Genomic DNA, 72,089 nt, shown 5'->3' with positions numbered 1-72,089 from the left:
CATCCCATCACTATTGCCATATTTTGGTGATTAGAAGCAAGTCACAACTCCTCCCCAAATGCAGGGGGAGGGGACTAGATGAGAAGGTGGGGATCATAGAGGTGACTTTAACGTCTGTCCACATCAAACATACTGTGTGCTAGGCATGCATTAATATTGTTTATATTGGCCAGAACAATGGTAAACGCTCAATAAATGGTAGTTATTACCTGAATAAATAAACACATACATACATATATATTTCTTAATGTGTAACAAATATTTTGATTCAGGATCTAAAATTCAAAATTTGTGCTTATTATGCCCCGTTCATAACTCATTTGTACTCTAGTAAAAAGGAGCCAAAGGTACTTATGTCATATTTAAATTCTTCCATTTCTCCTTTCACTTTCATAATCATGCTTACAGGCCTATAGCATTAGAATAAGAATTCTGACTTTGCCTTGCTAGGACATTTCCAACTACCAAACGAGAAAAGGATGAAGCTGATTTTCCACACCTCATTTCCTAGAGCTTCTCCCCAGCATCCAAAGCTCTTGCTATATCTGCCATTGATTTTGAAAAGTCTACAAAGTAAAACAAAATTTCTTGTAACCCAAAGCAGCTGACTTACAAGGGCTAGAATGAAGAATTATGCTTGGTACAGGCCATATAAAAGAATTGAATGTTAACACTTTAAGAAAAAAAAAGGATGAAAAGGTTTATGAAGAAAACAATTTATTGACATACTTAATCAGATGTAGTTTTGGATCCAGAAATATCTGGATTATCATCAGATATTTTAGTTTACCCTTTTGAGTAATTTATTGGGAATATTTTTTTCCATGAAAAATTAAGAAAAAAACATTAGTAAAAAAGTACTCTGGAGCCATCCCTTAGTTTGTGATGACGGCAAGAGATAATCCAGTATAGACCTGCTACTCAAATAACCTCCTTGAAATATTTAACAAGAATATACCTTCACAGCTAAGTTACTTTGAAAGTATAAGGAAGTTATCCAAATAATTTTCTAATCTTAGAAAATCAGGGTTAAAAAAAGAAATTTATCATATAAATTTTCCAGAAATTTTTTTAAAAGACTAATTTTGCTTTATCTCTGATTAAATGGCTTAGGTGGGTAGAAAAATGTAATTCTATCTTGAATATGATAAATAAATCTCAACTAATTTTGCATTTAAGTTTGCATATATGGATATATGATAATCAAATAAGATGCTTCCAATACATAATTATTAGGCTTAACCTAAAACTTTAATTTAGCTACTACATGTAAACTAATTCACAATGTGTAAATTATTTATTATGTGACTAAAAAAATTTTTATAACAAATTCATTTTAATTTCTATAAATCTTATTTTAATAACTAATGATAAAATTTTGTATGTAAATTTTATTGTTAATATTGTCAAAGCTGTACAGATTAGAATGTAAATATGTATACACATGTATCATTTATTATATTAGGAACATATGAATGCCAGTCCCAAATATGTCAATAGCATGGCATCTTGCATTTTCATTTAAAATAAAAATATGAAAAGTTTTATTTGCAATGTAAAATAACTTAGTTGTGGGTTTGTGCTTAGCATGTGTGTGAGAATGTGTATGCAAACCTTAAGTCACATTTCCTCCTAATATACTAAATTAGATATTCCATTCATAAGTATGCACACTTCTAGTTATGAATTAGAGGAACATATTAACTGCAGTTATGAAGTTCCCTATATTTAGAAAACCTTCTCCATCTCTCATCGCCTACTAATTCATTTCTTATATGCAAAGAGAAGGAAATTTTACAAATTTCTTGTCTACCAAATTGTTTAAATATGACTAGTAGAATCTTTTGTATATAAGCTGCTTACGGGTAGAGTTCATATCATATATTTACTTTGTAGGTTAAACACACTAAAAATGCCATCCAAATGATTGTTTAGAAAAAAGCAATAATGGCCCTTGGGATTTTATATAGGACAAAATAAGGAAGTTTATATCCAGGCTGAAAAAGATACAACACTAACCCTCCTCTTCCTATTTGACTCTACTCTTTGATAGAAAACAGGAGATGGGATAACTGACAGTTGCTCAATGGAAAACAAAGCACACATTATACATTAAAAGTTAATTAATTTATCATTCATTAGGAGAACTGATTCAGAGGTTATCACAAGAGAAATGAGCAAAAAAATCATTGAAAGAGGTAGGTACATTTTCTATTATCTAGTACTAAGTAAACTTTGCTTCCAAGATGAAGTTTCTGGGGATTATGACATAAATGTTAAGATTCACAGGGATAGGCATATTTTAAAACTCGCTAGGTTTAAAACCAAAAAAAGTTTTTTTTTTTTTTTTTTTTACGACTTTTCCTTTTGGCTTGGAAACCAGACTCTAGATTTCAGAAGAAAGCTATCTTTCAGGCAATACTTCTCACGTTACACTTAGTATTGAACTATAGTATAACTTCCACAGGCAGTTTCTACAGCTAAAGAAAAACAAATAAGAGGCTTAGACAATTTTCAGGTTATATAATTTATGAAGAGGAGCAATGCAACCGTATTCTAATTTATAGACAATTACAATTTGCAAAGTCAGAAATTAAACACATGTAAGGATTATGGATTGAAAATCACTTTAAATTTCTTTTATACCTGGGATTGATAAACCATGTCCCATGCGCCACATGTGGCTTACTTCTTGATCTAGTAAATAGTGTTCTTTTGGAATGTTGTCATGCTTTTTGTTTCTGTATTGTCTTTGGCTACTTTTGCACTATACTGGCAGAGTTGAGAAGTTGCAACAGAGACCATAAGGTCCACAAAGGCTAAAATATTTATTGTTGGGCACTTTACAGAAAAAAAAAATAATTGCTGACTCCTCCTGTATTATATATTTATCGCTTGAATTTTATGTAGTTGAAACCAAACGAATAATAAAAAATATATAAACACATGTTAGAGGGCAACAATTTTTTTAAGAACTTTGGAATTATATTTGGCTGATATTCTGTAGTTTCCTTTAATTTTCTAGTATTTTCAAATAAATTCAAAATATTGATTCTACTAATCTCAAAATTATGTATGTCCCAGGTATGTATGTGTATATTTTCATTCCTGTCTGTCTGCAATATGCTTTTTAATATTAGTCAAAAAGACAGTTAACTTCTTTAATATATGAATCATCAAATACTTGTGCTAGCTTTTTCCAGTGGCAGGTATTGATTGGCAAACCTCTCTCTCCTGTAACACAGCTATGCTATATTGACACTTAGATCATAATCTAAAGCCAATAATTCGAGTTTGGCATTTCCTTAATGTCAAATTTTCTCAGTTTATCTCCATAGTGGTTTTTGTCCTCAAGATTAATTTTGAGTCCTGAATGGACTCCATGTGTGTCTGTGTGTGTGTGCATGTGTGTTTATTAGTCAGGGTCCCCAGAGAAACAGACCAATAGGATATCTGTCTATCTATCTATCTATGTATGGAGACAAATTGACTTTAAAGAATTGGCTTTCATGATTGTGGATGTTCAAATTCAAAATTTGCAGAGTAGGCAGGCAGCCTGGAGACCCAGGGAAGAGTTGCAGTTCTAGCCTGAAGGCAGTAATGCTGGAAGAATTCCCTCCTCTTACTCAGAGGAGTAAGTCTTTTTCTGTTAAGGCCTTCAACTAATTGGATGAGGCCCACCTACATTATGGAGAGTAAAAAGCTTTGCTCAAGTCTACCAATTTAAATTTTAATTTCATCTAAAAAAAATTTCTTCACAGAAACATCTAAATAATGTTCGATGAAATATTTGGGTATTGTGGCCCAGCCAATTTTGACACACAAATTAACCAGCACAATGTAAAAGAGGATTGTATTTTAAAATGTATGTATATAAATACATATATAAAATACTCAGATATTAATACTAATTTCTATCAATATATACATTTTTATTGTGATTTAAAAATTGGAATCAATTTTATCTTTTTTAAAGTCCACTCTCTAAGAGGGCCTAACTTTCTCAGGCCATTATCATCTGTTACTGGCTGAATTGTGTTTCTCCCTAAATTCCTATACTGAATTCTAACTCCGTGTACTTCAGAACATGACAGTATTTAGAAAAAGCGTCTTTAAAGAGTCTTTAATTAAGTTAAAATGAGGTGATTAGTGTGGGCTCTAATTTGATTGGTGTCCTTTTGAGAGGAGGAAATCTGAACAGAGATATGTACAGAGGGAAGACCGTGTGAAAATACACAGAAAAGATGGTGAGCTACAGGCCATGGAAAGAGGCCTCAGAAGAAACCAACTCTGCTGACACCTTCATCTCATAGTTCTAGCCTCCAGAACTGTGAGAAAATAAATTTCTATTATTTAAGCCACCTGGTCTATGGTACATTATTATGGCAACCCTAGAAAACTAATATCGTGTATATTTGAAAATTCTCTTGTACATCTATAGAAAGCAAAGGAATAAAGATCAAAGTCTACACCAACTTATGAGAATATACTTCTCTGATCATATAACTGGGCAAATCTTTAGACTCACTTCTTTCAACATTTTATAGAGTTTTTAGATAAATATAAAAATATACCTAGGAGAACATGACCAAAGGAAAAAGCATTCATCACTCAAAACAATGTACAAAGTACCACCTGAGTACTGTCATTGCAGAGTTCATCTAACTTTCAGTATGGAAATACATGAAACTAGAGTGGTAATACATCAGAGTAATTTTAATAACCTTTAGAGCTAACTGTCTTATACTCTAGCCATTTGGTTACCATTTCTCACATGACTATCATTGGTGTGTAGGGGAGGCAAAACTTAACCTCTATCATCTTAGGGTTTTTTTCAGCTGGGCCTGCAAATTGAATTTCTGTAAGATAGATCAAAAGGAGAAAAAGATATAAATTTTTAATACAAGTTTTATGTGGCATAGGAGCCTTCATAAGGAAACGAAGACCAAAAGACAGAGTTAAACACTTACTGAGTTGGACAAAGAATAGTAAGTTGTGAAGAAACAACTAAACTATGTGGGGAGGCTAGAAGATAAGAGTTATATTAGCAAGATCTGTTCAGAAGTCTTCTAGTTTCAACTTTCGGTTTTTGATAACAAGAATGGTTCTTTCCTTCTAGGAGAGATAGGGAAGACATTTTTCACATAGGAATTTCATCTCCTAACTTTAAGAAATGAAGGAAGGTGAGAGTGATCTTCTTGCATCTGCTATTTTTTAAGTGCCTTTATCTCAAAATAATTCGTATGGTAGTGGCATATTTTGGGCTGGTGTGTTCTGAGTGGCATATTTTAGGGTGGTCTGTTCTGAAGTATTTCAAGAGCAACACTCAATGAGGAAGGAGTAATAAACAGCAGTCTTTAATCTCAGGGGCTTTTCCTTCTAATTAAACAGATAAAACTAAAGAAGTATATGCACAAAAACCCAAAGTACTAGAAGGAATCTTTTTAAAAAAAGCTTTTTAGAAAAATATACTATAGCAATACTTTTAGGATATTTTCTTCCTATAACTTACAGTTAGAAATATGTTTTGTTTTACAGCCAAGTACACATGCACAGATGCACAAATTGAACAAATAGAAACAAAGCGTTAATAAATAATATTTACCCCTAACTCTTGTAATGTACTTTGACCTATTCTGTTCCATTTTATGTCATTTTAGATGCTGTTAGCAAAACATTAAATTGATAACATGAGTCACTAATGGGTCATAACCTGTGGTTTGAAGAATACAGCACTAAGTGATATTATTCAGGACCTAAGGGTTTTCAGATAAAGGATTGGGCAATAGGGTAGACAAGAAAGACAACTGAATTTGAAATCAAAAGATCTTGATTAATGTTGCAGTTCTGTGTACTGACTTTGTGAGCTACTGTAAGTCAATCACCTTAAGAGTCTTAGTTTCTGGTCTATAATAACAATGGAGCCCTACTTTCTCATCTATAAAGTCAGAATATGAAATTTGCCTGGCCCACCAAATATGGCATTTATGAAAACAAACAGTGATAATGGATGTGGAAGCATTTTAAAAAAATGCAATGTAACAAAAAATTACTATTTGAATGTTTAAATAGCTGGAAATAGACCCGATCACTATGCTAAATTTTTAGAGATTTATATTTTTATAGGAATTTTAATTTTTCAGTTTTTTCTATATAGTAAAGATATTTTGCTGCAACTAGGGGGAAAGGCCCACTAAGAGGGTGCTTCTCTAAGTGAATGCATGTGGAAAGCTAGTGCAGAAGCCAAAGACCATACTGTCCTCAGGAGATGCAGCATCTTTTCTTCAACTGTATTAATCTTTTAGCGCTGCTGTCTTAACAAAATACCACAGACTAAATGACTTAAATAACAGAAATTTATTTTCTCACAGTTCTGGAGGCTAGAAGTCTGACATCAAGGTATCAGCAGAGTTGGTTTCCTTAAGGCCATTACCTTTGGCCTGTAGATCACTATCCTCTCTCTGTATTTTCAAATGGTCTTCCCTCTGTACATGTCTGTGTCCAGATTTCTGCTTCTTATAAGGATACTAGTCATACTGCATTAGGTCCATCCATCCTTATAACCTCATTTTAACTTGATTATTTCTGAAGACCCTACCTCCAAATATGTTCACATTCTAAGATACTAGGGGGCTGAACTTCAACATATGAATTGTATTTAGACACAATTCAGCCCATAACACTATCTGGTATGGCTTGAATGTGTCCCCCAAAAGTTCATGTGTTGGAAGCTTAATTGCCATCGTGATGGTAATAGAGGTGGGGACTTATAAGAGGTGATTAGGTCATGAGGGTTCTGCCCTCATGGATGGATTAATGTTGTTATCTCAGAAGTGGGTTCTTCATAAAAGAGTAAGTTTGGCCCTTATTTTCTCTGTCTCACTTGCCCTTCTGCCATAGGCTGACCCTTGCCAGGTGCCAGTGTCACGCTCTGAGACTTCTCAGCCTCCAGAACCATGAACCAAAACTTCTTTTCTTTGTAAATTATCATCTGTGGCATGCTGTAACAGACTCAGCAGAAAACAGACCCAGACACCTGAGTCTAATTTCTTTTTATTGTTCCTTATATGTTTTCACTTAATACCAAGGAAAACATGCCAAATATTTTTACATTGTTTTGTGTATAACCAAAATTAAGCAATTGGTTCTTTTTTCAATGATTCAACATTGAGTCATTTTTATATTACAAGTATGGCCCTATCTCATTGATAATTTACCAAAACACTTAATAATATCAATAATTATTTTAAAAAGTCATTCTTTAGTGCTTTCTTTTCATAAAAAGGAAAATTTTTTTAAAGAAACAAAAGAGCATAGAAACTTGATTATTTCCCAGCTTGAATATAGAGGCAGTATTTGTTACTTTGGAGATAGAGATTTTTAAGCAGAAATTAACATAGTTGAAAAGTAAAATGAGGATGTTGAGATAAAACATTAATATATTCACATATTCATAAGTAAATAAGAGCATTTAGTGTTACTACATTTTGTTCTGAATTGTTTAAATCCCCACTAAAGTAAGTAGAAACTTTTATTTCTTTTTGTAGCTTTTCAATGCAGCAGCCTAAGACTAATAAAAATTCATTTTAATTATCAAGAATACATTACTGCATTTTCAGCTACAGACACAAATGCATTCCCACAATTTGAGGCTGTAAAAACTTTATATTGTTATTTGGAATTGTCATAGTTATACAAAACTCCTTTATTCACAGTGAACATAACTATATACTTTTAATACAATTGAACAGATAAGATTTCTATAACCTTTTCTGAAAACAGTGAAAAGTTATCTCTCTATATATTAAGATAAAATTATCATTACAGAAATAGTTAATGTTAGGGAAAAGGTATAGTATAGATATTGGGGACTTTTAGAAGACTCTTAGCTGGACAATAGTCCTATATTCTGGGAGAAAAGGAGGATGGCTGAGATTAAACCAGGCTCATTTAAGAACACTGCCATCTTCTAACTATCCAAGAAGGTCTTAATACCGTGATGCTCAAACCACGTTTGTCCAGAAATCCACAGAGGGAGATACAGGAGAAGCCATTACACAAAAATCCAGACCCTACTCTTGTCAGACCAACCAGTTCAGGAGCCTGCATCCCACCTCTCTGCTGAGGATGAAGGAAAATCTGTAACAGTAAGCAATCAATGTAAGGAAAAAGCTTGTTCTCCCTGGAGATAATGCATATTAATGAGGATTTTGCCATGCCCAAATGAGGTATCATTGAAGAAGTATTTATGCAGTCACTCAGTTAACTTTTTTGAGTATACTACATATCTTGCATGTACTATAGTTACAGTGGAAGTGCAACATGAACAGGACAGAGTTAATCCAGTCCCCATGTAGCTCATATTCTACCAGTGAGAGGCATAGAGTAAATAATATAAATGCATCAAAGCAAATTCTAGTGATTCCCATATAAATAATAGATTATCTGGTAGTCCTAATTACATAGAATGATCAGAGGACTTCTCTTTGAGTAGTGTGACCAATAATTTGCCATCTCAGCCATGTCATATTTGAAAATGACAGGTGGCACATCAGCAGTCACACTGGGACAACGGTTGTAAATCCATGCAAACCAGAATATATGGTCACCCTATCTTTTAGCCTAATTTCAGTTGAACAGAAATAAAAAAGAAAAGGAGTCAATAAGGCAGAAAATCAGGGACAAGAATATTCTAAGTGGTGTAACAGCACCTGAAGTGAAAAGAATTTTCTCTGTTTGAAGAAGGGAAGAATGAAAAATGGCTAATGTGGCCAGTACAGAATGACTTAAAGCAAAGGTTGGCAAACTATGGCCCTCCAGCCAAACGCCATCTATGCTTTTATACAGTCTTATTAGAACACAGCTACAGCCCTTTGGTTTACTATTCTGTAATGCTTTTTTGTGCTGGAACAGCAGAGTGCATAGATTTGCAGAAAAGACTACCCAGCCTGGATTTGTTTGTAGAGACATGAGTTGTTGTGGCCATCACCATCTACCACATGCCACTGAAATACCACCACCTTTAGCATCTGGACTCATGTTGGAGGTATCTGAACTGACCACAGCCCCTGGATAATGGTTCAGACAGCTCACCACCCCCTGATGGCTCCAGCCTTTTACTGGCAGTGGAGCCCATTCCCCTATACTCCCAGATTCCTCTTCTAACCCTTCGATGTGGCATCCAAAACTGAGGATACCTGACAGCCAAATCAAGTCATTTTACCTTTGAATCAGTTAATTTTTCCCAAATTGCAGATCTCTTCTGAATTTATTGCATTTTCTCAGTTATATGCCATTGGTCAGCAAAATAACTCTTACACTTTGCTCAACTCCTCAACACTACCTGGATAAAAGTCTACTTCTTATTTTTAATAAATGTCAGGCATTGTTGAAAATGACTATTTGCAACAGAGACTGTATGACTTACAAACCTGAAATATTTGCTATTTGACCATTTATAGAAAATGTTTGCTAATCTCTGATCTAAGGAAAGATTAGCATGAAATGTAATTGGAGAGGTAGGTGTCCTGCTATTAAGACAGAAATATCTCAGAGTGCTCAAAGCAATCATTATTGCAGTGATCCAATTTGAATATCCATAATTATAGATTGATAGAAGCAGAGGTACCTCAAGAGACAAATCTGCCATCATTACAAAAATGGATTATTCAGACTGATAGAACATTTTCCACACAAATCACCATTTGCTTTTTCTGTTAGTAATTTCCTTGGATGAAATAGAATCTTTTAAAATAGACCCATTAGTTATTTCAGCTAAACAATAAGGTACATTTTGATAGCTCACAAAGCCCTAAACTGTGGAATATATAAAAGAAAAACAATAGTGATTACTGTCCATTTATAATTTATCTGTAAGGTGGAAATAAGAAAGAGTGATACTAAAAAGAAAAGAAGAAAAGAATACAAATCTCAGATATAATAATGTGCCAATATAACCCAAATCTTGTGAAGAATGAAACATAATTTATAAAGAATGATTCTGAGCCATCAGCCACCAGAGTCATTAGGGCTATTTAATGGTGTTGCACAGGAAATGACATAATGCAAACCAATCAGAAAGCACTATCATTTAGGGTTTTTTTCTCCTTTAATATTTCTTACTTGACCCCAGAAAGGGGAGGTATGCTATACAAAGAATGAGAATACATGTAGTAAACAAATGTTAGAGAGACAGATAGCTTACCTAAAAGCCATTTCTATTTTGCAGAATATAGTGAAGGAAAGTAAGATTAGATATTCAATTCTGGAATTAAACTTTGAGAATTTTCAGCAAACACTGAGCTACTGTGCAACTACTAGTTAGCAAACTGACTAATAAAATAGACCATGGTTGTTGTACTAATAGAACAACATCAAACCTGCAGCTAAGAAAGAGTATAGCACAAGAAGGAATTCCAAGCCAAACCCGAGCAATTTATCTTTAAGCCCTACTAAGTGAAGACTTTGGTGAAGTTTTAACCCTACTGTGTGCCTTAGGTGAAAAAGAACAGGGATTCCTATGAACACCAAAGGCATTCTATCAAGTAAATGTGCCATAAACATAACGTAATTCTTATTTCAAAGCTCAATTTCAGTAACTTTCAACAAATGCCTTTCTGTTTCGTGTAAGTCCTGAATTACTAGCAGATATTGTTAGAGTAGGAGACTAGGAGACAGGGCTGAGACCAGATATAGGGGTTTGCAGAGTGGGTGCAGGTGTTAAACAACCCTCAGGCAGAAGCTAACTAGAGGGGCTGATAACCACAGGCAAAAACTACCTTCAACTGGCTTATCAGCTATCTCTGCCACCTTACATAGACTTTGGCTAATGATAATACCATTTAAGTTGTGGTTTTAAAATTTCTCCACCTTTGAAATCACCATGACAGTTCTGAAACAATCATATAAAGTATAAAAATGGGAAGGAACTCAATTTTAGGAATTACTACCCAAACTCTTAGTAAAAGCCAAAATTTTAACCTTGAATATTTCTCCCCTCAGTTAGTAAGACTTCAAAATACCAAAAACCACTTCCTTTCAGGGCAGTTGTTCTTTTCCAGCCTGCTCACTTGCAGGTACACGCATGCACTTGAGTTCTCTCGTTCTCTCTCTCTCTCTCTCTCTCTCTCTCTCTCTCTCTCTCTCCTCTCTCATACTTTTGTTTTCAGTCTTTCAAGAAAAAGCTGCTTGCTTGGCTTACGTGGTGCATCCTGAAATTCTTTCTTCTAATGATCACTAAAAACCTGGACAAAAACTCCAAACCCCACGTGGAGGCCGCTGACAGATATCGTGAGAGAATGGACAATTCTGTTTTCCACGTTCAGGTAGCACCATTATGCAGTGTTCTTAAATAAGGCTCATTTCCATCTGGGTTCATATGAATTAAATTAAATTTCCTGGCACACCCTTTTGCTCTCACTACTTGGGGAATCTGTTCTGCGTAGCTATCTAAGACAAGAGCTCCTCCTTATAAATATTTAGATCAAATTTTTATTAAACTAAAATATTCTACTCCAGAATTAAATGACATGAAAATTGTATCAGTTGTTAATGTTTAACATAAAACTGACTTTAAGTATCTGTCTCATCTTCTAAGAAGTGGCCTTTATTCAGTCTGGATCAATCCTACTAATGATTAGATTTTCCTCAAGAAATAAAAACACATTGCCAGTAGGTATTAAATGATTGTTTCCAGTACTGGTCTATTATATATAAAACACCATCCATCATCAATATATTTTATGTTGTTAAAATATTCATTTTTAGTATTATTGTTTTGTTTGTCTTCAGAGGAACCCAAAATTTGGTGGTGTTTTTATTATTTGTATATATTTTGTATGCTGGAATGATATGGGAAATAAACCCAAAACAATTTTTTCACTGGATTATACCTAGATTTAAATTTTACCTCTTTCTTTGGACAGGAAGAATTACCTGTCATCTTCCTAAAGACTATGTGCACTGCTGCTATTTTTTTTTTTTTTTCTTAACAATTTCCTCCACCTACTATATTGCACAGGATCTGAGATGAATTTATAAGAATGGACAATTTTGGATTTTTGTTTTTGTGGAAAGATAGAGACTGTGAAATAGGGTCCGTATCCAGACAAGGAAAATAAACTCCATTGAAACCCTTAAATATATTTTAGTCTCATCAAAATAAAACAGACTTTTACAAAGAGAGAAAATTAAACCTTCATTAGGAGGAATCCTCAAAACTGATGATCAGATTACTTAGTTGAAATTTTGTGTGAGTCACTATGATGAGCTAGAAGGCTTCTTGGCTTTTCTAAATTTTTCACAATGCCAATCTTTGTTTGAGGAAGAATAATCTTTTTTTAAAAAAGATGACATTTGGCTAAATGTTACAGTAGAGTTTGATTTATTTTTAAAGTGATTAGCAATGCAGCATAAACATATGGTATAATTTATTGGTGGACTTCGTATCTATAAATTCTAAAAATGATAAGAATAAATTAAATTATGTCTAAAGGATAAATATTTGGTTTTAAATGTTGAGTTTTTTCAAATGTACTGCACCAAATTTTGTTTTATTTTCTAATATCAGTACACTTATATATTCAATCAATTAATACATACAGAGAGCCCAAAAAGTATTAAGACTCGTGCAGAAAAAAAAGCATTTCTCTGCCCTCAAAAAGCTTAGAAAATTTTTGAAGGAAATAAAAAATTAAGAAAAAAGACTAATACAAAGGATTACATAATGGTTTTCCACTGATTTGGAGTAGGTCCATAAAAAATTGGAACCAAAATATAGGTACTCCCTTAAGACATAGTATCATTTAAATATTTATTATAAAGGACATTTGGACTTTCGTTTTTGGTGATTATACTGATTAGGCCTTTTATCTATATTAATAAAATAATTTTATAAAACTTCCAGGAAAATTCTACTGAAGTGGGAGTTGAATACAATAGATGCAATATGAGCAAGCCCTATTGAGCAGCACTGTTACTTTACCAGATCTGACATTCTTTAATTCCCAAGGAAGCTGTGGGGTAGTTCGTTAATGGATACCCTTTGTAAATACAATTTTCAAAAGACTGTTCACAGTTGGCCCCCCTATTGTTTTCTATTGGTTTGAAAGGGGCATTCACAGCTGCAGAAAGCATCTGCAATTATCAAATTGGCTTTTTCTACAATGTAAGATAATACTAAAACATGCAATTTCTGGCATTTTCACAAGAACAGCAAGCCAATCATTTGCATTTTCACATTAGGTGTGGACGTTTCCTCTCTGGGTCTAATTGACCTTATCCAAGTTACAGAGAAGAAAATTTGGAGAGCTAGAGGAAACCCATTTTCAAAATCAGACCACTGAACCTGAACCAGATTAAAGGCATCTAAATTAAACTGCATGATGGGTAGGTTTGGTCCTCCCTGCACATTGGTTTCCACTTTTCAAATATCCCTCTAAAAGAAGTTTCAGAGGAACTGGAATCCTGCCAAATCCAAATATGCTAATGCAGATGCACCTGATTAAATCCAGACAAGTAAAAAAAGGATTTTGTATTATCTTACAATGAAATTACATCCAAATAACACCACATAACACCATCATGATTAACATTATGACAATGGACACTAAATGACTAGAGTAGCTGAGCATTTATTTCCAAGCACATCTCAATATTTAAATGTCATTACATTGACAGATTTTTAAAATTCACATAAGGAGAAACAGTACAAATGACCAATCTCAGTTTATTCTGTCAAAAGTAATGACATATAGTATTGGGGTTCAAAATGAGTCTTAATCACAGTACACATACCACCACTTAGCAAATAAATATGAAAGCTGATCAAAATCTTTTAGAGGATAGCACAGCAAAGTAGATGTTCATGTTTTAATTACAATTAATAGAGTGTGTCATATGGGTAGTTCTTGTAGTTTATGAAGATTGGGTCCTTGTAGAGAAGTGATGGCTTTTACAGTTTGATAAGAGGACTATTTTTACCAGGCACACGTCATTAACTTGATTTTATCTCTTCTGTAAGATATTTATTAAGCATCAAATAAAATAAGCATTTTAGTAATTTTTAAAGTAGAAAGTGGAAAAGAGAAAGCTGGCATTTATCTTGTAAGATGTTAATAGCTTAAGCTAGGATCTGTTTTTAAACAATAATTAATTTTAGTCTAAAACCCAATAATGACTTTGCAATGCCATTCTCATAGATACAGTAGGTCTTTGTCTTTTTCAGATTTAATATTTACTGTTTTGACGATATGCTATTTATAGTGATTGCCCATGACATAGATTAATCTATTTTTAAGTGTAAATTTGAATCATGTGTACTATAAAGGTGAATGTTTGAGGAAGTCACTTAACAAGGACATGTACTCACTCCCACACAACATTTACATCTAGCACTTTACACACAATAATTATATTACAGTGATAAAAAGAACTTTCTTAGGTTAAATAGGCATCAAGTTAACTTAGGTTTAATATCTATATTAAATACAAGGTCCTCATCCCAAATTTCAATCACAAGAAACCATGCACTTATCCTAATATGTCTATTTTCATGAATTTGAGGATTAAATAACATTTCCAGAAGATATCTAAATATATCTTTAGTCTGCTTTATGTTTAAATAGAATAGAATAGACCCTTGACATTTGTAAATATTACCTATGATCTTTTCAAATAGCTAAATCTACTCATATCACTAGAGCATATAATTTCCAGCATCACAAACCTCCCTCTCCCCTGAAAATTGTGTATATGAAAAACAATGGAGAATGGTAAAGATTGTTTGAGATGCAGATATTGAAGAATTTTGCTATGTTCACACACTAGCTAAGATTGGGCTAGGTTCACTATACAAGTCAGACAATTTTAACACTAAGATGCTAATTGAAAATTACTGAACTTGTTTTGTAATAGATCACACACAGTTGGTACTATCAATCAGTTCTAAGTCAATGAATGCCAAGAAACTTGTTTAATAAATGATCTGTTTAAACCCTGGGGCAGGTTCTGATTCAACTTAGGATGTATAAATCCACAAGAGAACATCGCTTCTTTCCTAAACAAACAAAAGTCAGAGAAAAACTACAAAATCATAACATTTCAAGCCCATCTGAGAACTTAGATGAAGGGTAAATTTCAAAGTATTTAAAGCCCTCTAGGGATAGAAGAGATACATGAACTGTTTGACTTTCACAGAGCACAAGAGGAAGAAGTGACCAGCATAGAAATAAGTAAAAGAAAACAGCCGAAACATTAATGCATTCTCAAAGAACAGGGTGGGCTGGAGTGAAAGTTAAGAATTACTTGGAGCCTCAGGTATAAAGAGACTCTGTAATCACTCTCTAGTTCTTTACTGTCATCCTCCATCATGAGGAAGATTGGGGGTAAGAAAGGATATCTGAGAGAGTTCCACCTTTGTGGGGGCACAGTCATGAATCCTTGCTTACTTCTTAAACTTTTTCTCATATGAATCAAAAGCTATAAGCCACCGGGTGAAGTGCAGGAAACTCTAGGCTTTACTCCCAGGCAAAGGTAAATGGTAGAAGAGAAAACTCACTGACCCTCAGGAAAGGGCAGAAAACCACTCCATCTCTTAGTAAAAGCATTGCTTCAAAGAACAAGCAGCAGCAATCTCCTGGTTAAACAAGGGCAGGAAACCATTTGCCACCAGTCCCAGGCAAAGATAAACAGGTGCTGATAGAGATATACAAGCAAATTTGGCCCCATAAGAGAGGTCTGCTTTTGATGGTGGAGTGGCAGGAAACCCTTTCCAAATCAAGAATCTCATAGAGGCCAGGTCTGGTGGCTCATGCCTGTAATCTTAACACTTTGGGAGGCTGAGGAGGGAGGAATGCTTGAGGCCACAAGTTTGAGACCAGCCTGAGCAAGAGCAAGACCTCATCTCTACAAAAAATAGTAAAATTAACCAGGCATGCTGGTGCACACTTATAGTCCCATCTACACAGGAGGCCGAGGTAGGAGGACTTCTTGAACCCAGGAGTGTGAGGTTGCAGTGAGCTATCATGATGTCACTGCACTCCAGCTTCATTGACAGAGGAGACCTTGTCTCAAAAAAAAAGGAAAAAAAAAAAAAGAATCTCATAGATACAAGTCAGAGTTTGATTTTCATGGGGAAGGACAGAAGTGCTGAGAAAGATCCATTATTATGACCTAGGTAGAGAAGCCCTGCCTAAGACAATCTGGAGCCCCAAAACTTAAGAGACACGCCTTGCTCCTTCCACATGCATCATACAAGCAACAGCAATACACCATTGGAGGAGGGAAGACAACATGGAAAAGATCCCCTCTGTGGTGCAGGTATGCAAAGTATGTGGAGCAGAAATAAATGAATAAATAAACAAACAAATAGAAATTCTCATTACCTACTAGCCCCACACTAAGTAAAAAGTATTAGTAGTCCACTGTTGGGGAATTGAAACCTGTGATACACTAAAGATAACTACAGCCACAATAACACCAAACCCAGCTCTACTACTGTCTTGTTTTACTCAATTCCTTGACAGTAACAGCCTCACAGAAGAAGAGGCATATGCCTTTCTAAGCATAGGTATTATTTACCTTAGTCTCTACTGTTCTTTTACACATAATTCTAGAATTCAATAATCCTACACACACATCAGGGAAATAAGTCTTTGTCAAAAAGTAAGATAGGGAGATAGAGGCAAGATGGTGGATGAGAAAAACCTCCAGCCAGAGTGTCTCTGCAAGAAAGATAGATTTTAGATGAAAGTGAAAAAAACAAACAGGCAGACAAACATAGATGAGATGACAGTCAGAAGGAAGGGTGCCTGAAACTACAGAAGATTCCACAGGAAAAGTTTGTGGAGGAGAATGGGCAGGAGTATGGCCCCTGAGAGGCTTGGAGACAAGCAACAAGGGTAGGTGGAGTGGTGACAATTTAGTCACCACCCAGAGGCATCTACAAGGAATGAGACCTTACCTTTTGGGGCCCTGCAGAGGAATGAGGGGTACTCAAACTGTGAGCTCCTTACCTGCCGGCCCTCCCAGGTGCTGCTTGCCTGGTGACTCCAGCAGAGCGGGGCAAATCTGGAGGCAGAGAGACATTGATCCAGCTTGGACATGATGTGGGTGACTTGAGACCAGCACTCTTCTCCCTAGCAGGGTCCAGGATTCACCTCCGGAACTGGGGGACAGGCCTGCAGGCCAGATCCTGTACACACAGGTCTCAATCACATTGTTCGGGGGCACAGAAGGGATATTTGTGAACTAGCCTACTGAGGTGTGTGTGCCTTCAGGAGCAGATCAGAGTGAGTCCTAGCAGCAGCGTGCTCGAAGGGCAACTCTCCTCCCACAGGAGGGCCTCGCTCCCAGCTGGGCGGGGAACCTTCTGGCTTGCATCGCAGTCAGGAGAGATCCACTTGCTTGAGGTCCTGCCTGCTGGTAGAGGCCCGGGAGAAACTGTGGATTAGGGGAGGGTGGAAAGGAGCGAGGCCTGCTCCAGACTGCAGGTCTCAGACAGCTTCACCTCCACACGCAGATGTTTTGGCTGAGTGGGGCCATTTTAGCTCCTCCCTGGCAGCTTTTCCCAGGAGCAGAGAACAGACCTTTGACCCCTGCTAAGAGCATTTGTGGACCTTGAGGGCAGGTTTTCCCAATCCAGTTCCTCCACCCAGCCTCACTTCCCCACCTGCCCCTACTGAGGTGGAAAATAGGATACACCTGGAAGTCCCAGGGCCCCACCCACACCACCTGAGGCACTAGAGTGCCTCTCCAGAGGAACAAGAGCTGGTTAAAAATAACAATGCCCCTTGCTCCTCCCAGCAAGCTACTGACAGGGAGGTCAATTTGCACTCACTTTTACTGCATTTACTGACTCATCACACTGGGTGTGGTTGAATCTCACCCACATATCCCACCTACTGACTCAGAGACTAAACTGGGCATGTAATTATCTAAAGGAAATCTAAAGTAAGAAGCAACAGCTGATCCAGATGGGAAGGAATGAGCAAAAAATCTCTGAAAGTATGAAAAATCAAAAGGAAAGCACACCCCAAAGGAGAACAGCAGTTCTCCAGCAATGGAAATCAACCAACCTCAGAACACTAAAATAAAAGAAGAATTTCAAACATGGATTATAAGAAAACTCAATGATATGCAAGAGAAAATGGATACCCAACACAAAGAAACCACACAAAAAAAATCCAGGACTTGGAAGAAAAATTCACTAAAGAAATTAAAATATTAAAGAAAAATCAAACAGAACTTCTGGAAATGAAGAATTTACTCAAGGAATTACAAAACACAGTGGAAAGCCTCAAGAACAGGTAGATCAAACAGAAGAATCTCAAGGATTGAAGATAACACCTTTCAATTAAATAAGTCAGTTGCAGAGATAGAGAAATAAAGAACAAAGCCTACAAGAAATGTGGCATTATGTGAAGAGGCCTAACATGAGAATTACAAGCATCCCTGAGGGTGAAGAAGAAAACACACAAGGGTTGTATAAACTATTTGAGGATATAATGGAGGACAATTCCCTGGCCTTGGTAAAAATCTAGATATCCAGGTACAAGAAGCTCAAAGGACTCCTGGGAGATTCATTGCAAACAGGAAGACACCATGAAACATAGTCATCAGACTGACCAAAACAAACATGGAGGAAGCCCTCCTATGAGCTATAAGGTGAACGAAACAGGTAACTTACAAAGGAAAACCCATCAATCTAACTGCAGACTTCGCAACTGAGACCTTACAAGCCAGAAGAGACAGGGCCCCCATTCTCCCTCTTCTCAAACAGAATAATGCTCAGCCTAGAATCTTGTACCCTGCAAAACTAAATTTCTTCTGTGAAGGAGAAATAAAGACCTTCTCAGACAAGCAAAGACTGAGGGAATTCATCAAGATAAGACCTGCCCTCCAGGGAGTACTCAGAACAGTGTTACACATGGATCAGCACAATAAACACTCACTAGTGTAAAATAATCCAAAAGCTCAAGGTCAGAGGCCAGATACCACAATCGCTCAAGAGAGAAAATAAAACAACAAAGTTCAACTCAACATGATGAACAGAAATCTGCGCCACTTATAAATTCTTTCAATAAATGTAATTTTATCCTTCTTTCTTCAACAAGCACCACATGTATTCACCATCAAATTGGTATTAACTGATCAACACTTGTGTGCACATAAAGTAGTAGCATTTATCGGGTGTTAGGCATGTGGGAGATGGGAGGAGGGGATGGGTAGATTCACACTTAATGGGTGCAGTGCACACCATCTGGGGAATGGACACGCTTGAAGCTCTGACTCCGGTGGGGCAAAGGCAATATATGTAACCTAAACATTTGTACCCTTGTAATATGCTGAAATAAAAAAATAATAAAATAGGTAACAAAAACAGACACAGAGATGACTTAGATATGGGAAATATTGAAGACATTAATTATCATTAATATATTAGAAGATATAATGAAAAAGGACAAAGTATATAAATAATCATCATGGAGCTTCAACAGAGAGATGGAAACTATAAAAAGTACCCAAATGAAATGCACAGAATTTAAAAGCATAATATCAGAAATGAAGATTTCTTTTGGGGGGCATGGCAGGATCTTGCTATGTTGCCTAGGCTGGTCTCAGACTCCTGTGCTCAAGTCCTCCTCTGGCCTTAGCCTCCAAAGTGGATGGAATGACAGGGGTAAGACACTGTGCCTGGCTTAGAAATGAAGACTTGTTTATCAGCAGACAGAACATAACAGAAGACAGAATCAGGAAGCTTAAACATAGGTCAGTAGAAATTATCCACATTGAAACAGAAAAGGAGCAAAAATGAGTGGAAAAGAATAACAGACAAAGAAACAACAACAAAAACCTAGAAGCCAATATCAAAGGATATAAACCCTGAACATAAACTGTTAGCTTTCCTTAAGTATCTCTTTTTTCCTTCTGACATGATTGTGGAAATTATAATGAGACTATTTGGCTAAAGATTAAATTACCAGCCTACTTTGCATATAGGAGTGACCATGCAGTCATATTAGGGTCAATGGGATTTCAGAAGATGTTATATGTGCTATTTTTTAGGTCATACTATTAAAACAAAGGGGAAAGCCATTCTTTCCTTTTCTTTACCCTACTCACAGTCTTAGATGATGATATCCCATTGAAGATGGTAAAGCAACAATTTTATAACAACGTGGGTCCTTGGCACCATGGATTTATCATAGCAGCCCTGGACTACTTATGCTCAGCCTATAATCTGAGAGATAAATAAACATACATTTTTCAAAATATTGTTAGTTTTGGTGTTATTACAGTGGCCGCACATGTATTCTACTGAATATAAACCCCCAGTTAGCAAAAGCTTAAAGTGAAATTTGGAGTTACTTTATGATTTCTGAATGTAAAATTGACACACTTAGTGTCACCTCTCATAGATAATCATCAGAAAATACCAAGAGAATAGCAAGACATATTATTACTCACGAGAAAAATTCTTTTAATGCTTGTACAAATTCAGGCTAACTATAATAAATACTGTAAACATATTTAACACCAAAGTTTTGGCTTCCTAAGCACCATTCAGAGAAAGATTAGAAACTAAGTAAGAGAAATATATTAGTCCCTCACTATAGAAATAAAGTTAGGGGAAATATCAATTTTTAGAATTTTGCACATTTCAAAACCAAAAGTTGAGTACTATGGTAAGTGGCACATTGAGGTACATCCTTATTATTAAGATTTTGGCCAGGCGAGGTGGTTCATGCCTATAATCCTAGCACTCTAGGAGGTCTGAGGAGGGAGGATCTCTTGAGCTCAGGAGTTCAAGACCAGCCTGAGCAAGAGTGAGACCCCGTCTCTATTAAAAAAAATAATAAGGATGTATCTATAAAACACTAGAAACAAACAGCTATAGATGTGAATAGCATACACATATGTAGTTAAGCAGTATATAAATTCCATTAAAAAGTTGCTTCTCTGAAGTAACAAACGACCCTAAAATAATTTAAGTTTGTATCAATGAAGTCGAAAAGTATACAAAGCTACTATAAAACACAAAAGCTATCTAATGATGCAAATATTTTCCATTGTAACATTCTTAAATTTATTATCAATCTAGATTTAAACTATTATTATATCAAACTGGCAATAAAACTACTATTTAATCTCTAATTTTAATCCCATTTTCTTCATTTAAGTATTCACTCACCCCTTTAAAATACAATTATTGACTGTGCATGATATGCAAAGCTGTACATTGTGCAAGATACAATATACAATATTTAAAAATTTTCCCACGGTGATTGGTTAATTTAAATATGAATATGTTACATATTAAAGTAGCTATAAAATAAAAATAAAAACTGTTTTGCACTGGAAAATAAGTCAGCAACATTTCTACTCTGACTAGATTCCATGAGCAAACATGTCCACACTGAGCAAAAAAAATTACATTTTCACTGAATCTAAGAATTGGTAAAGATGTTGTAATGGAAAGACTTGGAATATAATAATAATAGCGCTTTTGTAAAAGAAACAAATACGTTATGCCACATAGAAAGAGCACTTATTTGGATATCCGGAACCCTGGGTTTTTGGGCTCTATTCCTTGCTCTTCTGCTACTTCTATCTGATCTTAGAGAAATTACTGAGCCTTAGGCTTCTCATTTGTGAGAGGAAGGTAAATTCTAATGAAATGAGTTTTCTTACACCACTTTCATAGCATAAAGTTATGTTCTATAAAGTTATGTGTACCTATGCATCACACACATGTGCTTAATCATTGGCTCTAGTCCATTTTCCTGAAGGTTCCCCATCCTGCCTATATTTTCAGTAGGTAAACGGTGATATTAAAGAGGTATGAGCAGGCAGTTCTCATTCCTCGAACATCCTGCATGCTTGAATGGCAGTTGAGTTACCATCAGTCAACTGCTCTTTATTTTTTATGCCACTGGGAATGTTGAACACAACACCTGCTTCTCTGGAACACAAATAATGAGACTACAAGAGGCAGCTGGCCAAGGTTAAGAGCAATCTAAAAACACTTCACAGAATAAACCTAGTGGGACCAAAGTCTTCCCTATTTCCACGCCCTAATAAACTGGCCTCATCAGACCCTGGGAGACCTCAAGTTGTTCCCATATAAATGCTCTAGTAACTTTAGAGCTCTGGTTACAGAAGGTCACAACCACAACATGTCCATTGACTGAATGATGAATATCTTAACTTGGTGAATTTTTGGAGTGTTTTTGGCTGTCAATCTAGGAACACCGAAATTAGTATAATTGAGGAGACAAACAACATTAAGTGGGAATAATTGCCTATGTTTTTCTGTTAGATCCAAAGGATTTTGTTTAAAGAATCTTTTTTTTTTTTTTTTTTTTTTAAATAGAGACGGGGTCTCGCTCTTGCTCAGGCTGGTCTTGAACTCCTGAGCTCAAGAGAGCCTCCCTCCTCAGGCCTCCTAGAGTGCTAGCTAGGATTATAGGCATGAACCACCTCGCCTGGCCAAAATCTTAAATCTTTTACACAGAAAGGCACACTCCTTTAGAGGGAGGATGTTTATATATTTTATTACTCCATTTTCAGACACAGAGCAACACAGGTGCAGAGGGATTTGGTAACTTCTCAAAAACAGGCCAGTACCACGTTTGGGAATAAAGAAAACCCAAATTCTATTATCATAGAGATGTAGTATTATTCCAAAATAATGTTGCACAAACAAATGTCAATCTCACTATAAAATCCCAGTGTGAAAGCACTTATTTTTCAGAAGATTAGGACCTGGGAACAGTTGACAAATTCCTTTGTGAAATCTATATTCCCTGGAAATTACAAAAACGCATCAATGACTTGAATATTTCAAAAGAGATATTTATCTCTTTTTTTAACTTATGAATGGATATTCCACTTCATTCTACAAAGGATTTGAAGTATCATACGGAAATAAGTATCACTCAGTAAAAAGGAGTGAGAAGAGAAGAGGGCAAATAAATTAAACTAAAAGGAATAGGGTATTCAAACAGTAAAATAAAATAGAAGAAAGTAAGTATCTGGTAATGTATATTACAATGCCCCCATAAATGTGCTTGAAAAAGCCCAAAAGAAATCATGAACAATTACAAAATTACTTCTCCCACAAGATAAATATATAATATTGGCTTAAGAGAAGCACAACTTTGCCTAACAATGAAGGTTAAAAAATGTTTCCATCAGTTTCATATAAAGCATAGTCTTCGATTGATGAAGTGGAAAAAATTTCTTAAACTACAATATACAATATTCAGTGTCTTGTGACAGTTTCTTACAGGCCATAATAGCAAAACTCACTTTGGAAATTGATAACAAACCTGGGAATAGGCAGTGTAAGGGTTATAATGGGAGATAGTAAGGGTATTTAAATGATGCACTCTAAATATATAGCTCTAAAACTCTGTGATGGTTTTAATTTCATGCAAAAATAAATGTTTCTATTTATCTAAAATAGGAGTTCTCATTTTGAGGTCTGAAAATGGGTTTTAGGGTTGGGGGAGGTTGTATTCTAAAATTGAATGAACATTTGGTGTGTTTTCATATATTTTGGAGAGAGAATTCTTAACATATTATATTCTCAAGGATCCTTGACCCCAAATGGCCAATGCCACTGATGTAGAAAAGAAACTTGGTGAACTATTTATCTTGAAGTTAATATTTCATTTGGATTATTTTGTAGAACTCAGGTTATGATATGTTTGCGGAAGCAAATTAGTGGCTAATGTTATACACATTGGCAGGAGCCTGAAGTACTGGTGATGTGTTACTAAAAAGAGGCATAATTATAGATGTTTAAAACCTTCTGAAGAAAGAAAAAATAACCTTCTGAGTAGAAGACAGACAGTTATGAAAGGCATGAAGATAGTTAAGAATACCAACAAGACTAAGTCTTAATCTGTTGAGATAGACCTAATTATTAAATTATTTGTGCCTGAGAACACAGTTAATACAGCTACCTCATCAGTTGATTTGATCATCAAATAGCTATTATATGTGAGGATCTTATAACTCACTATGTAGTAAATGATATAGATATGCTTATCATTCCAGTTATTATTGCTATTACTATTACTATTTTAAATTCTGCATCTATGTGTAAAAGGTGAATAAAACTATAGGGATGTCAGAGATATTTCCTTTAAAACAGCTCTATTTACCTTTCATCAAAGGAACACAAATTCTACATCATGTAGCATACCTGCTATATATTTGGTCTAGCATATGAGTTGCATCAGATTTTTCTGCACACCAAATCACTCCAACCTCAGAAGTTTAAAACCACAACCATTGATTATTGCCACTAAGTCAACAAGTCAGGTGGGTGGTCGTTCCCATCTGAGACAGGCTTGGCTGAGTTGGGCTACACTTGCTCATGTGTCTGAGTTCATCAGCAAGTCAGCCGATGCTGGATTATCTAAGATGGTCTAACTCACATGTCTGCTGATTGGCCAGTTATTGACTGGGAATGGGTTAACTGGACCATAGCTTTTTCAAATGGTGGGTCAGGAAGTTTCTAAAGGAGAGAATAGAAACATGCAAGCCTTCTTTAGCTCTAAGCTGAAAATTGTTTCAATGACACTCATACCACATATAACAGAGCAAACCTAGTCACAAGTCTGAACTAATTCTAAGAGTAAAGAAAAGAAAAGAAATAAACCACAACTTTTGATGAGATGAGTGGCAAAGTCACATTGTAAAAGGAGTGGTATAGAGTAAGGAATGTAAATGTCTCATCATTTTTATCACGTTTTGCAGTATTAAGTAGTAAGTTTAAAGACTCTCCACAATAATCATAGAAAAATTGAATAAAGCACCCAAAGAAAAAAATCTTAATTAAATTGGTGTGATGATCTATTTCATATAAATTAGATGTAAAATTTACCCTTGTGTGAATAAATTAAATCAATAGAGCTATTCTGCTATTTAAATTTAGCCAAAATGTTTTGTTGTTAAGTATAAAGATTATCTGTCTAATTTTAGGGAGTAGAGAATAGCGTTAGGTACCAGAACCAACCATCTGTTAACCTATGACCACTGCATGTAGAAGAATATATTATATTGTGTTTTGTCATTATAGAGAGTAAATCACATGGCTAATCCTAAAGGACTTTCTGAGAGCCACTGTCACAGAATTTAAGAGAGGAGACCAAAATCAGACTGTCTAAATTCAAATCCTGCTACCTCCTAACAAGCTTTGTGACCTTTAGCAAATTAAATAATCTTTCTGAATCTGTTTCATTATGAGTAAAGTGGGAGGTATGATAGAAGTACTTATCTCAAAGGGATTTTATGTAAAGTAAATTAAACAATCCTAGTAAACCTCTTATGAATAGTATAAGTCACATAGTAAATTATCCAGGAAATGCTGGCTACTTTTTATTGAAAATATTAAGATCCAATGTAAAAGTAAAAAGGTCCAAAAGATGCTGTGAAATATTATTGGAAATTCACTACTTAATATGTTATAATAAAATTTTTATTAACCTCAACTCAAAAGTATTATGAAAATTCATATTCTAAAGCAGCAGTCCCCAACATTTTTGCCACCAGGGACGGTTTCATGGAACAAAATTCTTCCACAGACAGAGGATGCAGGGAGGTGGAGTTCAGACAGTGATTTGAAGATGGGGAACAGCTCTAAATACAAATGAAGCTTCCCACTTTTGCCTGCCCACTGCTCACCTCCTGCTGTGCACACTCCCCTCCTTCCTAAGTTTCATGGAAGAGAATTTTTCTGTGAAAGGAGGGTGTGGCAGTGGAGCTCTGGGGCCCAGTCCCCAACAGGCCCCAGGCTAGTACCAGTCCATGGCCTAGGGATTGGGGACTGCAATTCTAAAGGACTTAAGGAACCAGCTTATGATGTGCTTAGCCTGTAACAAATGTCTATCTATAAAGTCATAGGACAAAAAACAATGAATAAGATGATATACCATGCAAGATGGTAAAAACTGCAATAGTGAAAGACCATCTGTAAAGAACTTGGAAAGAAGTCATCATTCCCATTGTTACTAATACAAGAATAAGCTGAAAAAACTGGAAATCGATGAATTCTCTTTGATCAAACAGTCATTTGAGTATGCAGGGCAAACTGCCACCCTAATAACTGGAGAGACAGGCAAATCCACAGAATCATAACAGAAGTGTGCTTACCTGAAACAGAGGCCACTTGAGAGCCATAAAATGATAGAAAAGCTTAAGTGGCAAATTTGATGAATTGCTGTGGGATGAGTTGGGCTAGTGAAGAAGGAGGAACATCTAGGGGCCACAGTCTTAGGAGAGGTATCACACTTTCATAGACTTTACCTCCAGAAATTCCACCAGGTTTGCAAAGCGAAGAGCCTACAAAGACTACCTTGTGGCTCTGGCAGGGGTAGAGAAGAGTAATCATTGTGTAAGATTACCAGAACCTTCTCTATGGGAAAGACTTTTGCAGAACGTTATTCAACCTGAGGATGGGAATTCCTCCCTGCCAGCCCTTGTTAGCCTTCCTATCTCACCTAAGGCCAGTGAGATTTGGAGAAACTACAGAGTAAAGGTTACAGGCCAGAGATATAGCCCCTCTTAAAAACTGAGATTTGACTGGAAGATTATAGAACACTCCCACTTCCCTACACTTTACCACACCAACGGGGTTCCAATAGAATAATAGTGGATTACATTTGAAACAGGAGCAAAATACAACCATCTCTGAGGAAGAGGACTTATAGAAGCCCAAGGTAAAGACAGGAGGTAAAAACAAAGACATTAGGTGTAGATGAAGCCTGTAGCACTGGTAACTATAACAAAAATTAAATAAAGCCTGATTTCCAGCCAGATTAACATAAATCCTCACACAAGAAGCTTATTTATCTCTGGTGTATCCATATTTCAATAAAAATTACAAGGCACATCAAAGGCAAGAAAAAGTCTGAAAATACAAAGTAAACATCAGAATCAGGCTCAGATATGATGGAGATGTTACAATTAACACATAGGGAATTTTAAATAACTATAATTAATATGGTAAAAGCTATAAGGAAAAACCTGCAAAGACAGATGGCTAATGTAAACAGTGAGATGGAAATTCTAAGAAAGAATCAAAAGAAATGCTAGAAATAAAAAACACCATAATATAAAGAAAGAAAGTTTTTGATGGGGTCATCAGGAGACCAGACAAAACTCAAGAAAGAATTAGTGATCTTAAAGATGAAATAATAGAAGCTTTCCAAAATGAAATACAAAAAAAAAAATATTAAGTCTAAGCTTTCAGTAAGAAGATTCCAAAAGTGTAACACATGGCTAATTGGAATTCCAAAAGGAGAAAGATAAAATGGAACTGAAGAAATATTTGAATATTTGAATAATAATTAACTTTCCAAAATTAATGACAGACACCAAACCACAGATCCAGGAAGCTCAGAGAATAATAATCAGGATAAGTTCCAAAAACTACCCCTAAGCATATCATCTTCAAACTCCAGAAAACCAAAGACAAAGAGAAAACCTTAAAAGAAGCCATAGGAAGAAAACATCTTACCAAGGAGGGGAAAAGGTAAGAATTACAATGAAATTTTCATCATGATTCATGCAATAAGAGAGCGTAGTAGAATATTTAAATTTTCAAAAGAAAAAATACATATCTAGTGTTCTAAATCCAGTGACATTATCCTTCTAAAGTGAGGGTGAAATGAAAACTTCTTCATACAAACAAAAACTGAGGGTATTTATCACCAGTACACCTGCCCTGCAGGAAATGTTAAAATATAGTTTTCAGGCAGAAAGAAAATGATATAGGTCAGAAACCTATAACTATATAAAAAAATCAAGAGTGTCAGCAAAGAAATAAATGAAGGTAAACTAAAATATTTTATTTTTCCTGTTAATTGACCAAAAAAGTAACTATTTATTTAAAGTAATAACAATAATGCATTGAGTGATTATACATGGATAAGTGAAATTGATGAGAGCAATGTCACAAGGAATAAGAGGGAGGAATTATAAGTTACCTACAGTACACAAGAAGCAGAATAGTGCAATTTGAAGGTGTACTTGGATCAGTTAAAAATTTATATTTAAAACTCTAAGGTAAAAACAAAAACATTTATTAAAAACTAATACAGAGAGAGAAAAGTACAGTAAAATTGAGTCACATAAAATGCTCAATTAAACCAGAATAAAAAAGAAAAACAGAAAAAGAAGCACTGGTAACAAACAGAAAAACAGTTACAAATATAAGTATACTTATATTTATTTATATATACCAAATATATATATGCTTATATATACCAAATACAAGCATATGGTGTATATTCATTGTAATATTTTGATAATCTCTTTAAATGTGAATAGCCTAAATACACAATTAAAAGACAATGACTGTCAGAATGGATAAAGCAAAAAGACTCAACTATATGTGGGCTACAAAAAACCCACTTTAAACATAAAGGCTCAAATGTGTTAAAATTAAAAGAAGGGAGAAAGATATACCATGCTAACATTAATCAGAAGATATCAGGAGCAGCTATATTAACTTTATACAGATTTAAATATAAGAAAAATTATCAGGCATAAATACAGTCACAGAATAATGATAAATAGCTCAATTTTCTAAGAAAACATTCAATTCTAAATATGTATGCACCTAAAAACAGAGTATCAAAATGTAAGAGACAAAAAACTGATAGAAAAGAGAAATCCACAAGTACACTATTATAGCTGAAGAATTCATTGCCCCTCTGTCAGTAACTGACAGACCAAGCAGGAAAAAAAATCAATAAGAATATAGTTCACCAAAAGAGTACTATCAATCAACTTGATCTAATTGATATTTATAGACTACTCTCTCCAACAATAGCAGGATATGCATTCTTCTCAAACTTGTATTGAACTTTCACCAATAAATTAAAATATGTTTTGAAATAAATGAAAATGAAAACACTTCTTATGGTTTGTGGGATGGTTCCCTTTTAATTAATGCTTAATGGAAAATTTATAGCAAAATTTGCGTATATAAGGCAAGAAGAAAGATCTAAAATGAGCAACCTAAGTTTTCACCTTAGATTATCAGACCAAGAGTGCAACTTGAGCACCTAAAGGAAACAGGATAAAAGATATAATAAAAATAAGAGAAGAAATCGATGAAATATTTAATAGGAAACAGTAAAACATTAGAGAAAATCAGTAAAACCAAAGCTTATTTTTTGAAATGATCAATACAATTGATAAACATTTAGCCAGGCTAACCAGAAAAAAATAGATCAGACACAAATTACCAATATTAAATGAAAGAGAGTGCTAAGTAGGTTGATCCTGTACTGGTTACCATTTCCAGGAGAACACATGAAACCCCTGTGGCAATTTCTATCACTTGTGAAAACCCAGTGAGACAGGACACTCGTACACATCAAGTTATATGAAACCCATTTATTACTTACAGATAGGCAGCAAGTGACAACAGAAGCCTAGAATTCATAGCAATATGGCTCCCCAGGGTTCAGGAAAGATGCCCTGGATGGATAGAGTTTTGTTTGCATGTCACCTACTCGCACTGCAGCAGAGAGACCATCAAAATCATGTGTCCTGGGTTTTATACACCAGGGTAATATGAGTTGCTAGGAAACAGTATTGTTGGATGTTCTATTCTAGAAGGGACAGGAACAAAGCCCAGGATGTTTCAGCCAGTTCCTCCTTGCCTCAGGATGTTGCCTTCTGAATACATTCTTCAGTTATGTTTGAGAAGCACAAGCAAGAAAGAAGTACTGGGTCTGTCTAAGGGCCACCTAGAGAATTGACCTGCAGAGGGGTCATCACTACTTATCCCACAGACATGCAAAGGACAATAGAGAAATGCTATAAATAACTCTATTTCCACAATTTTAATAATTTAATAAAATGGAACAATTCCTAAAAGACACAAAGCACTGAAATTTACACAAGAAGAAAAAGATAGCCTGAATAGTTCTACATCTATTTAAAAATTGAATTGATAATTAATAACCTTCAAAAAAAGGTTATTAATTGATAACTGGAAAAGTTTATCATCAGGCCCAGATGGTTTCACCAGTGAATTCTAACAAATTTTAAAGAAGAAATTTAAAAAGACAAAAATAAATGAACTATCAAGTCACAAAAAGACATGGATGAATCCTAAATGCATACTGCTAAGTGAAAGAAGCCAGTCTGAAAAGGCTAAGCACTACATACTATGTGATTCCAATTACATGATGTTCTAGAAAAGGCAAAACTGTGGAGATAGTAAAAATATCAGTGGTTAACTGAAAATTTAGGAGAGTGTAGGAAGGGTTATATAGGTGGAACACAAGTGATTTTTTTTAGAGTGGTAAAACTATTTGTGAAATACTATAATTGTGGTTACATGACACTGAAATTTTTATAAACCATTAACATCATATGGATTCATAAAGACTGAATCTTAATGCACACAATTGAAAAAAATCATCATAGAAGAGGAATCTCAGGATGGAAAGCAGAATGTGACAAATAATCTAAGTGTGTTATAAACATATGACAGAACCTCACTGAAGGAAGTGGGGGGAAAGATAGTGACTTATGTAGCTTTGGAAATGAGTGGAGCCTGTAAAATTAAAGACAAAAGCATATGTATGTAAGTATTGTACTCTAGTTGATAGCATTGCTTTCTGTTAGGGTATAGGTTAACAATTTTGATACTGTTATACATGTATACTGGAATTGAAGATTTAAGTAAATGTTTGTTGGATGATAGGAGCCAAGTTTCTCACTGTTGGAGTGGGAGTTTATAGATAAGCAAGGAGAGAAGGCTAGAATAATCCATTTGGTAATTCAACAGAGTTGGAGACAAGGGTATGAATCATGTTTAGCTAAATATAGATAGTTGTATATATAAATATTTATAGATATGCATACATACATGGGTTGGTATACACACATATATTTCCTTCCTGTCATCTTAAAGGACTTAGAAGTAATAAGATCCAGGAACAACGAGTACACCTTGTTTCTAATACCATCCTTCCAATCCAGAGATCCTTGGAGAAATGGCTAATTCTTAGATTGAGTACATCATACCTAAGAGCAGGAAATGTACAAGATAAGCCTGGAGCATCCTATAGTACCAGAAAGTAAGGAAGAACTCAAAAAAAAAGAAAAGAAAAAAGAAAAAGAAATTAAAACTAAAGAAAGAAAGAAGGCAAGAAGGAGGAAGAGAAAACACACACACACATAATAATTTTTGGGGTGAGTAGAGCTCAAGAGACACAGAAGCCAACTAAAAGGGTATAGGTGGCCAAATTTGTAGTAAGTTGAGAAAGAAAACAAAGTAATATGGGATGATTATCCATATTGATATAAGTAGTTTATAAATCATTAAAGAAATTGGGTAGGAGACAAATCTCCTGTGCAGAAGAATTACAAATGGATTGAACAGTCATAAATCATGTTGACAGCATTAACTTTCATATGATGTGATGAGCATGGCACTTTGCATCTGTAATCTTCCTCCCAACACTCACAACCCCAGTCTAATCATGAGGAAAATGTCTAATCATGACACAAATTCCACAAGAGGGGCATCCTACAATATACCTTATCCAAGAGAGACTTATCAGAACTCCTCCAAACTGTCAAGGCTATCCAAAACAAGGAAAGTCTGAGAAATCATCATAGCCAAAAAGAGCCTAAGAAGACATGACAATGAAGTGTAATATGATATCCTGGAGGGAATTCTGGAAAATAAGAGGGACAATAGATAAAAATTAAGACAATCAGAACAAAGTATTTTCGTTAGTTAATAAAAAGCACTCTCATTTTACCTTTTTTTTTTTTTTAAATAGGATTACTTTGGATATAGAATATACTGAAAGAGCCAAGGACAGATGTCAGATGGCTTGTTACAGAAATAAAGAAATTTCAGTGACTTGACTAATGAATATGTACAAAGATGGTCAGATTTGGGGTATATTTTGAAGATGGAGCCAACAGTATTAGAAAATGGTAAGACTGAGTTGATATTAACTAAGCTAGAGAACACTATGAGTTTATACAATGGAATATAATTCAGCCATAAAAAAGATATGGACCACTTATGCAACATGGAGGAACCTTGGAAATGTTATGTTAAGTGAAAAAAGCCAGACACAAAAGACCACATGCTGTAGAATCCCATTTATATGAAATGTCTAGAATAAACAAATCCATAGAGACAATAAGTAGATTAGTGGTTGCCAAGGGCAGAGGAAGGGAGAAAGGTGGGAATGACTGCTAATGAGTACAGGCTTTCTTTTGAGGATGATAAAAATATTTTAAAATTTAGATAGTGGTGACAGAAAGTTGGTGATAAAAGTTTAGCTTTGGATATCTGTTTAGTATGTGGATTATAAATAAGGGAGTTGAGGATGTAAGAGACCTATGTCAAGAAGGCAGTTGAATATCTGATTCTTGCATTTAGGGATTGGTTTGATCTGGAGATATAAATTTGGGTGTGATTGGTGTTTACAAGGTATTTAAAATGATGACATTGGATGAAATCACTAAGGGAGTAAAAGGAAATAGAAAAGGGAAATGGTCCAATGACAGGCCTCAGATGCTCCCATGCTGGAATGTCAAGGAGAAGAGGTGTAGCTAGCAAAGGAGAACGAGAAAAATGTATACCTAGTAAAGCATATACAAGTCACATGAGGTTAGAATCATCAGCTATGTCAAATACTGCAGAAAGTTTAAGATGATGTCTGAGAATTCACACTTTGTTATTGGAATTTTGTTAGAGGGTACATGCAAATTTGATTAGAACAGTTTCAGTGAATATGTGAAAGAAAAATCCAGGTTTGAGTAATTCAAGAAATAACACTAGAGGCGGAATTAGAGAAGAGGATTCTAGGAAACTCTTTTAAAAAAATGGCATGATAAAGCAAAGAGAAAAATGGGAGGAAGAGAGGAAATCCAAGAGAGACTTATGTTTTAGTTTGTTGATGCTGCTGCTGTACACAGGGAAACAGAACAACACTTGTACAGTGGCAGGAAACTTCCAATTGAAAAAAACAAAGTGCAGTTGCAAGAGGAAAACGACAATTTGCTGGAACATGTTCTTGAGTAGACTGGGGGGGATGGGATCTCACGTGCAAAGGAAGAGCTGACCTTAGGGGGACCATGAAGGGTTCATCCATAGTAACAACAGGGAAAGCAAAGTCTATCGGCAGAGGTGGGTAAATGTGCTGAGAGTGGGAGAAAGTTATCTTCTAAGTCTCCCTGTTTTCATAACATAGAGAACAAGCTCATCAGCTGAAGGACGGCAGAGTGATTTTAGAAGTCTGTGCAAGAAAAGTAACAAATCTTCTTGTTGAAGAGTGTGAGATGAATTGACTAGGGGAATACAGTGTGATTGCCAGGCCTCATACTGATTATGAAGCTAAAATGAGACCAATCAGCATGTATCTGTGTTTGTTTTGTTTTGTTTTTTCAGCCATGTTCAGTTGCATGAATGTATGCATGGGGTAGGAGGAGATCTGATTTTAACTAAGGTTGTGTTTTAGTCAAGAGAAGAGCATGAAACAAGGGAGTTGAGAATATAAGCAAGGAGGTAACTGTTTGTTTATTTAATTGACCTTTTTAATCATCCACACAACAGAGTGAATATTGCTAGAGTCTGAGTTATACAGATGTTAGCCAGAATTGTTCTAGGATTACAAATCTGGAAACTTAAGCCTGTGTTATTGAGGATCTGGGCTTTTGTGAGCTCATTGAGCAGAGTCCAATTAGCCAACAACATTCTAAAATCTGCTTTAAAAAATAAATCACATTTTTAATGCCATCATCTCTAAGTTAAAAAAGATTGAGATCGTAAAGAGGAAAAATATTTACTTTCAGATCAGATACCTGCTGCTTCCAATTTAGATATTGGGTAAACTATCAGAAGAGAAAACAGCAGAGTGAAATGTACTGTGTTTTACCCTTCCTAATTAACAGGAATCAGTTCTGAGCAACCTTATTCAGCTCTCCTTTTCCTCATTGAGCTGACCAGGGGAGACCTTCAAGGCAAAATGTGTGAGCCATTTAAAAAAACTTCAAACAACAGATAAGCACTGAAGTCTTTGAAGAAACTGTGAACACCCTCTGGGGAGAAAATTAGACTTGTGAACTTAAAAAATGGCACACAAACATTTTAACACAAAACTGAAGACAGGGGTCAACAGAGATATTCCCAACTGAAGATTGCCTGTTGAGGAAGAAATTAGTTTTGAACATCAAAAATAAATGAACAAAGGGAAGAGAAAACAACATTAAATTAGGGTCTTTTCCTCAAGAAAAACTCCCCCGGCCCTTCCTACACACAAACATACTAATCAAACTTTATTATTATAAAAGAAAATCTCTTTTCAAGTAAGAAAATCAAACTCTAGAAAACCAATTATAAAAAAGAGTTGTTTTTATAAGGGTTTCTATATTCGTGTTAGCTTCAAAAAGGTAGTTAATTTTGACTGACCTCTTGTTATTAAATAGATAAGCATTATTCTTTTATTTATTTGCAATTTATTTTCTTATTCTATTAACTTATCATCTTATCATTCTATTTTTAGTTTTAAATATAAATGTGAAATTTTTCAGACTAAGCACGATTTATGCCATTTGTTAGTCAAAATGAGGTCTTTGGGTTGAGGTCTGCTGCAATCACAGAGCTCCAGCGGATCCATGTAGAGGGACATTCAAAGCAAGTGCTCATGACTACTGGGCTTCCTCTAAACCCTGGGTAAGTTTCTTCTCTGTTGCTCCATAAATCAGGAAAATCCTTTCAGCCTAAATTATAGAGTTAGTCTCAAATGTTCTCTTTGAGGACTCTTATATCAGTTTCGTAGGGCTTCCCTAAAATATTATTGGGTAGCTTAAACAATAGAAATGCATTGTCTCACAGCTCTGGAGGCCAGAAGTCTGAGATCAAGGTGTCAGTGGTGTTGGTAACTTCCTAGGGCTGTGACGGAAGGCTTTGTCCCAGGCCTCTGTCTGTGGCTTGCAGATGGCTGTCTTCTTCCTGGGTCTTCATACCATTTTCCCTCTTATGTGTCTGTGTCCAAATTTCCTCTTCTTAAAGGACACCAGTCATATTGGGTTAGGGCCCATCTTAATGACCTCAATTTAATTTAATTACCTCTTTAATGACAGTATCTTAAAATATAGTTACATTTCAAGGTACCAGAGGTTAGGGCCTCAACCTGTGAATTTTGCAGGAACATAATTCAGCCTGTAACAACCAGGTTTAAAGAGTTTGAAAAACATGTATCCCCTTTCCTTCTCACATTTTTAACATCAATTTTCTTTTCTCATTAAGTTTAAAAAATGTAGTTTCCACTATACTTTAAGTACTGACATTTTATATATAAAACTATTAATATAACTCTTCTAAGTATATAAACTGAAATATATGATAATATAGCCATTCATTTTTAAAATGCATGAACAATCTTCTTTAAAAGAAATATTGTATTATTTATTTTTCTTCTTGAATCCATACTAGTATTCTCCTTCTCTCTGAGCTGGGACCTAAGAATTTTGTCCAAATATACACTTATTAAAGAATTTATTGATTTTCTTTCTGATATATACATATATCAGACTTGTTTAGTTTCTTCTAAACAAGTTTCTTCTCCTTTGAGTTGTTATAATAATTATAATGATGATGATGTCATAATAATAATAGCTATGACTTATATAGCACTTAATGCCACACTCTGTTCTAAGGACTTCATAAATATTGACTCATTTACCCTCACGAAAACCCTTGGATGTTGGTACTATTTTTTTCCCTATTTGTGGATGAACAAACTGAAGCATAGTTAGAAGTTATTGATGAAACCAGGATTCAAACCCAAGCAGCTATGTCTGGAAACTACATGTAACTACTCTCCTGTGCTTCCCCACAATTACTCAGAACAACATAAATGTATTATAATTTTGGCAAATTAGTATTAAATATGAAGTGTTAAGTATTATTGAAAAATACATCCCTTAATGAAGTGCACAAGGGCAATTTTATGATGCTTTTATTAAAGGAGGCTTCTCTGGCACCAGTATTTAAAATTTTTCTTTGTTAATTACCCAAAAGGTTCAGGTTGGGAGAAAGGTATTGCATTCTTTTGCAAAATGGAAGAAAGAGGAGGTGGAAAGAAGAACCAGCATGACACCTCTACCACATTTAAGAAATGTGGAAGTTGGGGATCTGGAAACGGACATCTTTAAACGTGTGTCCAATGACCCACTGGAAAGTTTTCATGTGCCACCAAGAATGTGCTTATTCCATGTATTAGCAGAAATCATAAATGACTCCTTCTCTACAGACCTTTTAGCATGGAACTCACCTTGGTCTTACCTGCTTTTCCAGAACAGGCTTTGGACAGTGGGGGAGGATTGTTCCGAAGGCGGGGGAAGGTTGTTCACATGAGCAAGTCCATAGGGCACACTTTGATTTATTAGTCATGTGCTGCTCCCAGTGAAAGAGAGGAAACATCAGCACAGTGAAGTAACTCATAGGGGACAAGAGTGGGGACAAGACCAATCAAGAAAGCAGAAAATAAGAGGTGCAAAATCTGCTCCTGCCACTTCCAAACCCAGAGTGGTTGGTTTGTCCTTGTCTCTTCCCGTGACAGAATGAGGACAGAACAAGTGAAGGGAACCTTAACTCATCCATGAAGTCTGGAGTTGCTACTAGCAAACTAGCAGGCTGGTTAATCAAACCAGCTCTGGATTAAATTACTAACATCAATAAGCTTTGATCCTCTTCATCAGAATAATGTGCATAATAGTGCTTATCTCCATATTATTTGGAGAGGCTTGAATAATTAAAATTTACATGTGCTCTACACAGTGCATAGCACACTCTAGATGCTCAATCCACCCCAACAATTATTACTGTGCTTACATCTAACTATTGAAGTCTAATTTATGTTTCCAGATCCATTTAAGGATCACTTTTCCTTAGAGCTGCTCCCATCTTCACTCCTTCCCAATAGCATTGAATAGGTCCATGCTATTCAATTCAATCTATGTAAGGCAGCAGCACTTTATTTATAAATTTGTTGTTGCAGCAGTTCCCAAACCTTGTTAGTCCTCATAATGGCCAGGGAAAGTGTGTTGTTGCAAAACACAAATTTTAAGTCTTATGCGTGTATATTTTGATTCAGTAGATCTGAGCTGTGACCTAAGAAAACACATTTTTTAAAACCCACAACAGCTTTTCTGATAACCAGTCACATTTAGAAAATCCTGAAAAAACTAATCTTCAACATTTTATTCAATTCTGAAGTCATATAAAATTAATTTTCTGGTATTTTTAAATGCCTCTTTTCAGTTTACTTTTGTATATGGTATGGGAGAGTGAATAGGTGGGGCTGATAAGAAAGGAGTTTCAGTTTAAAGTTAGTTTTTGCATGGAGGAGTGAGTTTTACTTTATACACAATATTATCTTTATTTAAAATCTCCTAAATCAATTGGCTTATCAACTGAAAGTTACAGAGATATCAGGTTAATCTTTGAAAAGGAAAATTCATACTTTTTATTGTTTGGCACATCAGAACCCTAAATGTCAACAGATATATCTTCCTAAATAATATTTATTTGGGGATGTACCTGAATTCACAAGTTTAACAAAAATATTTTAAAACCGTATGTTTCTTCATTCTCCTTACATTCTGAATAAAGGCAGGGAGAAGAGGAAAAATGAGTGGGAATGAAAGGGAGAAGAGGAAGGAGATACATATTTTTTAGAATGCCTGACAGCAGTATTTGTCAAATTTGTATTTTTGGGTGATGATTATTTGGATGAGATAAATATTTTCAATCTCACTATATTCTTCAATCTACATGGAGCATGACATTCACTTCAATGACTATCAATGTTTTCCTAGCAAGATCACTTACAAATTCAAAATAAATATTGCAAAGAATTCAGAGACTGCCATTTCACATGTGATGAAAATTTAATAAAATAGAGCATTAATGATAAGAAGTTAGTAGCATCTATGTCCATGTACATATATTATTTTTCCAGATGCTTTTTTGGTCATGGAGATATTCTGAGTATAGGAAGTCAGATGCAATTGTAAGAAACAAAAATAAAATTGCAATGTGAAATATAAAGTTAAATATTTTCTACCTGCTTTTATTTAATTTCTCTTGCTATTATTTAGTTTAATCCTCAGGCTAATTAAAAAATAATGTGAATTTTGGAAAATGCAGAAATTTCACTTAAAAGAAAAACATTCCACATGGGCCTCAGAAGTATATGGCATATTGCCATGTTTCTGTCCATTCAAAAAAACCATACCTGGCCTTTTTTTGTCCCCAGTGTCTTTTAAAGACCTTTGTACAAAGATTAAATGGACAAGAGTGAGCTAAAGTTATTAAAAGATAAATTTTACCTGGAGCACTTACTAGAAATTAAGATGCTGGCACTTTTCTCCCCCACCTCTTGAAAATTGTATTAAAATTAAACATTCACTTAAACATAAATATGATATAACCAATTTTCTCCTGGAGAAAACCAAAAGATAATTTTCAATTTTGATGCACTTCCTTACTCATTTTTATTTCGATGACTGACGCCCTAAGCTTATTTTTGATTATACGTTTCCTTCAATATCATATTTCAAAAAGTTTCTTTTTATGACCTCCTGAAATATTGTAGGGCAGATTCAAACATGTCCCAAGCAGGCACTGAAGTTTTAATGCATTTTTATGGGAACCAGCCTCAGCCTCTGCAATACATTTATTCGTCCAGAAGGATGTTAGCGGAATGCTCTTCTGTTTATAACTCAGTAAGCAAATTATTCCTATACTACAAGTATGTAGAATCATTTGAACTTTTATATTTAATTAATTAATCAATGTCATAGAAGTACTATAGAATGCATGTTGTACATCTGAATCTCTATTGGGAATAAGTCCATCATATTAGCTAATCTTACAACATAATGATGTCCAAATGGACTTTTAATTAAGTCTTTTCTGAAGTCCAAAACAATGTTATTTTTACCACTTCCATTAATGCTGTCTTGACACAGATTAAATAAAAATGCTTACTACCAGTGTTTATAATTCTAGCCCACTACTTAGAACAACACACAGCACAAAGTAGACAATAAATATTAATATATGTTGAATCGATATATTTTAACTATCATTTTCTCTTTTACAAAGCATAGATACAATGAAGTTCTAGCACTATCTTGTTTTACAGTTATAGAAGCAAGTTCTGTAATAATTGTCAATATGTACAAAGTGAAATGAAGAAGTAGGGGTAAGAAATCCATGAGCTGAATTCTCCAGATCAATGCAATATAGTAAGATTTGCACAAATAAACTGGATAATTAATTTATTTAAGAACATGACTTTATACAGGTAGATAATTTTAGATTTAACTACACATGTACTAATTTTAGTTTCACTTGATAAAAGGTAGGTATCATTGTTCTTGTCATTTATTTCTTAATTATAACAAATCACTCATACGATTGGGTGTTTCCCCAATTTACTTCTTTTCAATGCAATTTCCATTTATTTCAGACACATGGTATTTAAAATTCTTAATTTAAATACTTGAGATTATTCCCTAGAGTTGGAACAGTGGACTGAAACTATTGCAAAGCTTCTAATTTAGGGAACTCTATTCTACTTAGCTGAGACTCTCATTTAATTTTATCATGCAGAATAGAAGTTGGCAAACTACTCCCCATGGACCAAATCTGTCTGCAGCTGTTTTTGTATGACCCATAGGCTAACACTGTTTTTTACATTTTTAAATGTTTGAAAAAATATCAAAGGACATGATAAGTGAAAATCATAGGAAATTCAAATTATAGTTCCCATACATAAAGTTTTATGGGGACACAACCTCACTCATTTGTTTACATATCACTGCTTTCACATTGCAAGGACAGAGCTGAGGAGTTACAACAGAGACCGCATGGCCTGCAAAGCCTTAAATATTTACTGTTTAGCCCTTTATGGAAAAGGTTTGCAAACTCCTAGTGTAGAGCATTTATCTCTGCTTTCTTTCTGACATTATATTATCGATGTCCTTTTTAGTAGTTGCCTTTTTTCAAACTGATATATTTTTGGCCATGTTCAGGAAGATTAGAAGACAGTTGCACTGCTGCAATTACAATGACTCTCCTATGTTTGCATCTCAGCATTTTAAAAAAATTCAATAATTTTTCTCAGTTTATAACATTATTTGCTCTTTGTGGCCAAGTTATGTAACATCAAATATGGGACCTATTTCTAGCCTAATGATTTTCCCTATAACAGGGTTAAAAGGCATTGTATCATACTTGATTTAAACATTTTTTGACAAGTAGAATGATATGTAATTAACAACCTACCACTGAAATAGCATCAACAAATTGATTTACCATCCTCATAAATCAAATATATAACTAAAGAATTTTTAATGGGCTTGCTAGGTGAACTGCATTGTTCTAAATCAGTGGTCCCTGATGTTTTTGGCACCAGGGACTGGTTTCATGGAAGACAATTTTTCCACAGCTGGAGGGTGGGGGAATGGTTCAAGCACATTACCATTTATTGTTCAGTCAAACCTCTCTGCTAATGATAATCTGTATTTGCAGCCACTCCCCAGCACTAGCATCACTGACTCAGCTCCACCTCAGATCATCAGGCATTAGATTCTCATAAGGAGCTCACAATCTAGATTCCTCGCATGCTTGGTTTACAGTAGGGTTCCTGCTGTATCCAGAATCTAATGCCGTGGCTCATCTGACAGGAGGCAGAACTCAAGCAGTGATGGGAGTGTTGGGGGGTGACTGTAAACACAGATGAAGCTTCACTCGATTGCCTGCCACTCACCTCCAGTGTATGGCCAGGTTCTTAACAGGCCATGGACTGGTACCAGTCCACGGCCTGCGGGTTGGGGACCACTGTCCTAAATTGTAAAAATGAATAAAAGTCTAGTTTGGTAAATGTCATTGTTGAAAAGAGGAAAACTGTAGACCAGTATCAGATCTTTATGTTTCTTACTGATTATAGTTAATAATAGTGTATTGCATATTTCAAAACTACTATTGAGTAGATTTTAAATGCTCTCACCACAAAGAATGGATAATTATTTGAGATGATGAATATGTTAATTAGCTTGATTTAATTAATGTATATAATATACACATGTTTTATATCACATTGTATCCCATAAATATATGCAATTATTATTGTCAATTAAAAATATTTTTAAATGTTAAAAAAATTAAATTAAAATAATGGGTAAAGAAATAAGTAGAAAATAAAATTTACTAGAATAATTGGGCAACTATTTTTTTAAAATGATGAGGTACCAAAATTTATTAAGAAAAATCTGAAGAATTACATTTATAAATATAAATCATGAATTAATTTTAAAAATAAGCAAGTATTTATCTGATTTAGTGTGAAGATGGACTTTCTAAAGCTTTTACAAATAGATAAGTATAAATTATCCCGGGGAAAAATGGACAAAGGAAAGCCTAATAGCATTATTTTGCAAACAATGATACACATTAAACTGAAATTTTAAAGGGTCAAATATATTTGATTGTCCATAATTTCATATGATCGGTTCTAATACGCCTATGAGGGTGGCTTGCTAAAATTTCTGGAAGGATGTATGAAAATAAGAGCCTCAGATACAACACACCCTTGGTCTCATTTACTCTATTTTATTTATTTCAAGGAAAATTAATAAAATTAAGAAAGAACTTATGATTTATTTACAATGATTCTATCCACACTGTGTTTAAAAATAATTCATTGGAAAAGTCCAAAAGTCCAACAATAATATAAAGATTAGATAAACGATAGAACATCTTTATGGTAGAAGTCTATATAGCCAATGAAATCAATGGGAGAAAATTTGATCATACTAGACCACCAGGAGGTGCTGAAGGGCTATGGGAAAAGTCTCCTTTTTTCCCTATTCCTCACTAACTCTTCTTCAGAATTCTCCCTCTCTACTTATCTCTGCGCTAGCACAGTCTTGCTCCACCTTGCGTGATACTACTTACTAATATTGCTCAAAGATAGTAAAAAAATGGAAGCTGGTAAAAACAGAGTAGGTCAGCTCTAAGTGGTTCCCACAGCTCAGGCAGCAGGGCAATGTCTTCACTGCAGAGACAGAGGTAGGGAGAGTCTGTGATGTGAAGGGTGTCTGGCGGTGGTTAAGAGTCTGGACCAAGAGAAAAGGAGAAGGAACCACAGGATAGCTCAGGGTTAGAGGAGGTCGCAGCTGAGATGCAAGGAAGGGCTCCACAGCCCTAGGATGAGCGCTGGATGGAGTCAGTAATAAGAAGTAAGGACCAAGACAGAAACCATTTTCAGTTGCTAAATTTTTTTATCCAAATGTTCCCTGGCCATGTGAATATAGCTTGCTATATTGTGATATTGTCTTATTTTAGAACATTACCTAGAAATATTTCACATTATTTAAAATTTTGCTTTCCTTGCCTGATGTGCTAGGCAATAAAAAGGCATTTGAAGTTTTTAGGTTTTATTTGCTCTTTAAGTCAAGGAGTTTTTAAATATTTAGATCTTTATTTTTTTTTTTTAAATAAACATGAAACACTGGTCAGGAGTAAAGTACAATAGTAGTAGTGGTAGTATTAAAAAATAGTGATGAAACAAAATTTGTATCCAGTGAAGGAGAAAAGGTTGTTAGCCATAATGATAGTCTTGGCAAGTAATTATTATTGTTTTCTATTTCAGATATGAGACTGTGAAGATTGAAACAAAACCTCCTGATATTTTATGTTGTTTCTTACTTGAATCACAATAAGGATACAGCAAAATTTCGTTCATGTAAGAAATTATTTTTTTTCCTTCTGATAATACCATGGCATATTGCTCTTGGAAATAAATGTATGCCACAGAATAATATGGGTATAATATATTAGAAGGGAAAAAAAGAAACTGGAGTTAAGGAAATAACTGTATATTCGTTTAAGACACAATTAAATGGGAAAAATTCTCAAAATGCTTATAAAATGCCCTTAAGGTCCAATGTCACTTGGAACATTTCCTATGGAAACAAGGGACAGTTTTCTTAAAGTCTTAGGGTTTTCATGAAGCACTGATTGAAAAACGGTGCAATGGCCCACCCTCCCCACCCCCCTACCCCACAGCATGGACTTACAGGAAGACCTTTCTCTGTCTCAGCTACAACTCCTATGATGTTTTTCTTCCTGGAAGGTGAAGAAAAGGACCTCGATAAGTCTCCAGTGGAACTAAACTGTCAAAGAATAATTACGCTGGAAGAAGTTAAACAGGCAAGGAAGACTTTATTCAAGACTATTACAACAGGGAAGAAAGACTAAACTCCCTGAAATAAAAACAAGAGAGTTTTTAAAGTGCTGGGGTGAGCTACTGGAAAAGTATTAGAGGACTTTAGGGCCAAGGTTGGTCAGTGTGATTAGGCCATTTGTGTCTGATAATTGGAACTTATGGAAGTCACAGACATTCGGAAAGAGGATGCTATTGTTCTTGATGATTACATATCATAGGAATGGCTCCTAGGTCCTTGAGAAAGACATTCCTTGGTTACAGAAGATTTTCATCTTGAAGGAGCAGAGAAATACCTTTAAATAAAAAGCTTTCTAAAGTGAATGCTATAAGTAAAGGGAGGTCAGGGACCTATAATTAGAAAGAAACCTGTTAAAGGTTAGTCAAGCTGAGGGGAACATTAACGCTGTCTTAGTTAGCTGTCTCATGTGACCCACCAGCACACCGACACTTGGGCTATAATTCATTGCAGTGGAGAAATTTACCCAACAGAAGACAGACAAGCATAGAGTTAGAGGTGATATGTGCTGGTGTAGTACAATGATGCCTAACTCCTTCTTAAGGCTTCTCTCTACATTTGTTAAGAAGTGATATCAGGAGTCAAATTTAACCCCAGTGTACATGAAATACTAATAATGGATGATGATACTGTTTAATATTTACAGGCAGAAAATCAAGGCTGTATTCTGGCTCTAGTCTTAAACCTGCCATCAACATACATTTTGTTTTGTTTTTCTAGCTCCGTGGCTTAAAGCAGGAGCATTAGAAGCCAAGTATATTTCCTTTTATGCTTTGTGATTAACTCTAGAGAATCCTTTAAACAATCTTTCTTTCTTATTTGAATTTTGACCTCAGATGCTTTTAATGACTTTAACCCACAGTCATGGAAATAGTTTTTCTCTACTCAAAGTAAACTGTTAGTGAGAACTTTGCCTACTTGTTTATTCGAGGTCCCACTTAATAAATGTGAGTACAGGTGACCCTGGGTTACAGACAAGATATGTTCCTGAGAACATCTTTGGGTCTGATTGGTATGTAAATCAGATCCCTGATGAACAATACATATATAGTAATAATGATAATGACAATACTATAATGGCTCATATGTGGTAATAATAGTGTAATATAATAATAATACCGCTGTACTGTAATAAGTTACAGAAACTATTGTGCCCTTTCTTTTAATTCAAACAAACAGAACATAAAAACAAACTCATACAAAAAGTTTAGATAGAAGATAGAAATTTCAAAAGAGAATATTAAAAGTTAACACTCATCTAACGTTGCATCAGCACTAGGCTAATAGGAATGTTATGCTTATTTTGATCTTCTAACCAAATAAATAATCATCCTTCCATTTCGATAATTAAGGCATTACGCAGCTTAGTACTAATTGATGCTTTCATTGGAGCACTGCCTTTCACATGTCCCATTATTCTCACTTTCTCCTTGTTCCCATAGTTGAGCGACTGAAGCCTAATGCTTTCCCGATGAATGCCGGCATCTGGCCCTTCTCCAAAATGCTTAATTATTTCTACTTTCATTTCCATTGTAATCACCTTTCTCTTCACTGCAGGCTCACCTGGACTTGCAGTGGACTGACTTTTGGTTTGGAGGCATGGTGATAAGGGTAAACACAGACTCACAAAATCGAATAAAAAGTTAAGACAAAAGGTGATGCCATGCACAAGCGACCATATAAAAAATGAGACTACCCCTAGCGTAAAGAGGCTGCACCAAGGAACGACTTACTACTCCACGCAGGTTGTGTATATGCGTGGAAGAAACTAGTTCCTGAATTATTGATTTAATTATAAATTATTAACCTCATGGGGAGCCTTGAGAGCCCATTTGTTAAGTACAGAATTCCATAAGTTGGTTGTCCATAACCTGGGGACTGCCTGTACTTAGTGTCAGGAAAAACTGTCTCCTGATGAATTAGTTGGTTGTTTACTTTCGATAACAAGAATTTTCCAATTCTTTTTATTGAGACAGCACAACTAAAAAATTAATCTTTAGGTTCCTGGAGCTATATGTTTTAATCCCAGCAGAAATATTTATGGCTGTATATCCTAGGCAGAATTACTTTATTCTGTGCCTTTATCATCCTATCTGACATAAAGTCATCAGCAGAACTTACTCAACAGGACTATTGTGACAATAACATGAGTTAATACATGTAAATCTTCAAACATGGTAAGCTGGCACATTGTAAATCTGGCACATGGTCAGCACATATATACATACCATCATTTTATTCTCTTTCTTTCTCCTTCTCCCTCCCTTCTTTTGTCCCTTTCCTTCCTTCCCTTTCTCCTTCTATTTCTCTTTGTTTTACTTGAGCGCTAAGAACATTCAGTGCTTAACCACAGCGACTATGCAGTACATAAAGTACTTAGAAAATGCCTGACTCATGGTAAATGCTAAGTGCATGCTGTTGTTGATGTGATTTTCTTTATTCCAAAAACTGGTATTTCCTGTGTGGACTTGGATTTTATTGTTCACATTTTATGTGTTCTTTATTGTGTGTTCTTCAAGCATTTCATAGGAGTCCAAAGGAAAATAAATATAAAATAAACTATAGCAGAAAATAATCCTCCATGGGTGAGAGGTCAGAAATAACCCTATGAGATCCTATAAAACTGTACGAAGCACTAAAAGACGCAGAGGCCTTGCTTGCTCTTTTGAAGCTCATACATTGAGAACAACACTTGATAAAACTAAACATAGTATGATGCTCCTAACACATAAATACGGAAGTTCTGTAATATTTAAGGAAATAAATTTCAGTAGCATAGTGCAAAAAGTTTATAATGAATCTTTGACAGTAGAATGTGTCTGCATGCTCAACTTTCTGTACATTATTTTGAATAAAATAAAGGTTTGAAACTAATAAGAAAGTATGAAAAAAATTTATGACAGAACAATGGTATCTTAAGGATACTGAATAAAACAGGGAAGATGTAGATTCTAATTACAGCCCTGCCAATAGATAATTTGTTATGAATTCTCAGGCAAAATAGTTTCTCTCTTTGTACCTTATTTTTGTGTCAAACAATGATAACAACACCTGTTCTGCTTACCCAAAGGGATCCTGTGAAACTCAACTGAGACAATGAATATGAAAACCTTGGTAATACACTATATAAACATACGCAGTATACTAATATAACTCGTAGTATAATTAGAAGATCACATTTTCAAAATGTTATAAATTAGTTGCAGTATCTTAAAAGTCTACAACTTTAAAGCAAACAGATGGATAAGAATAGCTTAGATGCCAAATTTACCATGCTGTGTTTTCTTGTAGCTGTGCCTGAAAATAATATCTAAAAAGAAATTACAGAAATAAAATATCAGGTGCCCAAATCATAAATTTCAAAAAGGCTTATTATCAAACAAGCAAAATAATAAAAATACCAACTAAAGAAAGCATAAATGGATTCATCAGAATCATATATGAGTATGCTGCAACTGTACACAGTTCAGAGGTAGCATTTACTATAGGGTTAAAAATCTCTGGGCTTGCTGCTTGATATTGTCAATGCAATTAACCTTAACCATTTTTGTCTTCTACATACTGATCCTTAATCACTTCCATAAATGTGTTCCTTCCTCTTTGCTAAAACGGCCTTTCCACTTTTAGTTGATGAGAATGTTCATAAATGCTTTGGTTTCTACTGTCAGATGGAAAGATCTCTTATCTAATTGGCTGTTTTTTAAGTATCTCTTAATTGCAACTGGTTCTTGCATGTAATTTCCATTCCATCAGTTTCCCTTTTCTCAACTGCTTCCTGTTTATGTTCTATAGACTTTATGAACTTATAATCATGTTTATGAGAGTGAGCAGTTATGATCGTTTTATGGTATTTTGTAGAATTGGTGGCAATAGATTTTCTAGGTGATAAACTTCTAGAATTATAAAAATCATTGGAATTTTAAAACATTATGGAATTATTAAGAAAAATTATTACTACAACAAGGAAAATAGTGGTTACTTGTAAAGCACATTACATGTTGCTTAATTCTCAAGTACCAGGGGAAAGGAAAAGGGTTTTTGTTTGCTATGTATATTTAAACATCATAAAGGAGAATGTCAAAAAACAGACGCTATCATCTTGCATAAATTATAAAATTGGAGGTTTTATAAATGGTTTCAGTATTAGGAAAATTGTGGTGGAAGGAGAAATGAAACTGAGACAAGATAATAGGGCATACTTCTGAAATATAATGGGGGCTGAGAGGGCCAGGTAAAAGAAGTCTACTAGATTTTTGTGTGTTCTATCACAGGATAAGCAAATATTATAGTTCATGTACTGGAGAAGAGATTCTGGAAAAGTCTGGTGGCATAGGTGGAAATTTTTATTCTATGGTTAAACAGAAATAAAGATATTAACAAGTTTATGAATTGTTTTTGTATCAGTAACATTTATGTACCCTCATGCCTCTGAGCCATGAGTTCACTATGAGATGGAAGATAATATATATAAGTAAAAATTATACAATCAGTGTGCTGAAGATCTGCATAAAAGACTTCTTTTTACCACATGACAAGAAGAAATAATCCAAAATCAAAATTTTCTTTTTTAACAAATAAAGTGCTCAGTTCATGCATGTATGGCTGTGAGGATACTAGACTACATAGTAAGATTTGAAAGAATATTGTTTCCTCCACCTCCTTTTAAACTAACCATGCCCTGAGACCCCTTCCTTGCCTAGAAAATAAAAATGCAGATGACAATTATTTCATAAAATTTGAGTAAGCTTTTCCTCACACATTTTTCCCAAATAGAAAAGCTTCCAAAAAATGGAGGGATGTGGTTAATGAAAGAGTAAAAAGTGCAGGTTGACTTTGCAACCTGCAGGAATGATGTAGATAAGAATGATGAGAAAAACGATAAAATAGCACTTAGTATGAGTAGGAATTGAGTGCTTACTATATACCAGGTGCTGTGCAAAATGTGCTATTCTGCCATGCGCATGTAAATATTGAATATGCCGTGAGGCCCATATTTTAAGTTAGGTGACTCTAACACTAACCTCCAAATTTGGTGAAAATCCATATAAACATATTTATTTGGTGCAATAATAGACAAATTGACAGAACTATAATTTTATTCATATGGATATTATTTTTGGTTCTAATAAAAGCACCTAAAGTTCAGTTAAAATGAAATATTAATAGTAAATAAATACTTATTGCTGCTTTATCATTTTCTTTCAGTGAACCAGGAACTTAGTTGTAACTCCACAAGTGAGGTATATTATCTCTCTTAAGTCACATGGGACTCATTTTTTAGCACTCCAATCTAACAGACTTCTAGTGGCCTCCCTAAGCACCTAGCTACAGACAAAGTGAATTAGGCAATAGGGAAAACCCAGCTCATTAGGATCCAATGTGCTGTACACAGAATTAAATTAGAGTCTCATCTCATCAAACTGAAGAATTCGCCATAACACAGAAAATGATGAACAAATGCCCTTGTTTCACAACAGAAGATGGCTCAATCTTTTGGATTCACAGTATAACCTTTTGGTACACTATACAACCTCCTTTTTTGATGTTTCTCTCGTTAATTCACCAGATCATCAGAGTTTTTCAAAGGTTACAGTCTAGAGTTTTATATGGGTATCCCGGGACTGGGCTGCTCAATGTGTTTCAACTTATATCCACGTTTCATCCAAATGCTTCTCCAAGTGTACCTCTGTGCTTAGACTATAAAAGTTGTTTTATGGGAAGGTGGGAGGAGGCTAAGAAAACAATGGAAGCGAATCAGGGCATAGATAGAGATGTTAAATTAGAGCTTGTCCAGAGCTCCATGTATTTCCTGAGGTAAATTTTTATCATTAAAATTTTGTAAAATGGGAAAGTGCTTTTTGTCTTTATTTTGTAACCATTCACCAAGAAAATGATAATTAAAGCCACTGAAAATAATAAACATATTTAAGAGGGAAAATGTCTAACTTCAGATGAGTTTGTTAAAATGAAAAGTTCTCAAACCATGTAACAAGAGAATTCAAGAAATTAGTACTATTTGTATAAGAAAAAAGATTTAGAAGAAAGCAAAGACTCTCTTCATGGAGTAACTTTCTGAACGAAGAATTAGATCTGTTTTCTTAGACACTACAAGCAAAACTAGAACAATTTGCTGAAAATTCTGGCATAATTTCCCAAACAATTGACTATCAGATGATTTTAGCAAAGACTCTATTCAAATGGGATGATGTTCTACAAAAAATTGCTTTTAGAAATGTTGTTTTTAAAACATATCTGTGGTTTGCTCACTTAATCACCGAAATAGTCTTTTATTTTAACCTCTTGGTTTATAAGCATTACAAAATCCTGTTTTGACATTTCTGTTTTGGCTGTGTTAGCTGAATCACATTGACCCTTTGCTGGTTTCAATAGAATGCAGATTAATAAAAACCACATGCTTTGCTATATGCAGTGATACTTTCAGAACACATTGAGGTATGTCAACACGCTTTTCCTTACACCCAAAGTCTCTAAACTGCATGTTTTGGTTTGTTTGTTGTGGTTTCTATTATTTTGGGGTCTTTTAAAATTGTTCTGCATTTTCACATTATGACTAGTTCAATATCTCCCATAAGGGAGCATGCAAGACAAGTACGAAACTTATAAGAACACAAACAAACAAGAGTTAACCAAGAAACTCTTCTATTAGTAAAACAAACACATAAATTTGAGAGTGCCCTGAACTCATGTTATATAGTTAACGTGCAAATACATATATTTTGCAGACTATGCAGTCTACACCGGGTAATTCTGATATAAATTTCCAGTGTAGAATGTAGCACTGGTGAAAGCCTTGAACCAAACATATTGTCGATGATCCTGATTTATCTTCTTTTTATTTTGTTCTAATTATTTTTTCTATGTGTCATATGCTACTTTTTTCTTTGATAGGATGTTGGTTACTTAAACCTGGTCCTCATTATTATTTAGGGAAATATTTAGTCTTGGCTCATAAGTTTGAATGAAGTCCACTCTAAATATTTTTAAAATCAATTGCATTTGAAATAAGTAGCTTTTCATAATCTGCCAAATGCTAGAAACTGCTGTTTACCTATTACCAGGAAATTGCTTCTCGTTATATTTTGGTGGCCTATGGCTTTCTTTTCCTTTCTCCTCTGTATCCTTTGTGTTCTCTAGCTAGTCACCTGAGTGTTCTGACCATATTGTGCCAATGGAAGGTATATTTTGTATTACTTTTTGGAGGGAAGAAAAGACATTTTGAAATTGGATTAATGCTGAAAATAATACTAGTATGTAGGAAAATGGATACTTTAATACTGCCTAAGATTACACCCTGTTCGAAGTAGCTCAGATCTTTTACTCCTTAACCTATTTCATATCTAATATTTTTGTGGGTTGCAAATGGAATTAGAGCAGCAATTATAATGGCTGAGGAGCTTTTAAAATTACTTCCTGGTATTCAGATTTGTTTCAGTAGGGCACATTGTAAAATATCTGAATTTCTGATTAGGGAGATACTGCAAAGCAAGTAATGTAGTTCATATAATTTAGGAAAAATGAATGGAAATGATGGAGCATTAAAAGATTAGAAATTAAAGAAAATTAAATTGTATAAATAGATTCTTAGTATAGCTTGCTAACCAGGAGAAATATAGCTACCAAGGAGACATGGTGAAATGCTCTGTACTTTTAAATTCAGTTACATTTATTGAACATCTAGTATATGCCAGGGACTATACTTAGTTACTATGTATAGGATGAAAAATAGATAAGATATAATCCCTATTCTCAAGGATTACACAAAATGAGAGAGAGAGATAGAATAATAATTCGATAATTACAATGATAAATATAAAAATAAGAAATTAGTTCTGGATAGAGAAGAAAAGGAGACATTGAGGATGACATCAGAACTGTGTGTTAGAGATGATTCTGAGTTTTCCAAGTGTATAAAGCTAAAGAAACACCATCCAGGGAGAGAAATTAGCATGCATAAAAGGTTAGAGATATTAACAAATAAGGTCTGCAATTCTGGACAGTTTGCTATAGCGTGACTTTAGGTATCCTGTGATAAGAGGTGAGGATAAAAAAGGAGATAAAAAACAAATCATATCAGGCCACAAGGCACAAAGGGCCATATGACAGAAAGCATAGTCATTAAGCTTTGATCTGGTGAGAGATAGAAATCTATTGAAGGTTTCACAGTGGCAAATTTTGGAAATTTCAAGAGGTAAGAAAAAAAAGTAGACCTGAAAAGCTAGAAGAGCTGTAACAAATAGGATGATGAAACATATTTTGGTGAAAATATATTCTCACCTTCTCTACCACTGGAAACCTAATTGAGTTCTGCGTCAAAATTGCAGACATAACAGTGGAACTAAACTTTGATTAGCCAGCATCTCATCTCTTTGTATTATAACGATTATCGGATCATCCTTATATTCTGCATTGACTACAGTTTTCTATAACTTGAAAATGAATATAAGGTACAGGGGCTCTCGGGGTAAATGCTTTTTTATTTATTTCAAAATATTATGGGGTACAAATGTTTTTGATTACATGGATCACTTTTGTAATGCTGAGTCAGAGCTATAAGTGTGCCCATCACTCAGAGAGTGTTCATTGTACCCATAAGGTAGGTTTTCCCCCGTCCCTTCCTCCCCCCATCCCCTTCTTGATTTCCACTAAGTTCTACTTCCCTCTGTGCATGTGTGCTAATTAGTTCCAACTTAACAGCAAGTACATGTGGTATTTGTTTTTTCATTCTTTAGATAATTCACTTAGGACAATGGTCTCCAGTTATATCCAAATTGTTGCAAAAGGCATTAAGTCATTCTTTTTATGGCTGAATAGTATTCCATGGTATACATATACCACATTTTGTTAATCCACTCATGAATTGATGGACACTTGGGTTGATTCTACATCTTTGCAATTGTGAATTGTGCTTCAATAAACATTTGAGTACAGGTAGCTTCTTGACAAAATTACTTGTTTTCCTTTGGGTAAATACCCAATAGTGAGATTGCTGGATAGAATGGTAGGTTTACTTTTAGTTATTTGAGGAATGTCCACACTATTTTCCATAGAGGTTGTACTAATTTGCTGTCCCACCAACAGTATATAGGCAGTCCTTTCTCTCTGCATCCACATCAGCATTTATTGTTTTTGGACTTTTTAATGAAAGTCATTCTAATTGGGGTAAAGTGATATCTCATTGTGGTTTTAATTTGACTTCCCTGATAGTTAGTGACAGCTGAGCATTTTTTCATATGTTTTTTAGCCATTTGTCTATCTTCTTTTGAAAAGCTTCTGTTCATGTCTTTTGCCCACTTATTAATGGAGTTGTTTGTTTTTTCCTTGACTTGCTTGAGTCCTTTGTAGATTCTGGTTATTAGCCCTCTATAAGGTGTATAGCTTGTGAATATTTTGTCATTCTGTAGGTTGTCTATTTATTCTGCTGATTATTTCCTTAGCTGTGCAGAAGCTTTTTAATTTAATCAAGCCCCATTTATCTTTGTTGTTGCTGTGATTGCCATTGGAATTTTAGTAACAAATTATTTGCCTAGGCCAATAACTAGAAGAGTTTTTCCCACATTTTCTTCTGGAATTCTTCTGATTTCATGCATTACATTAAAGTTCTTTGTCCATCTTGAATTAATTTTTGTGAGTGGTGAGAGATATAAATCCTATTTCATTCTTCTGCATGTGGCTATTCAATTTTCCCAGCACTATTTACTGAATAGCGTCTCCTTATTCCCCAGTGTATATTTTGTCTGCCTTGTCAGAGATCAGTTGGCTGTATGTGGATGGTTTTATATCTGGGTTCTCTGTTCTGTTCCATTGGTGTGTGTCTCTATTTTTGTGCCAATACCATGCTGTTTTGATTACTATAGCCTTTTAGTATAGTTTGAAGTCTGATAATGTGATGCCTCTAGATTTGTTCTTTTTGCTTAAGATTGCTTTGGCTATTCTGGCTCTTTCCTGCTTCCAAACGAAGCAGGGAATTATTTTTTCTAGATCTGTGAAATATGACTTTGGTAATTTGATGGAGATTGCATTGAATATGTAAATCACTTTGGGTAGTATGGACATTTTAATAATGCGATCCATGCTAACCCCACTGTGCTCTGCTTAAAAACTTTCAACAGAACAGTAGCACACATTGCCAGAAGAAAATCCCTTTAAAGTTATAGCAAAGGACAAACAGGCACACATGCTACTAGTGTTCTCTAAGAGCTGGTAAAGCAAGAACTCTTGAGGCCATCCATCTTTCTATGACTGGATCAAATGTCTCATTCTAATCAAAGATTGTTCCCAACAAACATGCTTTATACCGGCCATGGGAATGAAAGCCTAGATAGAACTGCAAGAAAATGACAATTTTATTTCTTCATTTCTCTTTTATTGAACACCAAAAAGATACTGTAAATAGTCATTACGATATAGGCTGTCTCAGCACCTCTTCTACAAAAACAAAGTATTTTTCAATACTGTCCTCTTCAGAGTAAATAGAAATAGCACCTTATTTTGTTTGCTGAGGTTTTACCCGCAGCTTGTCAGTTTTGTATCAAAAGAAAAATACTCCTTTTATTGCATGAAATAATCAAGAGAGCTAAACAGACACTATACTACATTTTCCACTGTGTAAAATAATCCAGAGAGAATTATGCAGTAAATCAAACGCTTTACTATTGTGTTGTACACAATGACCTATGAATTTTTTTTCTTTTTCTTTTTTTCAGCAATATAGCTGGACTGAAATGCATTCTTTTCTAACGTAGTTTCAAAATCACACACTTAGGTTTTATTTGCACAATAGCAATATCTAAGTAAATGACAAATTTTCAGTTGTAGGCCAAAAATGAGGTTAAAATGCAGTTAAACTTTAATTTTTCTTTTAGAAAATAAGAATAAAAATCATGGAATAATGTGAATTAATAAAGTCAATTTGATGTTTTACTTTTTAGCTACTCCAGGAAATGGTTGAATAAGAGATAAATATTTTCTATTAATAAAAGCAAAATTGTTTCCCATGTACATATAGAAATGAAAATAAACTATGTTTACTTGTCACAGATTACGTAATAAAAATATTTTCTTTCCTGTATTGCTATTCGCAATTCTGAAAATCTACAGCTAAAGTAAAGGGGGAAATTATTTTTGTAGCTCAGGATTCTTAACTTTACTCTGGAGAACTAATTAATATAATAGATACTTCCTCACCAATCTTATGAAGCAATACATGTTAAATCTCTTAATATAGAACAATTTTAGAGCCTTGAGAATGTTTGTGTCTATGTGTGTGTATCTGTGTGCATATATTTCTCATCATTCTGCACATCTCTGAGCTACCATTTAATTTCATCTATTCAACATGTTTTTACCAAACGTTTGCTACATATTACACACACCCAGGTTCTGGGTGCTAAAATAAACTTGGTGCTACCCACATATATCTATTGAAGAATGTTTGTATTAGGAAGCAGTAATGTCAAAATTAGCATGTGGAACAGTTTCATTCTCACATTGTCTAGTCCCTAAATATTCTAATATATTTTTATGTATATTTCCTTTAGACCTTTACATAAATAGTAATTTCACAGAAAACAAGTTACTACCATTATTCAACAAATTTTAACCACGTTAAAGTGGCTCCGTGGGGTTATATTCTTTCAAGCTACACAGTATTAGGTGCTATGGAGTAATGGTGAACTCACATTGACTCTGCTGCTAACACTATGCATTATTGTTGGACTGCAGTCCAATGAGAAAGGGAAAATGCAGACTATTGTGCTATTTTTTTTCATTGTTGTTCACAAGCAACAGATTTCCGAGTCACAGGGTCTTCCCTTATTGATAGAATATAGTTGACAAGAAGGTTCTATAGAAGTAGGCCTTGAAAAATGGATAAGTGATCACCTGATAGAGCTACTAGAGAAAACCATTCTAGACCGAATGAGTGAAATTATAAAAAGGCATAGAGACAAGACAAGAAAGACTGTGCTGGGAAATATAACCACAATAACTTTAGAAGTTGTGCCTAAATGGAGAAAGCCCTGAGAGATATTTAGAACTCCACTGAATATAATTTAAAATATGTAATAGTTGTGTGGTGCCATCAGGCAGAAAATATATGAAAAAGAAAATGCAAGATTCCTTTAAATCCAAAGATGTTTAGACCTTAGTGGGAATAAATTTATATACATTTAGAGCCAAAGAAATACAATATCCAAACAAGTGAATAGAAATAGGCTGGGTAACGTTTGTAGCCTTTTGTTATTAGGAGGAAGAATTAGGTAATGTAGATTTGAATATAAAGTGGTTATGTGACCACCTTCATTTTTGGTAGTACACCTTGAATTATACAATCACCACCAGAATTATACTGATATGGCAACTATATATAGGGCTCAGTACATTCCATCAGCACCGAATACAAAAATTTGATACTCAGTCATTTAGTAGACCATAGGAACTGAGAAGGAAAAAAGAAAATTTGCATGAAAAGTACACTAATTATTTATTATTACATAAAATTTACCCCCACATTTAGCAGTTTAAAACAACCTTTATTATTTCACCCAGTTTCTCAGGGGCAGGAAACTAAGAGTAGTTTAGCTGGGTGGTTCTTGCTCAGCATCTCTTAGTGGGTTGCAGTTAAGCTGTTGGCTGAAAGTCAGTTATCTAGAGACTCCGTTAGTGCTAGAACAACTTTTATATTCACTCACATGGCTGTTGGCAGGACTCAGTTCCTCACTGGCTATTCACTCATGGTTTCAGTTCCTCACCATAGTGGCTTCTTCACAGAGCTGTTTCCCCAACACAAAACATACAGCTTCCCCCATCTTGAGTAATTCAAGGGCGAAAGAACGATCAAGGTGGAGCCCGCCATAGTTTTATAACCTAATCTGGGGGCGTGAAACACCATCATTTCTTCTGTATGGTACTGATCGCAAATATCAACCCTGGTACAATGCAGAAGGATATTATAATTCTTAGAGACCAATTTACACAAAAGGTCACTCCCAAAAACTGTTTCTGATGACATGATTACTTTCCTTGCAGGTACTCATATTTTAGGCCCAGGAAGTTTTAGAATTAAGTGCAAAATTGTTAAAATAATCAAATCATAATATTTGTATTTTTATATTCTGTGTAGATTTTAATGTTTAGGTGAATGTGGCTTATTAATGTAAGTTATCCTTAGAGTTCCAATAAAAACATGTAATCGGCCGGGCACGGTGGTTCACGCCTATAATCCTAGCCCTCTGGGAGGCCAAGGTGGGTGAATTGCTCGAGGTCAGGAGTTCGAGACCAGCCTGAGCAATAGTGAGACTCCGTCTCTACTAAAAAATAGAAATAAATTATCTGGACAACTAAAAATATATATAGAAAAAATTAGCCGGGCATGGTGGCGCATGCCTATAGTCCCAGCTACTCGGGAGGCTGAGGCAGTAGGATCGCTTAAAGCCCAGGAGTTTGAGGTTGCTGTGAGCTAGGCTAACGCCATGGCACTCACTCTAGCCAGGGCAACAGAGCGAGACTCTGTCTCAAAAACAAACAAACAAAAAAAAAAAACATGTAATCAACTGATACAGATTTGTGATTTTAAGGAGAAATTTTAATGAGTGTATATATTATATTGAATCATTTAAGAAAAATATGCATATATTCATTAAAGTTATGGAATTATTTCATTCCTAGAGTAGTAAATGCATATATTTTAGAAGAGATTACATATAAAAATACATAGATGAAGTTTGAAATATTTGAAGGTGTGATTTGTAAATAGGACTAAGTATTGCTTAAAGTCCACTAAAAGTGGTTGTTAAGATGCATTAAATTTATAAATAGAATTTTTTAAACCTAGATTTAGAAGTTTAAGGGACAATTTTTTTTTTAAGAGACACTGTCATGCTCTTTTTCCAGGCTGATGTGCAGAGTTGTCATAGCTCACTGAAGCTTCAAACTCCTGGGCTCAAGCAATCCCCCTGCCTCTGCCTCCAGAGTGGCTGGGACTATAGGCATATACCACTGTGCCCAGCTAATTGTTTTTATATTTTTAGAAATGGAGTCTCACTATGCAGCACCCAGGCTTATCTCAAATTCCTTTCCTCTAGTGGTGCTCCCACCTCAGCCTTCTGAGTCACTGGGATTACAGGTGTGAGGACAATTTAAATTTTAATGTGTAAGTTTAATAAATCAAATAATTGCATGATATAGTAACTTTTAAATTCAATATTTTGAAATAATTTCAACACAGAAAACTAGCAAGAATAGTACAAAAGACTCATGTGGACCGTTTACCCAGATTCCACAATTTTTTAACATGTTCTGTATTTACCTTATGCCAACATTATTCTCTCTCTTTTTCTCATATATGTATATATGATATAAAGATATAATTGTATATAAATAAATATTTGCTCTGTGACTCACTGAGGATAAGTTGCAATTATGATGCTGACTTCCCTCTAAACATTTCTGTGTATATTTACTCCAAATAAAATCACACTACTTAATAACTATGGCACAATCATGAATAATAGGAAAAAAGGTTGGTGATTGCTTTGGAAAACACTCCTCAAACCCTGCTTTCCTCTAAACTCCACAACAATCAACACAGAAGAGTACTTCTGTGAACAAATGTGGGTTTTTTCCCCACACACCAAGTAGTGGACAACAGCTGGGTGTCCTCTAATTCCATTCCGACACTGTCTGCCCAGAGGTAGTGTCAGATCTGAGGGCTCAGGGCCCAAGACTGCCCACCCCCTCCAGACACCAGTCACAAGTATGGGCCTCCAGAGCTTCTCCCCAACCCGCTTCAAGTTGGGATTTCCATGACCCCTGCCCTCTTTGGGGTCAATTAATTTGCTGGAGTGGCTCACAGAACTCAGGGAAACACTTACTTGCATTTACCAATTTATCACACAGAATATTACAAAGGGTACAGATGAAGAGATGCATAAGGTGAAGTATAGGGGAGGGGAAGGAGCTTCTATTCCCTCCCAGGGAGCACCACTCTCCAGGAACCTCCACATGTTCAGCTATTGGGAAGCCCTCTGATCCCAGTCCTCTTGGGTTTTTATGGAAACTTCAATACACAGGCATGAATGACAACCATGTAGAAATGTAATTGGACAAAAGCACATGATCTAAACCTAGCAAGGCCTGCCTGTTCAGATTCTTCCTGGCCTCTCTGTGCAACCTTCCTTCCTCCAGGGTATGGAGCAGGGTATGGAGCAGGACCTTTCTGGAATGAGGGTCTTTGACCCATGATCTCATCAGAGTCCTGACTTGGGCTGGTGAAAGGAAGACAGGAGAAGGTCAGAGAGAGAGATCCTATCTCCTGAGGCTGCTCCTGAGGGCTAAATTGCCCCAACATTATAACCAAGGACTATGGGAGTTATGAAACTCCACAGGAACCATGGATGAAAACCAATATGTATAACACCACAGTGATATTTCCCTTCAGGCACAGGATCAAATCCACGATCAGATCATTTGGTGCATTTATTTTTGTCTTTAATCTCCCTCAATCTGGAAGAGCTCCTTGGTTATTTTTTTTTTTCTTATTTTTCATGATCTTGAAAATTTTGAGAAGTACAAGCTAAAATAACTACTTTGTAGACTGTCCCTCAGTTTGAGATTGTTTGATGTTTCTTCATGATTATATTCAAGATACACATTTTTAGCAGAAACATCATAGAAATGATGGTATGTTCTCAGAGCATCAAGAGACATATGATGTTGATTTGTCTCGTTACTAGTGATGCTAGCTGTTGCCATTGGGTTAAGATGTTATGTCTCAGGATTCTCCACTATAAAGTTAATTCGCAAGTATTTGTACTTATTAGTTAATTTCTTCTTATTAAGTGATAACATTTGTAAATATTTTATGGAGCTACTTTGAGACTATGTAAATTTCTTTCTCATAAATTTTTTACCTAATAGTATTAGCATTCATTGATGATTCTTGCCTAAAACAATTATTACTATAATGATTTCCAAATGGTGATTTTCTAATTCCAGCATTTTTCTATATTTATTAGTTAACATTCTAACACAAGGTGGAGTTTTTCCTTCTCCATTTATTTATTTATTCATATTAGATAGACTCAGGTATTTCTATTTTATCTAATAACTTACAATGCATTACTATCAAATTTTCCCAGATGTGGCCAGTAGGAGCCTCTTTAGTCTTGTGTTCTTTGACATGTTTCCAACATCTTCTGAGTACTTCCCAACTTTTTGGTCTGACCAGATTTTTCCAGACTTATGCCTATGCCAACCCTGAAATCAGTCATTTGTTCAAAGAGTTCTGGTTCCTGTTAGTGGAGAACAGATACTTAGAAAGATCTGAGTGCCAGTGTGCTCATTAGTGCTGTAATGACATCATTTCTAGTCCTTTCAGAAGACACATACTTAATATTTTCTACATCTAACCACATACATATGTAAACATACAAATAATAGCTAATACATATAGTAAAGCATATGTATATATACATATATAGTGAATTCACATCTATACCTCCAATTCTAATCCAATTCCACTGGGTTTATTTTATTCTTTTCCCTTTCCATATCTGTATGTTCCTCCTTCAACACTGAGAAACCTAGCTCCTGATGTACTCAATATATCAACTTATTTGTTTAGTACCCCTGCATATAACCAATACCCTTGCCAGGCAGGCCAAAACCCCCTGAACTTTCTACAGAATATTTCTGTGCAAACAAATCCTAAGAAGTCCTCTCCAACTAACCCTTGCCTGATCCTGTCATCTCGTTGAGGTTGTGCAGGCCATATAAGCCCTGCCTCCATCCCAAGTGATGTATTAATAGTTATAATGATGTAATAGTTTATAGGATTCAATAATTAAAAATTTCAAATACACTTCTTTATTCAAATGGGAAGTCTTCAATATACTACACAAGCCTCATTCAAGAAACTGGCCAACATGATTACTTTCCGCTATCAAATAGGCTTTAGAGAAAGTGTGGAATTAAAATTGCTTGAGCACAACATTTAATTGTCTAGAATACTACAATTAATAAGGAAATGGAGCAACTACTTACTTAACATCTCTTGGGCTCAGGTTACTCTAAATATGTAAATTGGGGAGTATTGTTTTGAAACCAGTCTTTGAATCCTCAAAGGTTAGTGCTGAGGGGAATCAGGGTAGTGAAGTAAAGAAGGAAAAGGAGACATCAAGTGGTTCTGAAGTCACTACTCCTACTTCAACTAGAGCAGCACTTACTGCTCTAATTTATATATCGGACTTTTATTTTACTACAGGGTCCCACTGCTAGAATTTAATGTTTGGAAATTACTGGCTTAGTGCAACCATTCTGTGCATATTAGACAGTTTTGTTTAAAGCCCTCCCCTTCATTCATCAAATCTTTCCCGTAGTGCCTAGCAATGAGGTTTAGTGGCAAAAGCAAGCATTAACTTGGAACTGTTATATAAATTAGAATACCTATTCCACAGCATAATTGTGACGGCTTAAATAAGATGATGCATGTTGTGTCCAGCACAAGAAGGTTTAGAGTAGGCAATCAATAAATGTAATTATTTCCTTCTTTTTCTACCACACTGGTGAGCAGCTAGTCGGTTCTTAATAGGTATTTGTTAAGACAAATTACATCTCAGCATTTTGCTCCTTAATACTAACCTGTCTTGATTTCAGATAGCTTTTGTTGAAGGTTTACAACCAATTTATTTTGACCAATATTTCCAAACAAGTTAGCTGACTTACAATCTACTTCTTGTAGGTGGTTCTTTGTGGTGGTAGGAGTGGGGAGGGAGAGAAAGTTATCCAGAAAATTTGAAGTTAAGGTTAACCATTGAGAATTAAATTAAATTAAAGAAAATCAACATGTAATAAATGAGATTAAGCATCTATTCAATAATTCATCTTAAATGATATTAGTAGCTAAGATATATTGAGCATTTTCTCTGTGCCAGGTATTTAGCAAAGCTCTTTATAAACAATTCTATGAAGTAGATACTGTTATCAGTCTTACTTTACAAATGCGAAACTTGAGGCTTAGGAAAGTAAAGTAATTTGCTCAAGGTTACACAACTAAGAATAACTGAATTCAAATTCTGGCAATCTGACTTCAATCTGCACAGTTAACTAATTAACCTACCATACTATAATCTGTGAATGGAAGTTTGATTCCCAAAAAAGAATACTTTTTAAAGGTATTAAATATTTATTAAGCTAATATGGTGTGCAGTAAGTGCTAGAGATATAGCAGTGTATTACACGTTTCCCCTTCTTCAGTAGGATGAGACTGGAAACATAAATACAAAATGATAAAATTCTCATGATAAAAATGAAGATGTCGACACATTTAATCAAAAGGCTTATCAATTGCATTATACATACTCTGAACAAAGAACTTCTTAATAAAACCAAGGTGAGATGTAAGAAAACTAGAAAAGATGAAGCTTAAGAGAAACATTTTTTCAGTTGTTCTTAAGCCTTGTGTAGGGGCAGGGATGACATAACCAACCAGGTTTTCTGGGCAGGTGTCTTTGAAATGGAGACAGATGTGCTAGCCTATCAGAGCTCAGTGATATTAACCATCAAGAACACATATATTTGCTGTGATTTCATGCTGTTCCTCTTAAGTTACCTTTTCTATTCTAGTTATAAATGATTAAATAAGCATAATAATTAATGCATTATAGGCTATTAAGAGTTCAGTCAGTTTATGCAAATCCACTATAGCTTAGTCAATTGTTAGTGAACTAAATAACAAACAAACAAGCTTTCTATTATGCAAAGACAGAGAACAGCCTCTGAAATATGGTAAACCCACAGAGTGTCTACCTGTGGGGTGAGGCTCTTTCTGGCTAACCAGGTAGCTTCTGGACATACCACTCTATCTCACTGCTCTCCCTTAGCGTAGTATTTCTCTTCTTCTTCATTAGTTTCCCTTCTCCAAAATGTTAGGTATATTTTCCTCTTGGGTTGCACCAATTGAATCAATAATTCTAGCTGTTCTCACAGCTATAATTCCTGCTAATGTACCTTTTCATCAGCACTTTTATTAAATACATTGCAAACCCAGGTATTCTTGGGTATATGCTAGTTCACATGCTCTCACACACCTCATTCTGCTTGATTCTCACTGCCTAATAATAATAATACCTCTTATTAGGCAACCTTGAATTGTAATGTAGACTCTCAGTAAAATTCACTTGTATTATAAATTAATGAGGTGACTTATGTTAGAATTTTATCACAAATATTGAGCTCTCCTTTCACTGTCTTTTAGAAAGCAAAGAGGGAAAAATCCAAACTTTGCAAAATCCACTCTATAACCTTATCTCTTTGGCTATTATCTTTAAGGCATTCATCAATACCAGCACTGCTCAGACAGAACTATTCATGCCCTGCTAATGGGCTAGGCTTTTATCTGAATTGTAGCTAGAACATACTAATGGCATTAGACAGACCTGCTGATTTGCCTTGGGATAATATGATCCAGTTTAACATCAATGAAATGAATGCCCTTTTACAGCACTGCTTGAACTTAATGTTTGCTCTAAAGTATATAATTCAGCATTCTTGCTTATGAAATGTGTTGGTCTATACAAATTTTTGACATGTTAAGCTTTGTCTTCAATTCTATTTATGCTGATCTTCATATTGTTGGACATTTCATCTCTTCAGAGCATTTGTACTCAACTTTGTGAAGAAATGCTCTTATAACTTGCCCAATTTTTAATAATGGCTCATCCAGGTAATAAAACTGTTCACAAAAACATAAGAATGTTCTTCGTGTTACCTCATGGGAAGAAACTTGATACTAAAGAAAACAGACAGGAAGAACACTGAACATTGTAATCTCATTCACATAATTTACCTATCATCAAAGTCTCAGAAATAATTGAGCATAGTGAAAAAGAAAAGCTTTTCTGTTTATTTACGGACTACATATGTGTACTACTAATTCCAAGAAGTATGTGGAGTAAAGCGTTTGTTCAAATGAATTTATATTCTTACAAGCAAGTTTACACACACAGGTCTTTAAAGAGAAAACATTAGATTAAATTAAAATTAGATTTCCATTTGATTAAAATTTGTTGTTTTAGTATTAATGAATATTAATAAAAGTGTACAAACTATACTTAACCCTCCTCATTCTAATATGAATGTGTCTGTCTATTTGGATGATAATTGGTGGTAATGCTGAGGTTGGAGGACAACATTGACTGATTCTTCTTAAATTAATTTAATTCAGTCATGGACAGAATCATGGATTAATATGATACTTGACCTATGATGTTAAAAATTTTAAAATATGTAAAAGAAACCTAGACATAAAAAAGCAAACCTGTTTAAAATTTTAAAGTAGAGCATAACTACAAGAGTACTGATTGACTCATTTTTCTACATGAAAGAAAATTGCCTTGAGAAAAAAAATATGTTCTCATTTTAACACTTCTGAAAATAACACCGTTGTTCTTGATTGGAAGCTAATTTTGAATTGTAACAGTAATTACTAAAGTGAACTAGAAAAAGAAATATGGATAATATAGTCTCCATGGCTACAACCAATTGTGTTGTCTGATAGAGGTTCCTAAGTGTAGGTTTTATAACCAGCTGGACCTGAAGCACATGTTAAAAACACCAACTACTAAGCCCTATCTGTTGAAGCAGAACCCACAGTATTGTTCAGAAAACCCTGCAGGCGATTATCCTGTTCACCTAGTTGTGAGCACCATAAATTCCAACATTTCTTCCCTCCATTGGCTCATCTGTAAAGTCCTCAAGGGAATAATTTTAATAAACTTTTTAGAGACAACAGAAAGAAATGAAGAGAGATTGTATGTAGTGCAATGATCCTAACTGCAATACTGAGCAGAAACAGAGACCCACACGTCCACGTTAGCATGGTCCTTGCAGGTAGGAAGGATGTAAATAAGCCTTGCTAATCACAGGATGAATTTGATTGTGGGGTTAGGAAAGAGGTTTCTTTTGAAAAGTATATATGTACCTTGGTTACTGCTAGAGAAAATGAGAGTTGGAAAAAGGAGCCAGCAGGAAACATGCAGGAGATTTTGAGAGGAAAGTGACATGGGGGACATGAGCTGGTTTCTTCCAACATGGAAATGCTAATGTAGTGTTCTTTTTCTCTGAAAGAAGCCATTAAAACATAGAATTGGAAGTATCAGAGAGCAAGAGTGTGCAAATTTTCATAATGCATCCAAAAGATAGTTACGAAAGTCCTGGAGGACTCAAGATTATCATAAGCAGAATGATGAGAGGAAGGAAAAGGGGGTATTTTCACCAGAGGCAATATGGAGGTCCAAGGTATTTAATTGAAACATTCAAAAATAGATGTGCCTGTATTTTATAATATGAGCTGGGGAATGGGATGCAATGTTTAAATTAGTCCCTTTTCCAATTACATAGATTTCATTATTCTACCTTGTCATACCAACTCCAGCCTACATCCACAATATACATTGTGTCAGCAAAAGTGCCAGCCAGCCCTTCTGTTGGTTTGTCATCTCACCGTGAGCCTTCCTGTACATGAAGTTCCCTTTGATGTCAGCAAGAATCGAGGCTCATAATTAGTAGGATCCCAGATTAGGAGGCTCCGGAAAATGTTAGAGGATGGCATTATCCCTTATCTAGATATTTCCTTAAGGCTAGATCTCAAAGGCAATACTGTGTCCTCTTCCTACATCACACCAGAAAGTACAAAGAATGTACCCTTAGGAAGACTCATGGTGAAAGTGGGATGAAAGAATGGCTTCTCTCTGCTCTTTTAGCAGAACATAATTTCTTGCACACAGAAGGAAAGTACAAGCCCATAAATTTGTATTAATAGCTTGTAAAAGTTTCCATAAAGTGACAAACTCTTTGAAAAGTATATTTTGCTTGCTTTAATATCCTACTATCTGTACTTTTTCTCCCATCACTGGTTAATATACTGCCATTTGATTCTTATGCTGGAGATGTACTCCGTATAACCACCCACTTTTCATAAGAAATCATTAGAGCTGCAATGTGAAAATCTACCTTGATTACAAACATGCACATTTTCCATGCTGCTAATATAAAATAAATGTCATACATTTTACCAGCTTTTCTTACCAAAAGAGTTGATATTAAGGAGCTATTAAAAAAACCTAAATCATGGACCATTATTCATTCAACAGTCAAAAAAATGAAAAAGAAAGCATCTATGTGTTAGATGCTATTAACACATGCTGAATGCCAGTTATAATGATCCCATTAAATCAGATGTGATGAATAGTTCATGAAGTCTGACTTTATGTTATTTCTGGAACTTCTGTTTATATTCTTTCTGGAAATAATGGTCCAAGGCCTTATCCGCCTGGGGGCTTTACTGCTTTTTCTCCCCCCAAGGTTTCTTTGATTCTAGCTCCAGGGAGTTACAGTTTTCTATACAGACACTGAAGACAGAAAAGGTCATCTCAAAAACACTGTTAAGAGGCCATTGTTTCTTTGCCTTCTTAAACCAGAGGTGGAAAATGAACAAGAAATCTTTTTGAGAGGAAAAGATCTAACCTAAAAGCCTTTAAAGTCCCCTCCCATATTTCATTCATTATGTCCATTGTTCTGAAAGCAAACATTTCCTATTCTGCTCTCATTGTAATCATTGTATCTCCAGTAGTTTGTCTGGGGGATGTAGCTACTGTGCAGTATCAAAAGCAGTCAATTAAGATGATTTTTAAGAGCTAACTTGTGAAGCAGGGGCTCTTTGTTTAGTGCTGTCAGCCCGATAACAAATGAAGATTAAATAGTGGTTCATCTGGGCAGGATGACAGCCAGACTTGGAACTTTGTATTTAATAAGCAGGCTTTCCACAGTGCCTACCTTGTCAGGGATGGCTGCTGAGGCTCCCAGAACCCAGGAGGGCCAGATAAACAGAAACTGTGCTTCAGGACAAAAGGAGAAGAGCTAATAAATTGTATGCATGCTAATGGAGGCCAAGGAAGTATTTGACATTAGTTTGGCATTTGTATTGAGAGACTCCTAAGAAAAGTGAATGATGCCAAAGAGGCTGTAGTGATTAGCATGAAACTGAAACCCTAATCAGAAGGAAGCAAAGACACCAGTGTGAATTTCAAAGAAAGTGTATATATGAGAAATATGTGAGCACTCTTTGGGTAAGTAACAAATTAGTGGGAGATGAAATGACTCCAAGAGGAAAAAAAAAAATGAAAAAACAAAAAGGAAACAGTTCAAGGATAGACAACATAGGCAACGGGGAATATTTGGAGGAGGATGTCATCAGTAACCAAAATTCAAAGTTCAATACTTGCCGCTCTTATTTTTTGATGTCTGGTACACACACAAAAAACATTACTTGTGTAATCCTTGATATAAATTAGGCCTAAAAGGTTAGTCCAGAACCTCCCCCTACCACCATCTGCAGAAGATTCAAGATCCCCAGTGGATGCCTGAAACTAAAGATAGTACCCAACCCAATAGATCCCATGTTTTTTCAATATGGTAACCAAGATGACTACTAAGTGACTAGCGGGGTTGGGTAATGCATACAGCGTGGATAGGCTAGACAAAGGGATGATTTACTACTTCCCAGGAAGGATGGCTTGAGATTTCATCATGCTACTCAGAATGGCATGCAATTTAAACTTATAACATTCACAATGACACCTGGAAAAAGAGCCAGAGGTTACCCTGCAAATGCATCATAGTCATGAGAGGTCCTATGAGAGTGAAGAGGATCAGAAGGGCCCAAAGACAGTCACAATTCAGGATTCAGATCTTCATCTTCATAAGACAGACAGACAGACATCTCCCTGGCTGTTGTCTGGCCGCAGTCGTTCATGAAACACCTTCTCTCCTCCTCCTTCCCCGAAATTTGTCATTTAAAATGCTACTCTGTGTAGGTAGAACATGAGAGTTTGATGAGATAAAGTTTGTAACAGCTAAAAGGGAAGTTTAGAGAATGGGAGCAGTTCACAGACTATGCAAATCGTCTGTTAAGTGGCACTTTGGTTCCGCAAATCCATGAGAGTTTTATCTTGAATTTTTACCAGACCTCATTCAGCAGGAGCTGGTTCCCTGGAAACGGGCATTTTTTAAAAAAAATCTGTGTCATGTCTATCTCCCAGGATCTACAATGGCAATTTCAACCCATATGAGCTGCCTTCCTGAACAGCGGCACTGACTGTCTCCAAGTGTGGGTTAATGGATACAAGTCTAGGGATAAAGGAAAAAAAATTATTTAAAATGTCTAAAAAAACCTTATAAATTGGTTATTTCTGGAATTTTGCAATTAATATTTTTGGACTGTGAATGACCATGAAACTGTGGAAAATGAAACCACTGTTAATGGGGGACTACTATACACCAAGGTAATATTTATTGATGCCAAAGTAATAAAGAATAAATAAGTTTTGTAAACAATGTGCTAATGAATGAATGGGGGAAGTTAATGAATCAGACTTTGCTATTTCATGAGAAAAACATAGTTCCTCTGGGCTAAAAGGAACTCTGAGGTCACCTTGTTCAGCCACCCATGCTTATGGGTGAATCAAGCTGTAGAGGTCACAATCACCAGTGTTGACAAGACATCTACATGAGAAAGTTTACAGAAGTCCTGTAACAACGTTCACCGAAATTATAGTTAGAACTTTGACTTTTGTTAGATACATTAAGATCCTTTAGATGCACAATCCCTGTCCAACCCTTACTGGAGAAATATAATTAAAAACAAAATCTTCTCCCAGCCCAGAAATCCTCTCCACAAAGGCAGTTAGGAGAGAAAACACTTTTATTGTTGAATAAGCATTAAACCAGAATATGATGTGCACCACAGGCAATCCACCACAAAGATAAAAAGAAATTTCACCCTTTTTTATAGCCAAGCAGATAACAATCCATTACATACAAGTTTTCAAGATAAATAATAACTAGTTCTCAAGTAAGAGGACCTGACTGCACCATGTGTCAAACATAGTTTACCTTAACTTTACCAGGTAGTTGGGGTGACCATCTGTGTTAGCAAATTGGCTTTATTCAGAAGAAAAAGAAACTTCTCATATCTTTATGACAGGGGACAGTTTGCAACTTGGAGCAAGGCACCCAAGAAGTTAGGCTCCTACATTAGCCCAGAAACTGAGAGGCAGAGGCAGTTCTCCTTGTTGTTCACATTTCTAAGAGATGGTTCCCAGGTCCTTGATAAAGACATTCCTGGGTCATAAAGCTGACAAAACACTTCTCTAGCCTTCCAAAAGTTGTATATACATTTCCAAAGAGAGGAGAATGCACTTGTAATAGCAACTTTCCTAAAGTAAATGCTCTGATAAAAAAAGGGGGAGGGAAATCGTATTAAGTCTCTTATTTTTAAATTTGTATTTGTCCCTACACCTTCCAGTTGCCTACTTTCGCCACTACTGCTCCAAGTCAGCCTGGCTCTCCACTTGCTGATCTTCCAGTAATTCTTTCTAGAGTGTCTGCTATTACCTAAAGTCCCTGGATGAGTCAGAGGAAGGTCCATAATCCCTCCATAATTGTTACCAAAATGTGTTTCTAAATATGCTTTTTTAAAAAATGGGTAAAGGGATTCATTGATTTCAGTATTTTTCATTTTGTGTTGCCAAGAATTCCCTCTACCTGTATAAACATCTGATAGAATTCTCTACCTACTTTCTGACATATTTCTGATAATATTTCCTTCCTCATATCCTTCCAAAAGGGAGGACCCTCATTTTCTCTACCCCACATTTATCAGGTCCAGCATTCTCCTGATTCCTGTTGCCAATTTTCAGCTCATTCTTCTGAAAACTCCCTTTAGTAACTCACCCTCCTCTGGTGTAGGAAATCTAGTGACATATGCCACCTTTTTCAACCATTTTCTTCTCGATTCACAAATACCCATAATGGCAGGTAACAAAAAATGGCTCAAACGATGAACTAGTCACCAGCTGTAGTTTATAATTCCTTATCTTCTGCACCAGGGGCTTTCAGTTCTTTCCATTTCTCTAACTACTCAGATGGCCACATTCTGGATCTTGATTTCTACCTCTAGAAAATTCACCAGGTATATTTCATTCTCATCACATCCTTTTAACTCTCCATCCTCTTTATCTCCTTTTTTCTTGACTTCATTCTCCAGAATCTCTCCCAAATATCCATTGAGCTTTGTGCCTTTAGCTTCTCTGCTCTATTGATGCTGTTGTAGAACTTTCCTTTACTCTTACCTCTGTCTATTCTGCTTAAGACAACTTTACTGAGTCCCCATTTTCTGCAAGAGAAATTTTTAGTTGTTTAACATGACGTTTTGCATCTTAGCTGTGGCTACTTTTTCCAAATTCATTTCCACCCACTCCGCCTGTCCTCAATTTATATCAAAATGCTTGTTCAAATATACCAGTCACTTTGATTTCCCATATGCCTTCATTTATTATTTCCATATGAATAAAACATTCTCTTCATTTTAAAACCTCTTTTACGTGATTTTTCCCCTTTTCTTTCAATATCCTCTGCCAATGGTCTGGTCAGGTCAGTGGTACTTACTGTGTATCTGGATCATCTTCCACCTGTTCTCTTTTTCTCTATTCTCTTCCTATTCCAAAGTAACCTTCCAAATAGCTCACTTAGAATACATCAAATATTGCTTAAAATTTATTGTTATCATTTTATAAATATTATCATCTGAAATCTAATTAATGCCAACCTATTTTTTCCAGCAATATCCATTTTATTTACATACATCTTTTACAGTTAGTTTATTCATTGATTTAGAAACATAACTCTCCCACTTCTAATTTGCTCATAATTCAAAGGTTGATTTATTTCATATTCTCTTTTAAGCTTTTTTTGACCATGGTAACATAATGTGATTTATCTTTTTGGTGATTTACAATTTGGTAAGTCTTATACCCCATACTTTGCTTTGGTGCTGTTTTGTATATATCATTACCACTTCATGAGGAATAAAGCCCACATATTATGAGATGTGTAGTTTATTATAGGTGTTTAAATTGGTTATTGCTTTTCTGTTTATTCTGTTGTTTTACATTGTTAACTATGAGGAGTAAAGATGTACATTGTTGTTTTACATTGTTAACTATGAGCAATAAAGATGTGCATGGCTTATTGAGGGAGGTCAGTTGGAAAAACCTTCCATCTAGTAAGCATTAGAGCTGCTAGTCAGGCTCTGACAAGAAAAGCTTCTGATGGGAGGTACAGAGAAAAATGGCAGTCTTAACCAGCCTTCTGGAAATAACATTACTTTTTGCAAAGTAAAATTATTATAATTTTGACCTGAACATACAAGTTTTAATTTGTAGGTTACAATACTACTTTACTTATGGGATATTCACTGAGTAAATATGGCCTCATGGACTTTAATCATTGTTTTAGAAAGTCATGAAACTCAATGGTTGACATCATTATATAGGCATGCTATTTATTTTATTCTTATTTGGTCTTCTGATTTTTCTCAGAAATTCAAATGTTTAACTCATTACTTCATAAAATTTCTACATTTTCCACTCATTTCCAAAGCACCCCAGTTTCTTGACTCATACCCCAATGGCTCCATCCCTTTTACTTCCTTCCTGCCTCAAAGGAAGAATCATTTCTCTACTTCCCTAAACTAATTTGTACTTTAGTTCCACTTCTTATTGGTCTCTTCCCAAACTTTAGGTCCTCAGCAGATAAAATTCTCACTTGACATCATGTTCTCCGTTTTCTATATTACAGCAAACATGAAAACAACAAAATCCTTAAAGTATTTTTACTTTAATTTCTGTATCTTTCTCTACCAAAAGCTTCAGAAAAGGAGTACTGTACCTCATACTTGAAACAAGGTGTGTGTCTTGACGTTGTGGCTGACTGTCATGTGACATTAAACAGGCCAGGTGAGCCAACTGGGTTTCAGTTTTCTCATTTTTAAAAAGTATTATTAGAGACAAGGTCTTGCTCTGTCACCCAGGCTGGAGTGCAGTGGCACGATCATAGCTCACGGCAGCCTCAAACTCCTGGGCTCAAGTGATCTTCTTGCAAGCCTCCAGAGTAGCTGGGACTGTAGGCATGAGCCACTGTTGTACCCAGCCCCAGTTTCCTCCTTTAAACATGAAATTATTCTTACCTTACGGAATGTTATAAACTGGAAAAAAAAAAAAAGAAGAAGGAGGAATAACCTATTCAATATTTATCTCTTTTCCAATGAATCTAAAATATTTCTAGGCAAAATCTCTTTAAGTCTAGTCTTGCATATTCAATAATCTGCTTGTCATTGCTGCAGAATTGCCTTTTCTCCCATTTCGTTCAAAGGTACACGTTCTTTTATCTATTTTCTGTTATGCAGTGAGTCATTAGGTCTAAGTGATTCCCCCTTTCTCTTTTCAGACAGTATTTGACTTTTGACTAAGTTATAACTGTTTTGAAATGTGTTTTTCTCCCCTCTAATCAGCCCCTCTTTAATCCATCTCTATTGCTAGTCATTGTTTGTAAACTACATAAATCTCTCCATCAAAATCCTCTAATTGCTTCCCAATGGCTACAAAATTAAACAAATATGTATCATTCCTTCAATATGGTCTGATATTCAAGATCATATTCTGCTATTAACTTTTTACTCCAGCCAAATTGAACTATTTATACTCCTTTGGCTATATGCCTTGCCTGTCAGCCCTTATCTTCCTCTGGAACTGCATCTCATCCATCCTACCTGTGGAAACTCAGCTGCATTCTCATTTTAATATCTTCTTCTCTTTAGCCAGAAATAATCTAACTCTTTTCTGAACACACTGATACTG

Source organism: Lemur catta, chromosome 2, assembly GCF_020740605.2.
Source record: "Lemur catta isolate mLemCat1 chromosome 2, mLemCat1.pri, whole genome shotgun sequence".
Classification (NCBI taxonomy): domain Eukaryota; kingdom Metazoa; phylum Chordata; class Mammalia; order Primates; family Lemuridae; genus Lemur; species Lemur catta.
This window is presented reverse-complemented; position numbering follows the sequence as displayed.